The sequence below is a fragment of the Trifolium pratense genome, linkage group LG6 (genome assembly GCF_020283565.1).
Source record: "Trifolium pratense cultivar HEN17-A07 linkage group LG6, ARS_RC_1.1, whole genome shotgun sequence".
NCBI lineage: Eukaryota > Viridiplantae > Streptophyta > Magnoliopsida > Fabales > Fabaceae > Trifolium > Trifolium pratense.
In genome coordinates, this window is record NC_060064.1 from 45,744,894 (window position 1) to 45,814,921 (window position 70,028).

General features: G+C 34.3%; 8 protein-coding genes and 2 long non-coding RNA genes across 14 annotated transcripts in view; 5 read left to right on the top strand and 5 right to left on the bottom strand.

Annotated features, from left to right (window-relative positions):
- Positions 1 to 10,380: 10,380 nt before the first annotated feature.
- Positions 10,381 to 11,222, top strand: LOC123893140. The gene has a single exon (XM_045943063.1). It carries the CDS (start codon positions 10,475 to 10,477, stop codon positions 10,742 to 10,744), a length of 270 nt encoding a protein of 89 aa, XP_045799019.1. The 5' UTR covers positions 10,381 to 10,474; the 3' UTR covers positions 10,745 to 11,222.
- A 5,916-nt stretch (positions 11,223 to 17,138) lies between these two features.
- Positions 17,139 to 19,266, top strand: LOC123892767 (uncharacterized protein At2g39795, mitochondrial-like). Its single transcript, XM_045942629.1, has 3 exons — positions 17,139 to 17,475; positions 18,496 to 18,827; positions 18,919 to 19,266. Exons 1-3 carry the CDS (start codon positions 17,215 to 17,217, stop codon positions 19,076 to 19,078), a joined length of 753 nt encoding a protein of 250 aa, XP_045798585.1. The 5' UTR covers positions 17,139 to 17,214; the 3' UTR covers positions 19,079 to 19,266.
- A 1,106-nt stretch (positions 19,267 to 20,372) lies between these two features.
- On the bottom strand, positions 20,373 to 24,057 carry LOC123890485. Its single transcript, XM_045940100.1, has 4 exons — positions 23,966 to 24,057; positions 21,733 to 22,525; positions 20,827 to 21,640; positions 20,373 to 20,730 (listed from the first exon to the last, which is right to left on the bottom strand). The coding sequence occupies exons 2-4, from the start codon at positions 22,497 to 22,499 to the stop codon at positions 20,530 to 20,532; spliced, it is 1,782 nt and encodes a 593-aa protein (XP_045796056.1). The 5' UTR covers positions 22,500 to 22,525; positions 23,966 to 24,057; the 3' UTR covers positions 20,373 to 20,529.
- A 3,025-nt stretch (positions 24,058 to 27,082) lies between these two features.
- On the top strand, positions 27,083 to 30,534 carry LOC123892747 (NADPH-dependent aldo-keto reductase, chloroplastic-like). 3 transcript variants are annotated; one of them, XM_045942608.1, is made up of 8 exons: positions 27,083 to 27,280; positions 27,546 to 27,696; positions 28,009 to 28,059; positions 28,142 to 28,218; positions 28,911 to 28,998; positions 29,099 to 29,374; positions 29,909 to 30,154; positions 30,272 to 30,534. In XM_045942608.1, the coding sequence occupies exons 2-8, from the start codon at positions 27,562 to 27,564 to the stop codon at positions 30,356 to 30,358; spliced, it is 960 nt and encodes a 319-aa protein (XP_045798564.1). In that variant the 5' UTR covers positions 27,083 to 27,280; positions 27,546 to 27,561; the 3' UTR covers positions 30,359 to 30,534. The 3 variants fall into 3 exon arrangements, with proteins under 3 accessions (XP_045798564.1, XP_045798563.1, XP_045798561.1); XM_045942607.1 differs by having other exon boundaries at positions 27,084 to 27,280; positions 27,556 to 27,696; XM_045942605.1 differs by having other exon boundaries at positions 27,262 to 27,427; positions 27,556 to 27,696.
- A 2,817-nt stretch (positions 30,535 to 33,351) lies between these two features.
- LOC123889273 (delta-1-pyrroline-5-carboxylate synthase-like) lies at positions 33,352 to 40,517 on the bottom strand. 2 transcript variants are annotated; one of them, XM_045938536.1, is made up of 20 exons: positions 40,016 to 40,517; positions 39,503 to 39,574; positions 38,960 to 39,063; positions 38,548 to 38,650; positions 38,213 to 38,374; positions 37,653 to 37,930; positions 37,385 to 37,535; positions 36,975 to 37,139; positions 36,491 to 36,568; positions 36,269 to 36,358; positions 36,007 to 36,093; positions 35,734 to 35,820; positions 35,559 to 35,655; positions 35,176 to 35,279; positions 35,007 to 35,082; positions 34,584 to 34,734; positions 34,412 to 34,480; positions 34,183 to 34,249; positions 34,025 to 34,095; positions 33,352 to 33,810 (listed from the first exon to the last, which is right to left on the bottom strand). In XM_045938536.1, exons 1-20 carry the CDS (start codon positions 40,064 to 40,066, stop codon positions 33,729 to 33,731), a joined length of 2,145 nt encoding a protein of 714 aa, XP_045794492.1. In that variant the 5' UTR covers positions 40,067 to 40,517; the 3' UTR covers positions 33,352 to 33,728. The 2 variants fall into 2 exon arrangements, with proteins under 2 accessions (XP_045794492.1, XP_045794491.1); XM_045938535.1 differs by having other exon boundaries at positions 37,653 to 37,939; positions 40,016 to 40,289.
- Positions 40,518 to 42,353: 1,836 nt separating this feature from the next.
- On the bottom strand, positions 42,354 to 43,225 carry LOC123891573. The gene is made up of 2 exons (XR_006803160.1): positions 42,884 to 43,225; positions 42,354 to 42,762 (listed from the first exon to the last, which is right to left on the bottom strand). It is a non-coding gene; the product is annotated as an uncharacterized LOC123891573 (long non-coding RNA).
- A 3,162-nt stretch (positions 43,226 to 46,387) lies between these two features.
- LOC123888938 lies at positions 46,388 to 48,330 on the bottom strand. Of its 2 annotated transcripts, XR_006802386.1 has the most exons (7): positions 47,853 to 48,330; positions 47,545 to 47,624; positions 47,197 to 47,278; positions 46,974 to 47,115; positions 46,799 to 46,883; positions 46,653 to 46,699; positions 46,388 to 46,574 (listed from the first exon to the last, which is right to left on the bottom strand). It is a non-coding gene; the product is annotated as an uncharacterized LOC123888938 (long non-coding RNA). The 2 variants fall into 2 exon arrangements; XR_006802385.1 differs by lacking the exons at positions 47,545 to 47,624; positions 47,853 to 48,330 and adding an exon at positions 47,375 to 47,483.
- Positions 48,331 to 57,984: 9,654 nt separating this feature from the next.
- On the top strand, positions 57,985 to 61,070 carry LOC123888937. Its single transcript, XM_045938105.1, has 3 exons — positions 57,985 to 58,957; positions 59,068 to 59,745; positions 60,839 to 61,070. Exons 1-2 carry the CDS (start codon positions 58,283 to 58,285, stop codon positions 59,536 to 59,538), a joined length of 1,146 nt encoding a protein of 381 aa, XP_045794061.1. The 5' UTR covers positions 57,985 to 58,282; the 3' UTR covers positions 59,539 to 59,745; positions 60,839 to 61,070.
- Positions 61,071 to 64,744: 3,674 nt separating this feature from the next.
- LOC123888935 lies at positions 64,745 to 66,722 on the top strand. The gene is made up of 3 exons (XM_045938104.1): positions 64,745 to 65,466; positions 65,658 to 66,362; positions 66,477 to 66,722. Exons 1-3 carry the CDS (start codon positions 64,816 to 64,818, stop codon positions 66,567 to 66,569), a joined length of 1,449 nt encoding a protein of 482 aa, XP_045794060.1. The 5' UTR covers positions 64,745 to 64,815; the 3' UTR covers positions 66,570 to 66,722.
- A 3,155-nt stretch (positions 66,723 to 69,877) lies between these two features.
- The window catches only part of LOC123888939, a 2,122-nt gene continuing 1,971 nt past the window's right edge, over positions 69,878 to 70,028 (bottom strand). Inside the window, exon 3 of the mRNA XM_045938106.1 lies at positions 69,878 to 70,028. This exon is cut by the window's right edge and continues 146 nt beyond it. The gene's annotated coding sequence lies outside the window, so the exon portion shown is untranslated.

Here is a 70,028-nt window from a genome sequence, read left to right on the forward strand (position 1 = left end):
ATTTATACTTGTTACTTAAGCTACAAGTAACTACCTTGGCCTAACTAATTCCTAACAACTTTTGGTAGTTAGACTAACCAACTAACTACCTAGGATCAAACAAAACAAACTTCAAGATGAATTAACTGCTTTCTTAACACTCCTCCTTAATTCATGCTTGAATTGCAAACAACCAGTCCTAAGCTCCTCCTCAAAAACTCAAACCTGTCAAGCTTCACAGCCTTAGTAAAACCATCTGCAAGCTGTACTTCAGTTGGACAATATTGCACTTCAATCATTCCATTTGTCACTTGTTCCCTAATGAAATGAAATCTGGTAGCAATGTGCTTGCTCCTGCCATGTGAAATTGGATTTTTAGCAAGACTTATAGCAGACTTGTTATCAATCCTTAGAATTAGAGGCTTCACTGGTTCACACTTGATTTCTATCATCACTGAATTCAACCAAATTGCTTGACATGCTGCAAAGGTGCCTGCTATATACTCAGCTTCACAAGATGAGAGAGCAGTCACAGCTTGTTTCTTTGTACACCAAGAGATTGCAGCATTGTTGAACTTGAAAACATACCCTGATGTGCTCCTCCTATCAGTTATGTCTCCACACCAATCACTATCAGAATACCCTATCAAAGTACTCCCTGCACTGTTTGTACCAATAGGGAATAGCAAGCCAATTTCCAAAGTACCTTTGAGGTATCTGAGGATTCTCTTAGCAGCTATCATGTGTGACTTCCTTGGATCATGCATAAATCTGCTGATAACACTCACAGCATAGCATATATCAGGCCTACTGTTGCACACATACCTTAATGAGCCAACTATTTGTCTGAACACAGTTGGATCAACCTTCTCTTCATCTGAGCACTCATCAATTTTTGTATTTGTTTCTGATGGATTTGATAATGGATTGCAGCTTTCCATTTCAAATTTTTCAAGCAATTCACCAATATACTTCTGTTGGTGCATTACTATACCATCTCCTCTTCTCATAAATTCCATTCCTAGAAAGAATGAAAGTTCACCAAGATCAGACATTTCAAATTCACTTTTGAGCTTGTCTTTCACTTTTGCAATTTCTGCAATTCTACTTCCAGTTATGAGCAAGTCATCAACATACAAGCAGATTATGACTATATCTTCATCTTTAGGGCAATGTACATATACACCAAACTCAGCAGCACACTTTTTAAACCCTATCTGAATCAGAAAGTCATCAATCCTTTTGTTCCATGCTCTAGGAGCCTGTTTCAAGCCATATAGTGCCTTATACAGCTTATACACCATTGATTCTTTTCCTTTTATTTCAAAACCTGGAGGCTGTGACACATACACTTCCTCATCAAGTGGACCATTCAGAAATGCTGATTTCACATCCAGATGGTACAGGCTCCATTTGTTCTTACAGGCCAATGCTACAACCAACCTCACAGTCTCTATTCTAGCAACTGGTGCAAACACTTCATTGTAGTCAATTCCATGTTTCTGTAAGAATCCTCTAGCAACTAACCTTGCTTTATGCTTTGAAATTGTGCCATCAGGGTTCAATTTCACTTTGAACACCCATTTCACATCAATTTTCTTTTTCTTGTCTGGCAAGTCAACTAGCTTCCAAGTCTGATTTTTCTCAATTGACTTCAGCTCTTCTTCCATTGCCCTCTTCCACACATTACTTTTCAAAGCATCTCTGTAGTTCAATGGTTCAGAATCAGCTAGTAATGCAAAGTGAATGAGATCACCCTCATCATTCACTGCATTGTCTTGAGTAACTTCACAATCATTCAATCTAGCTGGTACACGTTTGGTTCTTTGAGTCCTTGCAATCATATGAATTCTGTCATCATCATCACTTGATAAATTCATATTACCATCATTATCTGTACCTTGATTCTGAATAGTTTCAGCAGCAGGTTCACCTTCATCACCTCCATCAGATTCATCACTTGAACTTGGATAAATGAAGGTTGACTGCAATTCACTATTGTACACTGGTTCCTTCTCCCATTTCCATTTCTCTTCTTCATTCACAATTACATCTCTGCTAATGTGAACCTTCTGAGTAACTGGATTGTATAGCTTGTAGGCACCAGTTGGATGATATCCTATGAGTATCATTATTTCACTTTTATCCTCAAGTTTGGTTCTTCTAGCATCTGGTACATGTTTATAGCATAATGAGCCAAAAACCTTGAGGTGTTTCACACTTGGCTTCCTCCCACACCAAGCTTCCTCTGGCACAACTTTCAGTTTCTTAGTTGGACATTTGTTCAGAATGTAGGCTGCAGTAAGTACTGCTTCACCCCAGAACTTGTGTGGCAAATTCTTCTGCTTAATCATGCTCCTTGCCATATCTAACAATGTTCTGTTTCTTCTTTCAGCTAGTCCATTGTGCTGTGGTGTGTATGGAGCAGTAACTTCATGTGTAATGCCTTGATTAGTACAGAAATTCTCAAACTCTTTTGAGGTATACTCTCCACCACCATCTGTTCTCAAGATCTTAATTGATTTCTCACTTTCTTTTTCAATCAAGACTTTAAACTTCTTAAACACTTCTAAAGCTTCACTCTTTAGCTTCAAAGTGTATAACCAGATCATTCTGCTATATTCATCAACAAATGTAATGAAATACTTGCTTCCTCCTAATGAAGCAACTTCAAATGGACCACATATGTCACTATGAATCACTTGCAATACACCACTAGCTCTCTTGGGCATTTCAGCTACAAAAGGTTTTCTACTGTGCTTACTCTTCACACATATCTCACATATGGACTTCTTAGTCTTAAACTTAGGCAGGCCATACACCAATTCCTTAGAATTTAAATCACTGAGGCTTCTATAGTTCAAGTGTCCATACCTTTTGTGCCAAAGTGCTTCAACCTCATCAATCACTGTGGTAGACATGCACATCATATCTACACTTGAGATTTTACACCTGTAGGTTCTGTTGTTTGACAAGCTGCACATCAAGATCAAGTTCTTCATTTTGTCAAACAGCTTCAGTGCATTATCCTCCATACTTACAGAGAACCCTCTTTGCACCAATTGACCTAAACTGAGCAAATTGCAATTCATACTAGGGACAAATAACACTTCAGAGATGATCACTTTACCTCCCTTCTTACTTTTGATCACTATGTTACCAATACCTTCAGCAGCAAGTTTTCTCCCATCTGCTAGTTTTATACTAGACTTTTTGCTTGCATCAAAATTGGTTAACCATTCTCTATGTGGTGTCATATGATTTGAACACCCTGAATCAAGAAACCATTCTTCATTCTTCTCACACTCATCCCCTATAGTAGCCATCATCAAGACTGACTTTACATCACTTTCTTCTGCAACATTAGCCTCTTGTTGATCTTTCTTGTACCAACACTCATCTGCAAAATGGCCAAGCTTCTCACAATTGTAGCATTTCACCTTGCTTTTATCAAAGTTCTTCTTTTTGTTTTTACCTTTGGCAAAACCTCCTCCTTTAGAGGATTCAGCTTTGTCATCAGTTTTTGAACTCTGATCTTTAAGCCACTTTGGTTTATCTTTGCCTTTCTTTTTGTAGTTCTTGCCATTATCTTCTTTCTTGTTGGTTTGAGCTTGCAAGGCTTGTTGTTCTTTCTTTTCTGAACCTCTACTGAGAACTTTAATCTCATGTGCTTCCAAAGCACTTTGTAATTCTTCAATTTTCATAGTAGCTGTATCCTTCACATACTCTATAGCTATTACCACATTATCAAAGTTTGGAGTTAAGGATCTAAGCACTTTCTCTACTACCATTTCATCAGTGACAGTCTCTCCACAATTTTGCATTTGATGAACAAGTGCAAGAAGTTTTGAGAAGAAATCACTTACTTTTTGATCCTCTTCCATCACCATAGACTCATATTGCCTCCTAAAGGCCTGCAATTTCATCTTCTTGACCTTGGTTCCACCATCGTGGTAACCCTCGAGTATATCCCAAGCTTCTTTGGACTTAGTTGATTTTGAAATCTTTTCAAAATGTTGTGCATCACAATTCTGCTGGATATAGAACAAAGCCTTGCAGTCTTTTTTCTTGTTTTCTTTGTAGGTATTTCTCTGATCATTGGTTGGATTTGCTCCCAACTCATCGTATCCATTCACCACTACCTCAAGACACTCTTGTGCTCCAAATAAGGATTTCATCACTGCACTCCATCTATCCCAATTCTTTCCATCAAGAATCAGAATGTTTGAACCAAAACCTTGGGTGTTCATCTTGAATTTTCAAGAAATCAATCTACACAGCTCACTTTGTGTTTCTCCACTTGATTCCTTCACAATTCACTCTTGTTACCTGTGATTGAACCAGGCTCTTGATGCCAATTGTTGGCGCAGCAGAAGCAAGAGTTTGCTTGGTTCAGAGGATGCACGGTTCAGAGGTTGTGATGCCTCTGACTCTGTAGCACTTCAGAGGATGGTTGCAGGCAAGCTCATAGGCGAGGAAGGCTTGAGCTTGAGCACACACACAGTTTTGCAAAAACTGTGTTTAACAAGATGAAAACGTTTCTTGATGATTTTGGTGAAAAACTGATTATGAAAGCTTAGAGAAAAATAGAAATTTTATTCATCCTTAATGGGCCAAAAGGTTATAATTACAATTGATACACTAAGGTGTATTTATACTTGTTACTTAAGCTACAAGTAACTACCTTGGCCTAACTAATTCCTAACAACTTTTGGTAGTTAGACTAACCAACTAACTACCTAGGATCAAACAAAACAAACTTCAAGATGAATTAACTGCTTTCTTAACAGACACAACATTACTGTGCATGACTCTTTGAACTCTTTTCAAATGGTCTATCGCATCTGGTGTTAAAAAACCAAAAGTGTCACATGCAAACGGTATAAAAACTTGTTTATTTTCAGAGCACGTTTTCTGATGTTTGACCATTTTAAAATAATATATCACATTTTTTTTGGATAACAATATATTACTTTATATTTAACTCATTTTAAAATAAATATTTTGAATGAAAAAAATATATTTTGACTTAAATATATTATTGGTCTTTCTATTTTAGAAAAATAATAATTCTTTGATCTCTATTTTAAAAACCGTTTTTTTATTCGATGTATTAGGCGCTTGTTGAAATTGAATTGGAAGATAACGTGTCTCATGCATATTGTGATGCTAATTCTATTGCGGATGTTCTAAGTCAATATGGGGTGTGAACAAAATATGAATATGGTGATTTAACATTTTTAGACTGAAACCGATCATTTTGCTGCCTACTAGGATCGTATTTTCTAAATGAAAACTTTTTTTTTTTTTTTTTTGTGTTACATGAAAACTATTCGAGAAAAACTGCCAATTATAAAACATAATAACACAAAAGTTTAAATGTATCGGCTCTTTTAAATTCTTTAAATTTTTAAATAACAAATACTCCCTTCTGTACCACAATATATGTCACTTTGACACTTTTACGTATATTAAAAAATGTAATTATTGTTGCATGGAAAAGAGAAATTTTGAGTTAATTTACAAAATTATTCTTCATTAATTGTATGATAAAGATAAATTGAAGAATTGAAAAAAGAGAAAATAATAAAAAAAGTAAGGGTATAATAGGAAAAATAGCATTCAATGTTTTATTGGTATTGTAAAATGACATATAATTTGGTACAAATTTTTTCTTCAAAGTGACTTATATTCTACTACCGAGGGAGTAATTTTTTTTGGAAAATAATAAATAGTACCTCTGAGACACTAGTTAAAGATACAAAGATGAAAATTTTATCTCGTAAATTGTGTATTCAATGATTTAATGATGTAAAAAATTATTCTCTCTCATCATTAACTTTATTATTTGTTTCGTTTTTTAGTATGTTTAATTAGTGCTCCGGGACATTGTTTAGCATGACCCGTTTTTTTTTTTAAGTTTTTAAGAGTTCTTCTTTTCGCGCCCCTGAATCTTTTACGCGCACCCTTGCTTTTCAATTCTATCCCCCTCACAACGTATGATGCGATTGTGTAAATAGTAAAAATTGAGAAAAAAATAGTTCGCTACCTAGAATGTAAATCTTATAAAATCTTGTATTTTTGTATCTCTCGTCCTTCCTTTACCTCTATTTTAGAATGTTCGCTGCTTAAGTTGCGATTTTTTTTTTCTTTTCAAATTTTGCGTCTCTAAGATCGCTATTTAAGTGGCGACGGAAGCATTTTTCTAAATTTCGTGCGCCGTGAAATAACAGTTAGGAAACACAAAAAGAACTCAGTTTTTCAATTTATATCGCACCGAAATATATTTCGCTAGATGAACCCAGCTGCTTTCTTCCAACACAAGTTTCTGACATTCAAATTGCGATTTCATGGCATATCACTAGAAACTTTGATAAATACATTTATAGAGAAAAATAACTTTGACAAATACACAATTGTTTTCTATAATAATGTTTTCTATAATAATATATATGCAAAGTCTCTATGCAAATCTATCCACAAAAAGTATAGTCTCTATGTAAACCTCTAAAAACAAAATACAAAGTCTCTGTATGTAAACAGAATATTAGAAAAGAACAAGTAATCCCTTGAGCATTCATATTCTTTAAATATTATCTCTTTCATTTCTAAATTAATATGACTAAACGAAATTTAAAACATCAAAATAAAATAATTTCGTTTGGGTTTGGTTAAAGAAACTTCCTTAGATTTGTTAGCAATTTGGTTTTGAACTCATCTACGGATAGACTTTTAAAATATTTCAAACACGGTTTATGATGACAGCTCGAAAGGTCTATTTTCATATAAAAATGAGAATAAAATAGAAATCCCCAAGTTATGACTTATGACTTATGAGGTTGTAAAAGTACGTGATTATTTTAAATTCTTTTTGTCAAAATACACTTCAATTCAACCATAAGGATAAGATCATAGTAGTAAACACATAAACTAAATATACGAGGTCAAAAACCATTATGGCTCAGTTAATCCACTGAAAACATCACCATAAAATAAAAAGTTAATCCACTGAATTTCATGTCATCGTAGTAGGTTATGTAAATGATGGAAGAGGAGATGCATTGAAAAAAAAAAAAAAGGATAAAAGTAGAAATAAAAGTGAACATATTTGTTTCACCTCAATAATTATCAACAATTAAATTACCAACAAATAAAAGGGATTTAGAAGTCTAGACCAATACTCAAAGATACAAAGTAACGTATCAATGCAATATTTGCTTCATTAAAAATCTTATCAATAAATATCTGAGGGAATAAAACTTAGCGAAGGAAAAAATAGTATAGACACTACTAGAAAACTCGCTTTTAGCGACTGATTTAGAGACCGATTTTCATCAAAATCAGTCTCTAAATTCATTAGCAATCGAATTAGCGACCATCTAAAATCAGCATCAACGACCCCAGTCGCTAACTCGATCGCTATAATTCGGTCGCTAGCTTGGTCACAACGGAGTAGCGACCAGGGTCGTTGATGCTGATTTTAGATGGTCGCTAATTCAGTCGCTAATGGATTTAGAGACCGATTTTGATGAAAAATGGTCTCTAAATTAGTCGCTAAAAGCGAGTTTTCTAGTAGTGTCTCAAAATCAATGGGCCTGCTTCCTTAGAGGTGAAGGATAACTCTAGATGGTTTGTTGGTAACAAGAGTTCAATTAACTTTTGGTTTGATAATTAGTTAGATGTTGCTCTTTCTACTTAGTCTAGCCTTCTCCTCAATGATAAGGTGAGATATTTCATTCTCAATTATCAATGACACATTCTTATTTCTATTACGCAAAACATTCCAAATATGTGATAATTATTTATAAGGTTAAATTTCCTAATAAGTTTGTTTGGATTCATAGTGTGGATGGTTCACTTAACTAGAGGCTTATAAGTTTCAAAGACCTCCTAGTCTGTTGCTAGCTTCATTGGACCAAAATGGTTTGACACAAAGATATTCCTCCTTCTAAGTCTACCATATCACTTTTGGGAGACTCCTTCATAACAATTAAGTTACTTGGTGAAAACTTGTGTTCTAGAGGTTTTCTATTGTTTTCAAATGTGATCTTTATGGTGCTAGCCTAGAATCCTCTTTGCATCTCCTTTGCTTGTGTTCTTTACTTCTTTTGTCAATCAAATTTGGAGTTGTTTGTAGCATATCATTGATATGCATATTGACACTAGCTCTGTGCAACGTATTCTCACCAGTACAAGCTTGTTATCCAAATTGTCATCATAAATATTTTTAATATTTTTTTTTATTTTGTAGGAATAGTTGCAAGTTTCAGGATAAGAAAATAAATTGGAGAACTGTTATCAATTCATTACTTCTAATGTTTCCCTTAAAGAAAATTGTACTACTATTTTGGTTTCTTCTAACATGGAAGAGTTTGTAATTCTTAAATATTTAAATGCGAAGATTCATGCACTAAGAATCCTAAAATCAAAGAAATCTTGTGGCACCCTCCTTTAATATCTTGGACTAAATGCATCTCAGATGGAGCTGCTCATGGTAGTCTTGGAAATGCAGCTTCTAGTGGAATTGCTTGTTACCTTGACTTTCAAGCAATCTCACATTATTTCGTGGACTCTTCATAACAAATGGAGGAATTGCATGCATCTTATTTTTCAAATGCATTTTAAACTCACTCATATTTTCAGAGAATAGAGTTGTTGTGGAGATAAAATAACCAACATTTGTTTATCCACAACTTCACTTGGTGAAATAGCTTGCCTAACTCTATTTGAAATGATTTCAATTACGATAGACAAGGTTTATCTTTATATAGTTTTTGTTGATTTTGTTGTTTATGTTTGAATTTTGGTTATGTCTGCACTTTTTTTTTTTCTTCATCAAGGTTTTATTCCATTGAATTTTCTTTTATAAGAGTTTTAATGAGACATAATGTTCCTTACACTTTGGATTTTGATCTAGTTCCCATTGTTCTTTGTAGTGCCAACATAGTTTGGGTATCTTAGTTGTCACTTTTATATCATTTCTTTAAAAAAATAATAGTAATAAACAATTGCATAATTAATTTAATTAACTTTATTATAGTATACAGTAACCCAAAGAATTTGCCACTCATTTTTAAATGTGAATGGATGTGTTCCATGGGAATATGCTTTCTATCATTTTTCTTATGAAAAACATGACAAATAATTTAATATAAGATCTTATGTCAAGCATCATAATCAGATACAAGTGGCAAACAAAGAGCAATCCAATTATTAATTTATTAAGCACCTTACTTAAAAAACAACATTTAAACCAACGGACAGATTCCAGATAACATTATTAAAATTAAAATAAAAGCAAACCAAACTATGAAGAAATCTGTGTCACTGAATCGATCAAGACAGAATATAAATTAAAAAATAAAAGTAAACATAGCCAATCCAACCCAAACCAACTATATTCCAATGTTCGTCAAAAAAAAAAAAAAAACTATGTTCCAATGTTGATCTAAAAGCTTAAACCCATCAAACAAAACCGGCAAAACAATACTAGTTTAAAAAATGTCAGATTTTTTGTGTGCTACAAAACATTGGTTTTAACTTTTAAATTGATTTTAAATTCTGGTGGCTGACTGACATTGCAATAAAATGTATTGCAATTTTTTTTTAAGTTGTCCAATGACTAAGTGAAAAATTGAGATTCGAACCTCAATCATGCATATAAAATGTAATATTTTTATCAATTGAGATATGTTCATGGAGACATGTAAATGTGAATTTTATTATTGAAGTAAAATGCACATAAATCAAAACATTGTGCTCAATTGGTTAATATGTTCCGTCTAGGAGAGAATTCAAGTTTGAATTCTAGTGGAAATAATTCTTAGCCATAGTTTACTTATCTCGCGTCGAACTAAAAAAAGTAAAATGCACGTAAATATAATCATATTTTAGTCATATTTTTATCATTTTACATTGGTCTATTATTTTAAAATATGACAGTTTTGGTTCATCCATCAAATTTTTTAATTATAAATAGGCGATGTGATATGTATTAAATGATATTGTATAAGATCTGACGATGAAAAAAATACCAACAACGATAAAATCGTAAGAAAATAAATTATAAACTTAAGTTAAAACATGTTGTACACTTGTACCATCGTATTTTAGACAAAATATTTTATGGAGGATCAAAACTATCAAATTTTAAAATAGAACGATCAAATTTATAAAATAGTAAAAATAGAAAGACCAAAACTGTAATTAAGCCAAATATTTCCGAACTAAAAAATGAAGAATTAAGATATATAGATGTTTGTTAGTACTTATCTATCATGGTGACCTTGTGAGTTTGCATTGAAAATTTCCTAGCTTAGCGTGAAGATACGGACTCTAATCCAAAACACCATCATCCCTTGACCCCACCAACTTGTTTTTATACCCTACAAATTACTCATTCTCCTCTCACATTCAACTCTCAAATCAATTCATACACTATATTAAAACCCAAAAACCTTTCACCCTTTTCTCTATTCTCTCACAGACTAAAAAAATGGAGGGTCTTATTCCTTTGGTTTACAAGACAATAATGCAATACAAGGGTGAGAAAGAAGGTGCTATAGGATCATGGATTTGTGAATCACCTTCATATTCATACATGAGACTTCCAACCGGTGATTCGGGTCGGTTGCAAATTCAAAGCACTTCTTCATTATCTTCATCATCTTCCAAGCCGGTTTCTTCTTCTGCTTCAAAGATCATTGTTTCTTCCGGTGTTCAATCTCCACATCATTGTCTAACACATCGTCGAATTGCAGCATAGACTGAACAATAAGTGTTTGTCTTGTATCACGGTGAGTTTGACAAAATCATGATGCAACTCGTGTGATTTTATCCAACATACCGTGATATCAAAAATACAATATGAATCAAAATCGGTCATATTGCTATATTAGATGGACTTAATTCAAGTTTTCTATAGATAGTTGGTGCTTTCAAAATGGGAAGCTTTTGGTTTTTAATTTTGAACTTTAATGAAGTTGTGAGCGTGTGGGAAAGTAAAAGTTCATCATGCTCTTGGTTAGTACTTGTAAATTAATTGTAATTAATTACGTGTTAAGAACTTGTTGGTGCTTATAAGTCAAAAAAAAAAAAAAAAACTTGTTGGTGCTTTATGGCCAAAAGGGTCACTTGAAGTATGTGTTTTTAGGTAAATTGATAAGCAAAATGTATGTCCTCTTTTTTGGCCTAAGGGGTTTGTTGAATAAACCAGTTAGTCTGCAACTGATAATCTTTTCTTATGCTCTGATTTTTTTTATTACTCGCTGGAATTTGTGGATTTAAACTTCAATTCTTGATCTATAAAATTCAACCGAAACTTATTAACCACTTAAACTTCGCATCACTCGGTTATAATGAATTTGGATTTTAGTCCGTCTTAAATTATAGCTCCAAAACCTTAATTAAAAACAATTTTTGGTTTGTCCTGCCATGTAATTAATATACAATAATTTCTTGATCATGTGGCAATTTCAAGGGTTATGTTAATAATAAGTGTCATATTAGTAGTACATGAGTCCCTTAAAACTGTTCTTAATTGAATTATATTCATCTGTCCTATAAAATGAATCTTTGAGTTTAAAATAAGTGAATTTTAACATTTATTCCTTTCTTCTTCAAAAAAAAAAAATCCTTTCTAATTAACATATTAAAGATATGAAATTTTAACCGTCATTTAGCGGTGATTAATCTCTGCCAAAAAAATCGTGAGAAAAATAAGATGAATTCTCCTCTTCCAATTAACTTTTTTCATACATGTAGGAGTCTGAGATCGTATCTCTGACCGCCTAATTGAAATTTTGAATATATTTATCACTTGGACAAATTCATTCTTAGTATATGTGATTTATGAGTGATTAATTTATTTTTACATGAACTAAAGTTAATATTCACTCATTTTGTAAGGAGTTGAAATGGTTATTTCAAATTTTGAATGGATAAAATTTAAAACTATAAAGCAAATTTTTTTTAAAATAATTTTCTTACTTTATAGGACTAAAAATATCGTAGATACCAAACATTTAATTCTATGAGAATTATTGGCGGAAAGATATAGATCATACAGTAGCAAACAAACATAACTTCTTTTATGCATTACCACAAGTCTTTTTTTATAGATACAAAAATTTACCTTGTTTTTTTTCTCCATAAGTTCTAGTTAATTCAACTAGCAAAAAATGCCAAAATTATTAGGTCAGATGTCATAATCGAGGTTCGAACTCCAACTCCCTCTCTTATATGCGTGAGTTTATAATGAGTTTGTCATTTCGTCTATGTCAAAATAAAATTACTCGTTTTTAGCATAACAATCAGAAATCAAACATCAAACTACTTATTTAAAGAGCTTAAATTTCTTACTAAATAAACCAATTCAATATTGATAATATAGCAAGATGATAAAAGCATTAAACTATGGGTAATTTCTCCCCTTGTTCTCAAAGCTCCCTGATTTGAGCTTGTTTACTTTTAAGCCCAGGGAGTTGGTCAAATATTTGGCTCATTCATCCAACAAGATACTCATTAAAATTGTGCTAACTAATTACTATAGTATTACCATTACGTATGGTGGGCGGTGGCTGCCCAAGGGGAGATGATGTCACCTAATGATGCACAATAATATTATATTTTTTGTTTAAACCTAATCCAAACTTACAAAAGTATTCATAATCGGTTCATGGCCAATATTTTTTTTTAACATTACCTCTAAAGGCATTAAATAAATTAAACAAGAGATTGATTCACTAAATCTATTGATCAATATTAAGACTCTCACATTGAAGGAAAAGTGATCTGAACATAAATTTATAACTGAGATAATTTCTACCATATAAGTTGATGTTGTAAAGTTGAGAAAAACTTCAATTGTCCAATCATGAGCACGACGAGAAGAGTGTGTAAGAGTCTCATGTGTGTTACAAAGTATCGTAAGCTTTAATATGATCAACATAACATTCTCAATCATCATGGTTGAACAGTTCCTCGTTGACCTACATAAAATTCCAAAACTATCATAAAAGGACGCCAACTATGAGAATAATATGATTGGTCAACGATAGACTATGCAGTCATATACCCGGTAACTTTTGAAAATAATTGACAAGAAAGGGGATAGTTGAGAGAAGAGAGGAGATAAGAGGAGGATGAATGATGAAAAGTAAGAATGAAGGACGATATTCATAGACTCAAACAATGCAACCAATTCGATGGATAACACTCTGTAAAGAACAATCAAAGCAGTTTATTGTTCATTATCCTAGTTCGGATTCTAGAACTCAAGAAAGCAAATTCTAAGTGTCTCTAACAAACTTTTTGCCCATTACATTCATAATTAAAAAGAAAATTAAAAAAAGGACGAATTACAAATCAGATTTTCTGGACAAAAGATTATTCTTGTTAATATACCATTTTCCTCTTCTTTTCTTTAAAAAAACAGGAAAGGTGATATTTTTATTAATTTAAGTAACACTAATGATAATTTTACAATTCGTTTATGAAAGATTTAAACTCTATACCTGAAGATCAAAGGACTAAACTCTTTTCACCGAACTAGCTCTTCAAATGTATTTACTTTTTCCCTCTTGATCGACTATAAGGCCACGAAGTAAATAGTTATAATTTTGTCTTATCCTTTGATCTTCACCTTTAACTCCATGATACAACACCGGTGTGTGTGTCTCTTCATTATCAATCATTGTATAAGTTTCGGACTTTTGAACAAGAAAAGTGTTTGGAACCAATTTAAACAATCTAATATAGTAAAAATATTTTAAAACTTGTGTAGTCTATTGTTCAAAATATAAAACATGTTGTTTTCAATATAAATTTTATCTTTTTTAATTTTCTTAACTAGTATCTTAAAACACTAGTTAAAATGACCTTTTTGTTTTTGAAAAGTCTAGAGCACCCGGCATTTTATTAAATTTACATTTTTAAAATACAAAATAGTTTTCCAACATTTCATTTTGAATTCTTAAAAAAAATAAAATTGAAATGTCTGAAATTTCATGCATTTTTAAAAACAAAATATTAGAAACCTTTTTTCTACTTTGAAAATTAATTTAATATACCGTTCAAAATTAAAATTAAGAGAAAATAAAATTAGAAATTTAGTCCAATAGTGAAAAGACTATTTGGTTAATTCACTAGGTTTGGGGGTATATGGTTTACGATAGGGTACCAAATGGAAAAGTCTTTTTGTTTCTTTTTGGTTTTTCTATACAAACTTGCCATATCTGTTTGTGTTTTAATTTGTAGTACTTTTTTTGATACAGAGACCTGGAAGGTTGTAATTTGTGTATTGAATTGTATTTGTACTTTTTTTTTTCTTTTACCAATCATTTATTCTAAATTTATAATGTATTGTGCAATATTATTCTTATTCAATATTTTAAGGGTCTTGTTAACATGTGCATATATGACACATGATAAGGTATCTTAATATAGAAATTTAACATTTAATGATACAAGACATTTAATGCTTGAAAAGTTAAAATGTACAAATTCTAAGACATAATTTCTATTTTTACTACCTTAACATGTGTCATATATGCACATGTTAACATTCTCCATATTTTAATCAAGGGTAAATAGTGTCATACCCCCCTGCAAAATAGGCGAGTTTTGCGTTACCCCCCCTGCAAAATATTTTTTTGAGATTACCCCCCTGCAATGTCAAGATTCCTTGCGTTACCCCCCTGGCTCAACAAGTGGGCATATGACATGGACGAATCTTGACGTGGCATGACACGTGGAAATTAATTTATTTTTTAATTGTCAACTCAGTAATTATTTATTTTTTAATTAAAAAAAATGAAAAAAACTTTTTTTTTTAAAGAAACTTTTTTTTAAAGAAATCTTTTTTTTTAAAAAAAAACTTTTTTTTAAAGAAACTTTTTTTTTAAAGAAATTTTTTTATTTAAAGAAACTTTTTTTTTTGGTTACTCTATTATTATTAGTTATTATTATTATTAGTTTTTTGGTTACTATTATTATTATTAGTTTTTTTTTCATCTTCATTTTTTTTTGGTTACTCTTCTATTAGTTATTATATATATATATATATATATATATATATATATATATATATATATATATATATATATATATAAGAATTTTTTTATATATATATATATATAATAACAACTTTTAGTAAAAAAAAAAACTTTCTTTTAAGTAAGTTCATAAAAATATAACAACTTTTAAGTTTTTTTTTCATTTTTTTAATTAAAAACCCACATTAATTAATGAGTTGACAATTAAAAATAAATAAAAAATAAATTAATTTCCATGTGTCATGCCACGTCAAGATTCTTCCATGTCATATGCCCACTTGTTGAGCCAGGGGGGTAACGCAAAGAATCTTGACATTGCAGGGGGGTAATCTCAAAAAAATATTTTGCAGGGGGGTAACGCAAAACTCGCCTATTTTGCAGGGGGGTATAACACTATTTACCCTTTAATCAATATAAAATGATGTATGAATTTAGAGAAATTCTTGGTTAGACACAACCATAAATGATGGATCCGGATTTGCTACAGTAATAAAATCACACAGTTTCACGCAGTTTCAATCTCAGCCATTGCTTCTTGATCGGACGGATCTGATCAAATCAGCTATAAAATCCATCAAAATAATCACAACCATACATCACAGATCTGACGGTCAACAATCAAAACTGCGTGAAAACTTTGTGGAATATTACAGCAGAAAATCTGCTTCCATAAATGATACATGTTAAACGCGCACACACAAAAACTCAAAAAAGTAAAAAGTAAAATGATTAATTAATATTAATTGATATGACTAAATTATTTATCATTTCTTTTTTCTTTTTTATGTATGTGTGCCCAAATATATATTATTTGGGGTTGTGCCTAAATCATTTCATTAAAAATAATGTTCTCAATACAAGGAAGTATAAAATTAAAGAAAGTGTGATTAGACTAGAAAATGGTTGTCCTATTTAAAGTATGAGTCGTCATGTTTGATTGCCGTTTAGTGAGTTTTACCTCATAGAATGTAAATTCAATAACAGCTTAAAATAAAGTGTTTCTAGACTAGAAAATGGCCATTCCTCTATTTTTTAAGCAAAAATTGATGTAAATTCCACCTATGTTTGGTGAAGCATTTGAAAATTAAATGATGCACCGTTCATTGGATGGAGGTAGAAGAATGAGATGGTAATATGATGTTGATGCGGGATTCCACAATGAGAAGGACAAGTGCAGGATGATGCATTATAAATCATATGGAAAATTTTGTGATGGCTGACACATTTTGGACTAAAGGAAAGTGTTCCATAATTGTAGGAGAACAAAGTGCCTTACTTGAAGTATGAAAGGAGATGAATTGAAGAGGCTACACAAATGTCATATTTGAAATCGATTCGAGAAGTGTAGTGGATCGATGCAATTCTATGTTAACATGTCAGTGTCTCTAAATTCAGCCTAATAACTTACTACCTCCGTTCTATTTTATAAAACATCATTTGACTAAATGCATTATTCATATGTATTGTTTTGACCGTATTTTTCTAAAAGTATATAAATGTAAATATTATCATATAATATCTTGTTTGATTTGTTTCGACGAATATTTTCAAAATATCACATTTCTATAATTTTTACTAATGTACAATGAAAAATATTCGTAATCAAAGTTATGCATTGATGTGCGTGCAGTGATCAACTAGTTATTATATTTTGGGACGGTGGAGTATATGATTAAGAATATTATGTTTTTTACATTTAAATTTTGAGGTTAAGTTTACCAAACGACAAATAAATATGATTGCTCTTACGCTTGTTAGGACGGTCGTTTCATTGTTTAATCGCTACATTTTTTAGTCAGTATCTCCCGGTGTTTAAACTACACCCACTAAAGGAAAATGTTAAATAGTGCACTCACTGCACTAGTTAAACACATAAATAAGAAAATTTTGTCTTGAAACTCGTGCATCCAATGCATTAAAAATGTAAAAAATTGTTTTTATCAACATTAAATTTATGTTTTATTTCTATTTTTGGTATGCTTAACAAGTGCACCGGGTGCACCGCTTAACATGACCAAATATAAATATTTTAGGATGAAAATCACAGACTTGGGGTCAAAATGCAATTAAACATTCTTTAATTAACTGGGTTTCATATATAAATAAAGAGAACCGCGAGTTGCGAATACCCAAAACCCTAACACTAAACCCTCGAACCCTTTTCTCTCTACTCAACTCTCAAATGGCTATGTACACCGTTCTACGCCGCGCCACCGCTGCCGTTGTACCACTAGCTGCCCGCCGCGCAGTAGCGACTTCATCTTCCAGAACCTTCCACAGCGCACTCTCTGTTAAGCTCCTTCTCAACAAAGAAATTAATCCTTTTGTACCCTCTCGGAGTTTCTCTAACGCCGTCGCAAACAAGCCTGTTGCAGATGATAATCTTGTTCAAGTCCTTCAAAATGAAATCGAGTGTGCCATCGAGGATGATCAATCTGCTCAAGTAATTTTTTTTTACTATTGATTTCTATCCCTTTTGTTTCAATTTAGGGTTTTATAATTGTAATTTTCTTCGAAGTTTTTTTTTCTTCCTGATTTGCATTTTTTTCAATTAAAGTTTCAACTTTTTTTGTTGGGTTAGTGAATATATTAGATTAAAGCTCTGTATGCTCTGTAAGTGCTTTATATTTTGCTGGTGTTTTAAAATAAGTATGTTTAATTGGCCTATTTTATCATTCTGATTTTACTTTTTTCTGTGTATCTGACTCTTACGGGTTAGCTGTGTATCTTGGATCCTTTTTTGTATGTTTCAATGATTTGTGTGTAGTATTTACTGAAATAATGAAATTTACATAACAGTTGCCAAAGCATGCTATAACTTGGTTTGATTGAGAAATCTCTTTATCCCTTAGATGTAAATTGATCATTCAAATATTCCTTGATTGCTCACTCGACATCATGTGGAATTTAGCTTCAAGATCGGTCTAGTGTTAGTGTTGTATTTTAAGAATGCTTTGAAATCAGTTTGCTAATAGTGTTCTTTGATTTTTCATTGTGAAGTGTATATTGCAAGTAGATTTGAATAGCTCTTGAATTGCTTGCTGCTTTCCAATGAATGAAAAGAAGTTTTCAACTGTTTTTCTCGTTTGAAAGTTGAAATGTTGTGAGTTTGAGGAAACATCATATTATTGTCGGCAGATTATCTTTGGTATATGAAAATGCATGACAATTAGTATTAACTTTGAGTGTTATATGCTGATGAGTTTTAGGATACATCATATTTTTGTCTGTAGATTATCTTTGGTATTAAAAAATGCATGACAATTACTAACTACTGTATTTAACTTCTAGCAGCAAAATATAAGCTAGAAACAAATATCCCTTATAGACCTGTACCACATGTGGCCTTTGTCAGGGGACAGAAATAACACTGAGATTAGCATAGCATGTTTATGTCCAGCACTATTGCTTTTGATATTAACCATCATTTTAAGTTCATTGTCTCTTTTGTGTAACTTTTCAGGTTGAAATTCCTCACGGGTTTCCTTTTGAGATTGAGGACAACCCTGGAGAAAGAACTATTCAACTAAAGAGACAATATGAGGATGAAACTATCACAGTTCAAGTTGAAATCCCTACTGTAGGACCTGGAAATGAGGATGATGATGCGGATGACAACGAGAAGAATGATAGTGAATCTAGCATTCCTTTGGTTGTTAATGTTTTCAAAGGAAATGGAGTGTGTCTGGAGTTTGGTGTAACTGCTTTCTCTGATGAGGTTTCAATTGATAGTTTGTCAATAAAGAAGCCCGACGAGTCTGAAGACGAGCTGGTATATGAGGGACCTGAGTTCACGTAAGCATTTAGTAATATATGATGCTGTTATAAAGTTTTATCATATAGTGCATCTGTTACAGTTTCTGAATGTTTTTGTTCCTTTTTACAGTGATTTGGATGAAAATCTGCAGAAGGCTTTTCTCAAGTATCTCGAGGTCCGGGGGATAACAGCCAGCACAACCAACTTTTTGCAGGAATACATGTTTAACAAAGACAACAAGGAATACTTGGTGTGGCTGGAGAATCTGAAGAGCTTCGTTGAGAAATGAATTTAAAAGAAAATGCTAGAGATTATGATATATGAAATTCTAGATGTTCTGTGCTGTATCATTTATATGCGAGTTACTCGATTAAGCTAATAATCTTGAAAAAAACTTGGATTATTTTAGATTGATATTTATGGTTTTACTTCGCCCTACAATTAATTCAATAGTCTCTGTGGGTTGTTCTCGTCTCATATGGTTTTTACCTTTAATAGTCTCTGGGTTGTTCTCATCTCATTTGGTTTTTACCTTTCATTCATGAGAATTGAGATTTTAGTTGAATGTGTTAGCTGTTATTTATATTTTAGTTGAATGCTTGCTTGTGAGCAACTCAACCTTCCTTTTACTAGTAAAAGATTTTATATTCTGGCCAGATAAAGAGAATACAGTTAATCACTACCCTATTTTGTTGCAAGGCTAAATGGTGTAAAAAGTTAAGAAGTTGAGATTTACCATCTTTCAGAAGAATTATCCCAAGTTGACATTTTGGAGGTGAATTACCTTCTGGATTGTAAACTAAGTATCAAGTTATGGTTTATGACACATGAACCTGTAGTGACACACATGGTATGATATAGTATAAGCTATATTTTTTTATAAGCATAGTATATGCTATATAATCACAATAGTGTGTATGATTCTGATTTCTGGTGAAAATATGGTTTATTGCAAGGAAAATCTCTTAAAAAAAAATTAACTCTATTAATGCACATCTGATTTCAAGTGAGATTTGGTCCAACTCAATAAGTTGAGGCTGATATTTGTATGCCATTGTTATATTCATGTTTAAGTCTTGTTTTGACACTTTGATCATGTCCTACATATACAACACGGAAATGGATTATCTTCATTGAAAATTCTGTCAATATTTTCCGAGTGAAATCTCAACCGAAGAGAAAATTATTGAAAACAGTGGATGGTGTGCAGAGTATATACGTGCTATAAAAGACACCGATAATCAATATCAACCGAATTTTTGTCATCAAGTGTAATGCCTTCACCATTTCTAAATGATTTTGGGGTATTGCCCTTCTAATACAAAAATATAAGTGCTAGTCTCACGTTAGCATATGGACTCGTTGATTAAGAATATAAGAACTAAAGTTAGGTGTTTTAAAATACACAGATAATTATCATGTCAGTGAAATTTGAACTGTAAGTGTCGGTACAATCTACACCACTAAATGTTGGTGCAATTTGAACTGTCGAAACCGTTGTGACAAACAATCTAATCCCGTTGGGTAAGTCAGTTTTTTTTGTTGCTAATATATACTGTACCATAGAGAAGAGGGCAAGTCAGTTTTTTTTTTTTTTTTTGTTGCTAATATTTGATACAGTACCATAGATAATAGTGTCATAATGAAGTGTCACCATAAGTCCTAAAGGTTAACAAAGGAGCAGTCATAACAAAACCAAGGGATTATACAAAAGAGGTCGTTAAGCAAATAAAAACACAGTCAAATTAAACATTGTGTGGTGCGAGGCTTCTTTCTCCTCTGATGTTCAAGTCCCTCCATACTTTCACCTTCCTCACTTTCATCTTGCACAATGCAAAGTGCCTCAATGATGTGTTTATAAATCTCAGTTCCTTCAAGAATCTCAGTGATGCGTTTATCTAAGGCAGTTTGATGAATCTCAGCAACTCTATGGCACCTTCCCTATAAATGATATTGACACGTTTTAAGTAATAATAACAATAATTGAAAATGGATAACAATATAACATATGCATCTTATGTCTAAACAAACACTTACCTCAAACACCGAATCAGACATTGGACCGATTGAAGGCTCTTCCCCACTAGAAGAAGGGCATTCACTTTCCATGATCGAAGGTTGACACGCTGAAGTTGTATCAGGAAATACAAGTTCACGCACTTTGCTTTTCAATGTAATTTTACCAACAATGTCAAGTTCTTGAAAACGCTTTATCAATGCATCCCACTCATGCGCCAAGTCTTCCTCAGAAGAGCTTTTGCCACTAGTAGAAGGGCTTTCAACTTCAATGATCAGAGGCTGACACATTGAAGTTGTATCTAGAAATGCAAGCTCACGCACTTTGCTCTTCAGAGTAATTTTACCAGGAACATCAAGTTCTTGAAACAGATTTAACAATGCATTCCACTCATGCACCAAGTCTTCTTCTTTCACCTTGTTTGAATCTTTCTCTTTTTCATCACCAAATGATAATCTCCTCCAATGTATATGAACTGCCGACAATGGAATGGCAACACCCGCTCTATTATATCCCGCAAGTTCACAGGCACAAGGTAAACCATGTATAGTTCTAACTTTACAACCACAAATAGAATTGTCAACATCTACAGAGATCACTCGATCATACTCAAGAACAATACGATTTAGTCCCTTCCTTGATACAAATCCCCTCAATTTCCCATACACAGGAATATTATGATTGTGTTGCACCACGGACATGGTTCTTCCGAATGAAGCCTTTATTGCAGTGTGTTGCAGTACAAACATATTATGCATTGCATCCCAACATTCACACATGTCTCCACTTCTATCTTGCATTAATGACTTCCAAGTACCACGTATAGACCTAACCCTAATAAAAGAAAGTAAGAAGACTATATCAGATTCAAAACACACTATATTTTCATCACAGCAAAACAAGTTTATATATTAGTTTGAGCATACCTGTTTGTTGTTGTATTTCCTAGGTGCATGACTCGATCAGTCCATGCTGAGACAATCTTTTCCTTGTGAGGAATCAACCATATATTTTTCACATACTCAAGAAAAATAGGATAATCCGCGCATACTTCCTCAAAATGCTGCAAGCGCTGCACATACTCAACCTTGTCATGAGAATTTATAAGATCACTCCATGCAGCAAGCACATACAGATTTTTCTCCTTCGGAGACACCAAAGTCTTGCATTTTGGTCTTACATTTATAGACATGTGAAATCGACATAGCAAATTATGTGAACTTGGAAAAACAAATTCAACCGCGTTCATCAAAACCGGGTCTTTGTCGGTCACAATAACTTTAGAAATAGAATCATCACTCAAAAACAATCCTCTTAACTTCTGTAACGCCCATGTGAAGTTATCTATTCGCTCAGAATCCAAAAAGGCAAATGCCACAGTAAATGTCAACTCTGTCGAAGTAACACCAACAATTTCAAGTAGTGGCAACCGAAACCTATTGGTTTTGTATGTGCAGCCAATGACCAAGACAAAGTGAAATTCGTTCAACAAACGTATTGCATCTTGATGTGTCCAAAATATATCTTTCACATTATCGGAATTTTCATGTCTTCTATGCCAATACACATACTTCTTACTCCAATATGCATACTGCTTAGTCTCTAACATTGTTATTAGATCTTGCATCTCCATTGCAGGATCTTCATTGGGCTCTTTTGATTTCAGCAGTGGGTGTCTCGGCACATATTCCATATCACGAACTAGAGATTTTTATTCTCCTGTTAAACGACCAACATAAAAATAATTCATCAATGTTTCAACTAAGTCATGGTTCAGAACTGGCATCCCTTGAAGACAAAATAGAGAAGCAAAAATCATATTTATCATGTCTATTATAATTTATTACTAATGTTTCAAACTTTCTGATAAAATAAGTATTGGGATCCATTTTGACAGGACAGTGGCAGAACTCACAAGTCACAAGCAATATTTGGAATGTAAGGTTCCATTACTTTGTAAAAACATTTTATGTTTTCATTTTCTAAATCTTTTGTTGATTTTACTTGCAAACATGAAGATACTATACTCTTACAACGATTAATTTTGTGCATTTTTTTAGAACAATGAATAAGCCAAAATAATTGTTTTTATTATTTTCAAAAATAAATCATCCCTAACTAGCTAGCATTTCATCTTCTCTCAATCACAATAGTTCATTTCAAAAAACTCACATTTTTTTTTGTCAACTAGCCTAGTGGCTAAAAAGTCCACCTTTAAGTGAATAAGTGGAGTGTCAGGGGTTCGAACCTCGACCCCATGTATATATAATGTAATGTCCCTACCAATTGAGCTAAGTTCGTGGGGACATCTTATGAGTAAGTTAAAATAGACACATATTTAAAAAGGCTTAAATGCAGTTTTACCCCCCTATTTTGGTTGAATCGGAATTTTACCCCCCTAATTTTAAAATCCGGAATTTTAACCCTCATTTTATATTTCTTTGGATTTTACCCCCTTATGATATTTGCTACCAAATAGCTTCATACATGTTCATAAACTACCAATTTCAATAAGCTTTTCATAATAATTTTTGAAAAAAAAAACTTATACAATAACTTATATATAAACACCGATGATAAATCACATTGAGTACTTAATCTCAACATGTATGAAGCTATTTGGTAACAAATATCATAGAGGGGGGCAAAATCCAAAGAATTATAAAATAGGAGGGTTCAAATTCCGACTTTTAAAATAGGGGGTAGAATTCCGATTCAATCAAAATAGGGGTAAAACTGCATTTAAGCCAAAATAAAAACAAAAATTAAGGTTTTACAAAGTAAACAGGGCCTAAATTGTTTAACACAACTTACCTAATTTTTGGCCATATATGCTAATAATTTTGTGTAACTATATATCTAGGTTAAGTATGTTATTATTATAAAAAAAGGAAATTCAAACAAGATAGTATATACAGATTCATAATACCAAAAATGCAACAATCAGCATAATCTATAATGTAATAAGTAACAAAATTTTCAAAAAGATCGATTATTCCAATGCAGGAATCTCTTACTACAGGAGGATATTTTTCACCAGAATCAACATTTTAAGTTACAACAAAAACAACATTTGGGATAATAGTTAAAAAATCAATTCAAATTTCAAACTAAACAAGCATAGAAATGTGTACAGAGGTCGGAAGAACAGAGACAAACCGGAGCACCGTGCCGCGAATAGAGGGAGGAACGAAGTTGATACACTGTGCCGTACAACCGTGAAGGAATGTGTGTGTTGTGACTTGTGAGATGCGGTAATTGGTTCAATTTAGGGTTATAATCTGAGTGATTTTGTAATTTAGGGCGCGAAAGGTTTTTCTTTTTGATGAAAAAAAGGGCGCGCTTGGTTTAGATAATTGTTACATTTTTCTTTCATTGATTTTTTTTCCAAATAAGTTTATTAATTTTTTATGTCATATTTCTTTCATTGATTTTTATTTTCCTCTTTAATTTGTTTCTAATTTGTAAATAATTTGTTTTATTCTGTATTAAATATGAGTACTCTACTAAAATCAATAAAAAAAAAGTCGATTAAAATAAAAATATGATTGAATGATCCCATTTTATTATTTTTTGGGTAAAATCCAAATAATCCCATTTGTTTTCCTTTTAAAAGTAAAAGTTTATTCAATTTAAGTTTGTCCTTCTTTTTCACATAAATAAAATAAAATAAAATAAAATCCCAATTCAATTTAATTAAATTTGCTTTTGTGTTTATAAATAATCAAATCCACCGGCTAGATTCACACTTTTTATGAAAAGTTTCACATCAAATATGAGATAGTATGAACATGAATTTATAAGTAGAAGTAATTTTAATCTTACATGTCGGTTTTGTAACATTGTGTTTGACTTAACCCAAATTCTAAGACTTTGCATAGAGAAATATAAAATAAATTTAACTCTAAATTTTTGTGTATCTCCGTGTGATGTCGACTTATCTTAATTTGGACCCTCTAAAGTGTTAAGAAGTCCCACATCGGTTGAGAGATAGTCTGACTAAGTGTTTATAAACTAGAGGCAATCCTCACCTTACAAGCCGGTTTTGTAAGGATGAGTTAGGCCCAATACTCATTTCTAAGATGGTATCAGAGCCTCTCCACGATCCGTTGGACCACCTGTTATCAGGTTTCCGCTATCGGGCCACCTACCGTTTATATCCACGTACCAAACCCAATAGCGCTGGACGCGATGAGTTGTGTTAAGAAGTCCCACATCGGTTGAGAGATGGCCTGACTAAGTGTTTATAAACTAGAGACAATCCTCACTTCTTAACATAAAGTACTAAGTAACGTGTAAAATGAGAAAAATGAGAGAATCAAGAGTTATTATTTTAACAAATTTATGATTTGTTATAGTGTATCTATAATATTTATCTTTGATTTGATGATTAGTTATTGAGATTACTCACTTTGTGAATTGCTCAATTTAGAGGAGCCATATCCAAGTTATCTATGTACTTGCAGACACAATTAATTTTAAGTAAACAGATGAATAAGGAGGAGCCGGAGGGGTGTTGTGGGCTTTTGACTAACATTGTTTTGATATAGGGTGTTCAATTGTTTAGGAGTTTGTGATGCTATCTGAAACTCTATAACCTCTAATGCCGGTCATTCTTTTATGTTTAGAAAAGACATAGATCAGGGGGATGCAAGTGGTGTGTGGGAGACATGTTGCTGAGTTATTTGGAAGGAACGAAATAAACGTTTATTTAATAATGTAGAGCAGCCGGTTGTGGTTTAAGGCTAAGAAAAAGTGTTTGATCTTTGATATTCATTGTTGGTAGGTATCATCTTTGTTGTGTTTAGACGACTCATTTGGTGGAACGGTTTTGTGTGCTATTTTTTTTTCTTGGTTGAATTGTTAACTCCATTTATTTATAGGCACTTCTTGTACTTGTAGGGGTGTGCATGGTTTGGAAACCACACCACACCACACCTAATTGATGGTTTTGGTTCTAAACCAAAACCATTTCAATAACAAATCGGTTATTTTTTAAAACTAATTTGGATTTGGTTATTAACCGGATCGAACCAATTTATAACCGGTTTGTAATAAAATTTAAGTTATTCACATGATCCAATTTTAAATAGGTTTTTTACTTAAACTAATTATTTTTATTAGTTGATTAAAAAAAATAGATTTATTAATTATTTTAAAAACATAATTTTTCATTAATTTTATGATTGAATTGGTTTATAATCAACCCACAAAATATTTTTTTTAAACCCAAATTATTTTTTACTTAGCCGAAAACTTATTTTTTATATTGTTTTAAAAATATTTTTTATTATTTAAAAAAAGAGTAATTTTTAAAATTAAAAAATCTGATTTTTAAATACAAAAAAAACTAATAAATAGGAAAAAAATTAAAATACTAAATTTTTGAAAAACTAAAAACATTAAAAACTGATTTTTTAATTATTTTAAAAAAAAACTGAATTTTTTAATTATTTTTAAAAATTAAAAACATTAAAAACTGATTTTTTTAATTATTTTTAAAATAATTATTAAAAATCTGATTTTTAAAATAAAATAATATTAAAATAGTATGGGTGGTTAGTGGTGGCCGGCCACCGGAGCACCACCTCCGGCCACCGGAGCACCACCACTGGTCGCCGTGGAAGTCGCCGGAAACCGCCGTCCGCCGCCGTCCCGGCCGGAGCGCCGCTGCACCGGCCGCCGGTGGTCTGGCGTTGACCACCGGTTGACCACCGGTCCTCCACCCCTCTTTTAATTAATTATTTTATTATATAATAAAGAATTTTAAAAAATTGAAGATTGGGCCTGATTTAGCTATTGGGCCTAAATTTTCAAACCAATTCCAAACCAAATTACAAAATGTGGTTATGGTTTATAATTGGTGTTTTTTTATTGGAGTGGTGTGGTTTTTTTTTTAAATGGATTTTGCAAACTAAAATTGGATATGGATTGGTTAGTAATTTGGTTAAGGATAACCAAATTTTTTGCACACCCCTATGTACTTGTATTTATTTTAATACATTATCATTCTTCAAATTTTTTTTTGAAGTAAATTCGTTTGGGTACTTTATAGGCAAAATTCATTTAAAACATAAATTTTATAAATATAAATTAATATGAAAATCTAGTTTGGTTGTAAGAGAAGAAAGTTGTAAAGAAGAAACTTAAACTAAATCTTAATCCAAATTATTATTCAGTTTTCGTGATTTTATTCTTTCCTATTTTCTTTTTGACCCTTCATTTTATCCGGATATCTAACCATGTAAGTTTTTTTTTTTTTTTTTTTTTTAAGACTTCAACCATGTAAGTTGTATATCGGGGGTTTTTGTGGATTGAAATCTTAAAATTGTTAACCAATCAAACTCTTCCCAAATCTAATAATAGGCAGGGACTTTGGGTGGTTACATTTTCATTTTCATATATATATATTGTTGCAACGTAACTACTTCGATAACTCTGACACCAGAATCCTCATTGACAAAAGTAACTTTGGTAGGTTCAATGCTCCGAACTTTTTGTTAAAATGCAATGATCCATCTTTTATGCCGAATCCTTTGCTTCATGTCACATTTTCACTATACAACATTTAGGTGTATGTCAAAAAAGTAATAATATTATTAGCAATTTGTCTCAAGAATGGTGTGTATGGATTTCAATTTTGTTTGAAGTTAATTATTTTTTCCTTATTGTTTTCGATCTTTAGATTAATTAGTGATTGGTGATTTTTTTTCTTTCTTTTTCTATATCTTGATCTGAGTTTTATGTAGGAGAAGATGGATAAAGAAAATATACATGATTCTCAATTACATTTCGATCTGAATACTGGTGCAAAGATACCAGCAGTTGGTCTTGGAACATGGAAAGCTTCTCCTGGTGTTGTTGGTGATGCAGTTATTGCTGCAGTTAAGGTGATTTTTCTGCTTTTTGTGCCCTAATTTCTTGGTTTCTTTTGAGTTTTCTTGTGTTAATAATATATGTAACACCGACATATTGGCATCGTTAATAATTTAATAATAAATGAAAGTGATTGAATGTAATTACATGTCTGATGTGTCGGTGTCAGACTCGTATCTGATACCAGACATGCCTTTGATCTGAAGTGTCGGTGTCAGACTCATATCTGATACAAGAGATGCCTTTGATATGAAGTGTCCGTGATATATAATTATATATAGGTGCTGATTTTTGCTTTGAATGAATTGTCTCGATGTTTTGGGCAGGCTGGCTATAGACATATAGATTGTGCTCGGGTATATGATAATGAGAAAGAGGTAACCAAAATTTGAAAATTTATATAAAATAATTGTTGTTTGTTCTGGTTTTGTTGATGCGGAAATTTGTATTTGATGTTAGGTAGGGGAGGCATTGAAAACAGTGTTTTCTACTGGGGTAGTAAAGCGTAGTGAAATATTCATCACATCAAAGCTATGGTATGTGTTTGGACTAATTCTTATAATGAAACCTTGTTTTTTCCGAATCAATCTTTGATGTATGTGAGAGTACTTAATATGTATTTCATTTATTAGTTGATTATAAAATATGAAAATGTAGAAGAGTGAAAATTGGACCCTCAATTGGCTCCACTGAAGATTAGGGTGTCGCCACATTAAGAATTCTGTCATTAAATTAGTTGCTTCAAAAATATATAATTGTCACCAAATTCCTCCATGAAAAGGAATAATTGGCAACACAAAAGGACTAATTCGTTGACAAATTTGTATATCTAAGGACTAAGGGGTCAGTTTAGAAGACAAATATGGTGACATTTTGGTATCTGAGGAATAATTTGGTTACAAAACTTTTATAGGACACTGATATTTTTGGAGAACTGACGGTTTACTCGAGAACTATGAAGCATAGACACGAGCACTAGACACGTAACATTGATACCATAAATCGATGGACACCCAATAATACTTTGGGAAAATGAAATAATTTAATGTAACCACATTTGTCGGTGTTTGTCGGACATCAGGCATGCCTTCAATGTGAAGTGTTGGTGCTAGTGCTACATAACTCAAGAATTGAAGACAACTAAAATCTTATTTTTGTATTTTACATTTCTGTGAAGAGTAATGAACTGCCTCCATAGACCTTAGATTCTGTTTTTTATCACTAACAGGATTAGTGACTGTGCACCTGAAGATGTCTCAAAGGCACTGACAAAGACTCTAGAGGACCTGCAGCTTGACTACATTGATTTATATCTTGTAGGTTCTTGATTTTAAACCCGTCTTCGAGCGTGATACTGAAACTGAAGATGGTTATAGGAAAATTTGATGCTTTTGATGGTAAATTATTTTGTCACAGATACACTGGCCTTTTAGGACAAAGTCAGGATCAAGGGGTTGGGATCCTGAGATCATGGCTCCCTTATGTCTTCCAGAGACATGGAATGCGATGGAAGGTTTATTTGCCTCGGGTCAGGCACGTGCAATTGGAGTCAGCAACTTTTCGACTAAGAAGCTTCAAGACTTGCTCGGATATGCAAAGGTTCCACCAGCAGTTAACCAAGTTGAATGCCATCCTGTTTGGCAACAACCTGCTCTCCATAATTTGTGCAAATCAACCGGTGTTCATCTCACAGTAATACTCTGTCCAACTTTTAATAACTGTTGATATATTATAAAGAATTTAACTAGTATGCATTATGTGCAAAATATTTTATGCATTCATCCAATGACGCATTGTTACGTCATTTAATGGGTATGACAAGTCATACATTATTAAACTATCAAATGACATGATGACAACATACCACTGAATACATGTGTAAAATACTTTTACACGGACAGTTCGTAGAAATTAAATTCTATTCAATATTGTCAAATAGTGGCTGTAGTTCTATAGCCTCGTAGAATTTGAACAAATTGTTCTGCGATACTTTATTTAGTACAAACTGTTATCAAATAGCAGCTATAGTGGCACCATAACACTATGGCAAAGCAGAATTTCAACAATTGACAAAAAATAATCATGGATTATTATTTTATATGAATTGTGATAAGGAGTTGGTCTATCATAAACCAAAACTTATCTGGACCTTTTTTTTGTCCTGCATTTATGTATTTGAGGTTATTCGTTGCTTACATTGTATTAACAACAAATGCTTCCTTACAGGCATATTCTCCACTGGGTTCTCCTGGATCATGGGTAAAGGGGGAAATCTTGAAGGAACCAATTTTGATTGAAATTGCTGAAAAACTTAACAAGTCTCCGGCACAGGTGGCTTTAAGGTGGGGACTCCAAAGTGGTCACAGTGTTCTTCCAAAGAGTGTAAATGAATCTAGGATCAAAGAAAATCTTAGCTTATTTGATTGGTGTATCCCTCCAGAACTCTTCTCAAAATTCTCACAGATTCACCAGGTTTGATCACTGTCTTCTGTGAAAACAATAAAAATTAATCATTCTTGTGCGTGTGTATGCATCAAACATTTTTTTTTGCTTCTTTAGTTTATTCATTTATTCTGTTGTCTGATACAGCAAAGGCTGCTTAGAGGGGACTTTGCAGTTCATGAAACTAATAGTCCATACAAAAGTCTTGAAGAATTGTGGGATGGAGAAATATGACATGGAGATAATTTTTCATGGTCTCTGATTGAAGAAACTTATAAATGTTAATTAAACGAATGTCTTCAAACATCTATTTTGTACTGAAGATGATCATTATTGCTCTTCCTGGCTTGATGTGAATACTGAGTAGATAGAAAAAGAAGAAACCATTCAGTCGTTATTTGGTTTGGTTATCCATGAATTTGTTTGGTTTGAAGAAAAGTAGATTGAAAACAACTGCTCATTCGATTATACAAGCACATTATAAACTTGTAATAACTAAGATGCCAGAATTTTTTTACAACATAGGTCTACTACTTAGATCACTTCATTTTGTTTCAAAAACAAGCTGACCTTTCTCCATTTACAAGATCTAACAAAAAAGCTAAAAGAATTTGGCTCACTAAGTCTGAGAAATGGTGGATTTGAAGGCCTATTTAGAGTTTGTTGATCATGCAATTTTGGCTTATAGAAATTGTACACTCGTTTAGCGAGTGCAATTAATATCCATTGGGTCTGCACTGCCCATTTTAGCCAATGAAAACGTGCCTCGTGTCAATAATGAGTCGAAGATGGCCTCCGGGTTGACACTTGTCCACGCAACGACGTGTGAGATCCACTGAAATTCTCTTTGCGAGTCCACACTTGCTTAGGGGATTTGCCTATATAGATTCCAGTTTGTGATTTCTTGTACAGCAAGTAACATGCTTTACGGGCTTTTCTAGACTCCTGGTTCCTAAATATCGGTTGTAGAATATGTTTTAAATTACCGTAACATTTAGTGAGGTGACAAGTGACAACAGATGTGCTATGCAGAGAAATGAAATGTTACTGTTTGGTATGGCGACAACACATCAACAAAGATGCACTTTAGATTACGAATATAAAAGAAACCCCTTCTTCGTTCTCACCCTAGTCACTCTTTCACTTTATTATTATCATTTCAATCTATACTCGCGGCCATTGAAAACTGTGCATCTGGGTTTGAACTGTCCATCTCCTCTGCGAATGTAGCCTTTCTATTTCTCTCTTTGTTCGGTGCAGATTTTCCAAAGTCGTCCACTAGATATAAAATGCTAAGCATCGCATTTTCTTTTGTTCCCCAAACCCTTCTCAAAATTTCTCATCGTATCTAACGGCTTCATTGTTTTTTATTTTACAAAGTCCTTATTAGAGTTTGAAAGTTTTGCAAACAAATGAGTGATAAGAGTTTTGAAAGCTTGAATGAGAGTGTAATTCATAAGGAATTATATCGATAGAAGACTAATTAATACAATAACACTATTTATAGAGCATATTTGACAGTTAACTAACTAGCCTAACCCGTTAACTATTTATAGAGTATGTTTGAATACTTGGAACTCTCAAGTTTTCAATATAAATTTATATTTTTCTTTTGCTAATTGTTAATGTTACAACTCAAAAAAAAAAAAAAAAAAAAAGAGTGAAATTGTAACTTCTTTTGAAGAAACAGACCAACAAAGTCTTATTTGCTAAAAAATCAATGAAACTAGTTTTTTTTATAAACTTCTTTTGAACAAAGAGACAACCAAAGTCTTATTTACTAAGGTAAGGAAAAGCTTTGTTGACGTTCTATGTAGCTTCTGAAAGCGTAGAAAAATTTAGAGTAAATTATCTTAAAATAAAGACATGCAAGGAAATGTTTGTGTCCGAGGACTCATCCGAAGATTATTGCAACACCGTTGAACACTTGAACTCAACATCATCGATACTACCGATCCCACAAGGTACTCCTTGTATTCTAATTTGGATGATTGTAACTATCGCTTGTTGACCACTTTTATAAACCATAGATGTGAATGCGGGAGTCCTTTCCTTCATCGAGTTTTAGTGAAAAACGACATAGTCTGCGATGGATTTGTCAAAGATGGAGCCACATTTATAGTAAACGATTATCTTAGGGTGTTACCTAACTAAATGGATACAAGCTTTGATCTTTTCAAGCACTTTGGAATAAAAAGCATTGATTGTTGAGTTTAATTCATAAGAGCTAAATTAATTACTTGTATGGGAAGCAACATGTTAGTTAGAGTTTTTAAAAATTCAATCAAGGGTAGTTAAATGACTGTTGTAAAATTGGTTGAGTTAGTTTTTAGTTTGTTGCAATTAGTTATGCAAGTAACACTCATACAAGTACCCTTGTAATGTGATAATAATTGTGATTAAACTGCGCCTATGCTCAGTGACAGTGCACCGAGCCTTTCCTGCGCCTATCAACATTTAGAGCCTGAGCTCATCAGGCGCATATTCTCTTCGTGCTTGTTCTAGTGTTAGCTGTGCCAATAATAATTTGGTGAACGAAATGACAGTAAGCATCACTGAGAGATCACCAGTTTTTAATCTTCTATTTTGTTTTCGCTTACGATTTACCATTATATGTCCCTTAATCACATATTTTCACTTTAAAGTTAAGTGAAAGGAATTTTTTTTTATTAACAGCGGCTATTCAGGAGGGAACCGGATACTTACTACTACTTTATTCAATCTTGGTGGTAAGCAATTTGTCAACTAAAAGATAAAACATTCATACTACAAAAAGAACCTTCCTCAAATCAATGTTCTGTGACCAGGACCATAGTTGAAAGCATAGACACAATCCAAATTTCGATAGTTTCACACAGTATGAGATATCGGAAGTTCATTTCCAATCAAACGGCTCAGATCAATTACTACCTCCATATAGTAACTGTGTTAAACCTATATAGCTTATACTCTACACAGATACACACTCATAAATAATTTGATAACTTGTGTGTTTGGTAAGTTATATTTCTAGAGAAGTTATACTTGTATATATTGCTTTAAAATGGATTGTTGATTTGTAGAACTTTTAATTTATGTAGTATGTAGAACCTATGTAGATTACTTACCAGCGTAAACCTTACCACATTTAAATGGTAAGTAATCTACACTGATTCTATATACTACATAAATGTATAATTATTCAACTATACAAGATAAAAATTACGACGATAAATACTGTCTAAACATTATATAGAAGAATAATAAATGTATAATTATTCAACTACACAAGGATGTACTGTTTCAGATGGCCTGTGCTGTATCTATATATTTCTATATTTGCCACTGCATTTCTGTTCAAAATCCCAAGCAGTAACTTATGAAAGAAAAATTTAGTACACAGCCAAATAATATTCATTCAAATAGTAATTTTCTTTCCCCTGAACATGCTCCAGGTAAGAAAAAAAATCTGGAATGGGGCAATGATAGTAACTAAGATTATACAGTGCCAGCATACTTCTGTATATGAAAATAGAACAGAAAATGGCTGCAGGTTTGATGAGATGAACAACAATGATCCAATAGTATGTAAAACAAATGTCTAATTTAACTGATTGCATAGCTATTATGCTACTACTGGTAGTTGCTTGTGCGTATAAGTAACATTTCGATCACCATCTACAATCTGTCCATTCCCTCTCAATACCCTGCAACGTATAGCATATGATTTAGTCTAACATTAACTCAACCATGATATATAGATAACTGAATAGTGATGTTTTTTTGTTCTACTAATATGGAGTTTTGTTCTACTAATATAGATAACTAAAAATTTGCAAAAGTTTGTTCAGTTGATGTTTTATTATATCCATTATATTCATTTAATGAAACAAAAACTAGTGACATTGCAGAATTCCATACCATCTATTTGTTAACAATCCCTCAACTCCTACAGGACCTCTGGCATGAATTCGACTCGTGCTTATTCCAACCTGATCAACAAATAGCGAAACCAAGAACAGTTGAGAAATTTGAATAACTATGCTGCTATTATTACATGTTATGAAAATACAACATACCTCTGCACCAAGCCCAAAACGCGCCCCATCACAAAACCTTGTACTTGCATTGTGGAATACAGCAGCACTATAAGGCAAAAATTTACTTTCAGGTGTTACCAATGGGTAGAGAAAGATCAAATTATTATCAGTGTCCACGTGTCAGTGTTAGTATCATGTCTGGTGTTGTGTCAGTGCTTCATGATCTAGAAAAGGATCAAACAAGGCAATGAAGACATTCTGCAAATACCTGTCGACTTGACGTAAGAAAGTTTCGGCAACTTCACTGTCTTCGGTAACAATACAATCAGTATGAGAACTGCAGAAACAGGAAAAAAACATATACTTAAGACTTATAAGATAATGATGTCAATAATAATATAGTGCAATCAAAACATGTCTTGCTCGGAAACCAAATTTACCTTCCATGATGATGTATATGGTCAATTGCAGCAAATACATCATCCACAATTTCAATTGTACAAGCTAGTGAACTATACTCCAGATGGAAAGATTTTGTTTCAGCAATCTTTAATAAGGCACTAGCTCTTGGTCCACCATATAGTTGAACACCTGCAAATAGATTAATAAAATGCAGCCATGTTATTATCTTATTACTATGAAGCACCGACACAGACAGGGACACCAGACATGACATTGATTCTTCATGAAGACACTTATAATAATTTGAGAAAATGAATTAATTGAATGTAATTACATGTTTCAATGTCGTGTCAGACACCGTACCTTCATTCAGAAGTGTCGGTACTAGAAAATTCTATTATATCTAATCAAAATCTATATAAACACAAAGTGAACAGAAAAATAAGCAATTTAGGTCAAACCTGCTCGTTTGAGTTCAGCAATAAGTTCATCCAGTCCACCATTTCCCGACAGATCTTGGTGTACAAGAAGGGTTTCCTAGGAGCATCATGATACAACATTGTAGTGAGTAATCTATAGATTCAATTTATAAATAATTTGAGGCATGCATTGGATTTAAGCAGTAATCACCATTGCATTGCAGGCTGCAGGATAATCAGTCTTTGCATCCCTAACAATCTGCTTTGCTACGTTGATATTAGCTGCTTTGTCAACATATACATGACATATTCCATCTGCATAATAAAGATCACAATTTAATACTCCCTCTATTTCAATTAACTAGACGCATTTATTAGTATTATTTTAAATACATCTCTTATTAATACTATTAATTTGTCTTCAGAGATCAAAAGTCAGAATTTGACACATCTATATAAAAAAGGCAATTTAGTAATGTTCATACACCATGTACGCATTAATTATACTATAACTTTTTCTTAATATATGTGAAAAGTGCTCGTTTTTAAGTTTGATCACAAATACGAAATAGGAAACTATGTACTATATATTACCGGCATGACCAAGAACAGGAATCTTTGTAGTATCCTTAATTTGAGAAACAAGACTATTACTTCCTCTTGGGATCACAAGATCTATCACATCATCAAGCTGTGGAAGAGTTTAATCAGTCGAAAACCATGTCAAACAAAATAAATAGTTCTAAAATATAATGTAACTTGTATCAACCTTGAGTAGATCAGGAATTGCTTCTCTTGAAGTCACAAGCCCAATAAGTTTTCCACCAACTGTATCTGGAATAGCTGAAGTAATGACCTATAATAAAATGAAGAAAATTAATATGTCAAAACACACAACTCAGATTCCATATTAATCAGATAAAACAAACAGCGTGCTCTTAAATAGGACGGTTAAATATATTTTTAGTCAAAGTATCCAAATTCCGTGATAAGTATTTAGTAAGGAATGAAATATATTTAACCCTTAATAAAGTCGACAAACCTTGTGTAAAACGGCATTAGATCGTTTTGCTTCCTTTCCTCCTTTGAGCAATAAACCATTTCCACTTCGAATTGCCAATGCAGCTATCTATTGATCCATTTCAATAATCATTGTAAAAATCAATGTTTAATATATTAAAACAAATCAATGATAGACATAATAGCAGATTTCTAATTTTTTTTTATCATCTCGAAGATGTCTTAACATTTGTATTGAAGATGAAGGATGAAAAAGAATTGAGAAAGAATATTTATGTTATAACCTGAACAAGAGCATCAGGTCGAGACTCGAATATAACTAGAAGTACACCCAAAGGACACGATATTTTCTCTAGAGTGAGTTTATCTGCTAGCTGGACACAAAGAGCAGTAATCAGAATTAACAAAATTGAAACTGTTTGATTTTTAAAACAATATCATATAACAAAGTTCATGTGTTACTTATTAACTGATTAATGAGATAATTATATAGGGCGGGTTTTGACCTCAGTTCGTTTTAAAATCTGACCAATTGGTTCTACCATGTCTGCCAGGTTGCGAACAGACTTTACAAGACTAGCAATCTGAAAACACACAAATCAAAGTCAGATAAAAACATTATGGTTCAATGAGAAAACTTCATAAAACTTTAGATTAGCTTCAAGATATGAATCCAAGATAGTATTAGACACAGGTACAAAGAGTCAAAGATACATGAAATTTTTAAAATTCGCGATCCAATGAAGCTTGGATACTTATAAAGAAACTTATGTAGATATATAATACTTATAAAGACACATTGATCATTCTTCATTAATATATTTATGATGATCACTGTTTACAATAAAGTATTTGTAATCATAACAGAAACAGTAAAGTTTCCACTTATAACATAATATATTCGATCTTTTATGTTATGATATCAACAATACAAAAAGAAAATTAATACTATAAAAATTACCTATAATTTTTAACCAATTAAGTACTTACCTTCTCGGGTCTCAATGTTAAACGCGATATCAATGATCTCTCGTATCCAGCTTCCTCTGCATCAGCAACATCAGCTGCATTCTCGATCCTTATCTCACTTTCATTTTTCTCTATTGCAGCAGCCACATCCAACAATATTTTCTTCCTATCTTCAGATTTTAGATTCTGAAACCAAAAGCACCAACATGAGCTCATAGTGTTATTAGCAATAACATTAGAGATACCGATATGAGATACTGATAGTTAGTTAGTAGTTAGTTAATAGTTTATTATTAGTTAGTTAATAACTTACTCTCCATTGACGTAAACATGCATTCTCATTATTAATACAATTCGCATTTTACATTATAAAAGGTTGAAGAAATTCATTAAAATAAACCTAATTTTTCACATTCTTAATAGGTTACTACCTGAAGTCTTCTCGAACTGTCGCGTGCTGCAACTGCCATTTCATGTGCAGTTATTTCCTTTATGCTTGTCCACAAGTGAGCATCCTTATGAAAGACAGTACCAATTCTTTCTCCTTGAAGCACTCGCATGATGTTGTCATTAGTATAGCCGCTTCAAAGGAAGTTGAAGTGTAATTCATCGTCAGAAAAATGCAAAATTTTGAACATATGTTTGTACTCAAGTTGTAAGTGTTTGTATTCGTCATGGATTCAAATTGCCAGAACATACCTAGTAATAATCACAGGTGTGCCAGAATAGGCAGCACAAACAGCAGCATTAACTTTAGCAGTCATTCCACCTCTTCCTAATCTTGATTTGTCTCCAAAAGTAATTTTTGAGTGATGTTTTTCTTTTACATATGTGTGAATTAACTTTGATTTGGGGTCAGATGGAGGACCACTGTAAAGTCCCTCGACATCGCTCAGTAAAACAAGAAGGTCAGCTTTGAGTTCCAAGGCCAATAGACCGGCCAAACTATCATTATCCCAGAAGATACCAGATGAATCCTGCAGAAGCTTACAATTAAAAGTAACTTTGTCAGAAAAACAAGAAAACCAATATAATAAGGTTTAACACTAGGCCAGACTTTGCAAGGCCCGAGTTTGACCTACTTTCAAAATATCACGCTTGACCTTTTAAAAATCGGACAAGGTTTGCAAGCTTGTTTAAAAGTTTACTTCACTATTTTTTTTACGAAATTCTACACATTGCAAATCAAAAGTATAATTTAAAAATATAAAAAATAAACAATGCTAATTCATGAAGTAGTTCAAAGAAAAGAAGCATACCTCATATGGTGCCTTCCTAGTACTCACAGCATCATTTTCATTGAAAATAGGGATAACCCTTAAATCTAATAATGAGTGCACAGTATCAGTTAGTTGTTTTCTGAAATCTGCATCCCTAAAAAATCCATCGTTCACAAGAAGTTGGGATGAAGTCACATCAAGCTGCATCAAAGAAAACCACATCAATAAGAATGAATCAGTTAGATTAATAAAACAATCCCTAAAAAATTCCTTTTTTAGGTTCATTGAATAACTGATGCATCTAGTCTATGAGACCAGAGGAGTATGTTAGAGCAATGTACACATAAAATATTTGAAATTAATTTTGTGTGCACCTGGCTAAACATGATATCATAAAGAGCCATGAGACTACTCTGCCCCACAGCAGCACATGCTTTGCCATCAAGTTCATATTGTGGATTTTGAAGATCAGAAAAGCTACATAGCAATTAAATTTATATCAGCCTCATTGAATATTTTTTACCTTGTATTGACAGAATCGTGAAAAAATTTGTACTAGGATCTTTCAATCCTATGCTGATTCATTGTTGTCATTCGCGGGTTGTAGAAAATAACAGTATGTTCAAATAAATTTGCTTTGACAACATTGTATATTAAATAGTATATCGTAAAACAAGAACAATTTAACCAAATTCTGCCACGCTATCGCGCCATTGTAACCAGTTATTATTAAACGAAAATGTATAGTTAAGTTACTATATAGCAAGAGATAGATTACGAAAAAACCTGCTGTTGGCCAATCTGCGATATCTTAGTCTTTGCTTGCCAAGACCAACTGCTCCAGAAGTCACCAATATAACCTCATATCCTCTGTTATTTAGCTCTTTAAGCTGCACGATTAAGAATATCAAGTTATTAATGCACTTCATCTTCAAAGAGACGTAGTATTAATAAATTAAAAAGGACAAGGATTTATTAGTACTTTTCCATCCATCAAATAAATGTCACAATCTATGGACTATTAATAAAAAGATGTACTCGCGACATGGTTTCGCGTCCAACACTTTTTTCCATATCCGTGTTTCGCACGTTCCATTACTACGAATATATATTTTAATTTACTAGTATTTGAACGTTGGATCTCCTGATTAATACTCCTTCAATGTCTCTCAGCTCATTAACTAAGTTGTCTGCTTGTGACTACTACTGATTATAAATCACATTTGATTGATTAAAATGTTTAACTACTTTACTATTCAGATTGTATTAAATACAAGTTTGAGATTTATGCTAAATAAATTATACTCTAATCAAAATGTTGTATATCACCTGCTCACATAGAGCTCCAAGTCTGCCCAATGCTAATCTACCATCACTTCTAGTAACCACAGCTGTTCCAACCTTCATATATGACAAATCAACTTAAAAGTTAATTAAATATACAACTATCAAATGATTAAAAAAAAAATAAATCAATGAAATACCAACACATATATACAAATAAAAAAAAATCTAATAGTACATAAGAAAAAATATTTTGATAGATCGATCAACATCAAAATTGACAAATATATCTCGAGATCTCATTTTCCTATGTAGTACTATTTATTAAAAGTTACTATTAAAAATAATAAATCCAAAGAACAAAATGTCAAAATCACTATAACTAGTCTCATTTAAATCCATACATATCACATCGATGATCGATCTAAATAGTTTTTTTTTTTTTTTCTCAACTAAAAAAAAGAACAACGTTGTAATTTTGGATCAAAAACAGAACAGAACAGAACAAAAATGATGTTATTTGGTATGAATGTGATGTTATGAAATATGAACCACCACCTTAACAACAACACGTTTAACACTTCTGACAAAAGCTCGTGTTGGATCCATTGAGCTTCCGTCGAAAGAATGAACACACACCGAGTGAATCAGTGAGTTGACACGTTACGGTTATAACAACAATAAAAACAGTGATTGGAGAGAATGTGGAAAAAACAAAGAAGAAGAAGAAGAATTGAAATGAGACCACAAAGAGGAATACAAATGTATTATTTTGTTTCGTTGGTGCAATGTTTTTACAAAGAGACGCGGCGAGGGTGACACGTAATGTGTGAGGGTGTTTTTTTATGTTTTTTAAATAATAAATAAATAAAAATGTTGGGTTGGTGGGTCCCATGAGGTGATGTTCACGGATACTCCTTGGGGAGGGAGGAGGTATGATAACATAATATCCGTGATGCTCGCCCTATCGCTATCAAACATTTGGCTACTTGACAAAGGTCAGGTTCAATTCCCCATTAGTATCTTGCACTTATTTTTTAGATACAAAAATACTCATGTCACACAACTCACAAGTGTCAAACTGTCAATCTTATAGTTCGAAAAGGGATTTAGTAATTATTGTTAGGGTCATGCTAAACAGTGCTCTCGGGTCACTAGTTAAGCATACTAAAAAAGGAAATAAATGATAAAGTTAATGATGGGAGAGAATAACTTTTCACATCATTAAAACATTGAATGCACAATTTATGAGATAAAACTTCTATATTTGTATCTTTAACTAGTGTCCGGGGCACTGTTTAGCATTTTCCTTATTGTTAACTAAACAAGTTTTTTTTTTTAATGTTAATCATTTAGTTCGAAAAGGGATTTAGTAATTAATCATTTGAGTTCAAATTCATATTCTTCTGAATGATTGTCTTAAAGAAAACTTATTAATCATTTTAGTTTTGTAGTTAACTTAACTATTATTTTAGAAGTGTTTTGGACCGTCGAGCAAGACCTAACTTGGGAGCAGTACACGAAGACCTTCCACTGGTGGACGGTCACAATATCCTTGCATATTATAACGGCCGACTATCAGAATGATGAACATTAACTACTCATCATGGTTCTCCAGCCATTTTCTGGCAGCCACTTGATGACATTAATGACCATCAAGGGCATTGTCCCAGCGCAGAGGCTATATATACTCCTAAAATAAATGACCTGTTTTTGACTTTATTTACTATTCATATGATCTTCTTTAATTGTATTTTTCTACTAATATGTATATGCAAATATTAACATATGAAAAGTTTGATCCGTATCGATGAGTATTTTCAAAATATATAATTTTTAATTATAAATAATTTAAGATATTAATGATTAAAGTTGTGCATTAGCAAATATGAAGGTGATCAACTAGATCGTTTATTTGTCAAAAAAAAAAAAAAACTAGATCGTTTATTTCGGGACGAAGGGAATAGTATAGATCTATAATAACTTATAACAATATATAAAGGCAAAACACTTTTTGGTGTAGCCTTTTTTCCCTATATTACCCTTCACTTATGTCAGTTATTTAAAGAAAAATTAAAGGGTGGAAGTTGAAGTTGGTTATCATAATTCAAAACAAAATGTAACTTCTCTCACGAATGGTTTATCTTTTTGTATCTAAGGGTGATCGTATCGAACTAATTCAAAAATAAAACTGCAAATCGAACCAAACCAAATTGAAAATCGCATTTGATTTGGATGTATTTGGATGACTTTCTTACTGAACCGCAAATCGCAAAAACTGCAAACCGTAAAAACCGCAGATACAACAAAAACCGCATTAAGTTACTATTATATATTTATATTCCAATATACATAGTCCAATTACAACTCTCAGTCGATCAAATTAATGAAACTTCAAGTTGTTTTTATTTTTTGTACTTTAATGTTATTTTAGATAAACAACTTTTATTGGTACTATGATGTTATTTTGAAAATTCAAGTTTTTTTTTTTATATATATTTAAAATTGTAAGATACTATAATGTTATTTTGGATAAATAAATTTTTATTGGTACTACAATGTTATTTTGGAACTTCAAGTTCTTTTTTTGGATGTTTAAAATTGTTTGGTACTGAAACGTTACGCTGTAAACCGCACCAAGCAAACCAATCCAAATTGCATTGGTTTGTTTTCGTTTGAATGATTTTTTAAAAATCAACCGAACCAAACTGAACCGCATGCATTTTTATCTCGCAATTAGGATGACTTTTATGCTCAAAACCGAGCCAAACCGCACCGCGAACATCCCTAATCCCATCCACCGCTTATTAGTTATTACAACGGTTTCTAATTATAGAGTTTTCACTCAATTTTCGTCATTCTAATTATTTTTTGAGGAAGTGTCAGAAGTCTCTCATTAAGCCAAGCAGATATACATCTTGAGATTAAAGTGTTATTGAGGGTGGAAGGCAACGGATATGAGATGGTATTCATTTGTACAAGGGATATAATGCCTATTTAATCCTAGGAAAAAACTTAAAAACAGTTTCATGGGTATTTAATTAGATATATGTTTTTAGATCTATGTTCTAAAAGATATATCCGACATAATATTTCATTAATTCACCAAACAAATCCAAAACATGACTTCACCATAGAATTTTTCTAAAATGAAAGATCTAGTATTCACATTCTATCTCCATTTTTATGGCCTTTAATTGTTCTAAATTTATCTCGTGGTGAATGTTTCCACACAATGGGTGCACAAAACTTCTCTTTGCAATAAAATAGATTTGGGCAATCCAAATCTGTTAAGCATGGAGTTGCTGCATTGTCAAATAGAAAAAATAAAATTATTAAAAAGTGATATAATATTGTTTAGAAGATAAAATTATTAAAAAGTGATATAATATTGAAATTTTGAAAATGGTCTGAAAAACGACAAACCTTGACCACTGTTGCCATTGGTTATAACAATAAATAAAGAAAGAAACATGATGAATCCATAAACCAACATGGATATTTGAGTCATATTTTTTTCTTATTTGCTTGTGTGTAATAAATAGATTTTTGTTATCATTTTATAAGTAAAAATTTCATGCTTTGTTAACTTTAATTAAATAATTTCTAGCACTTAAAAGTTGCAAAAGTCAATTATAAAATTTGCGTTTACCCATTTAACTTGCTCAATGTTTTAAAAGATATTAAATGGCAAAAGCATCACATGTATATTGATTAAAGAAATGAAATAAATTCCAATTTTATAAATGGCCTCTTGCAACTTCTAAATGTTAATTTAAGGTAACATAAAATGAAACTTATAAAAAAATTAAAATGCTGAGTCAAAAAAATAAAAAATAATTAAAATGCTGTTAATTACAAGCAAATGAGAGAAAAATATGGCTCAAACTCTCAAGTTTGTTTATGCTTTCATCATCTTTCTTCTTTTATTTCTTCTTGTAGTCAATGGTGGTATGTCATTATTCAAATAATCTATACCATGAAAATAACAACAAAATAAATTACCAACAATAATCTATTTAAGCAACCTATGCATCAACATATTCATTGCTTGCAAATAACCTACAAATAACTCTTGCTCCTCCTCGTGCATTTAGTCACGGTCAATTATATGTGGCAATCTCAAGAGTAAAGAGAAAAAAGGACTTAAAATTTTAATCCACGACAAAGAAAATAAAGCATTGAAGTCTACCACCAATGTTGTTTTCAAAGTAGTTTTTGAAAATTTATAGATCATATGTATTTAGCTTAATTCTGAATATGTTGATTTATTTTATTTAGGTTTTTTAAAAATAGACAATGCTTTTTAATAAATTTGATATAGCAATAAAATTATAATTCGTATACTAATTAATCATCGTAATATTATGCTACCCGTGCGAACGCACAGGTCTTTAACTAGTTATACCATAAAAAAGTAACAAACAACTACCTTTTTTTTAATAACAAATATAATATTATGCATAAATGGTATTTGCATAACATGAACACGGGCCGGGAACATGGAATCGCAAAACAAGATGTCGTATATAAGCCTAACACCAATGAAGAATTAAACAAAAACAGACATCATCTAATAGAGTCCTACTTCTAATCTCATTATTAGAAGGACACTCCTCAGCCTCCAAACTACCAAAGAAGACATCAACTCGACCCATCAGGATCCAAAGAGCAACTCCTGATCTCAAGTCAAAAGTGATCGGCCCATCAGGATCCAAAGAGCAACTCCACGAGCCAAAAATTGATGGGGTGGCGGTAGAATAAATACCTAGACAAATAAGTCTTAGCTCGCAGTCCGCCTCCAAACAGTCAACACCGACGCGGAAGAGGTCAACCAGGCCGAATTACATAAGAACACATTACATGCATATAAAAGATCAACATTAATATAATATACATCACCAAAGTATTTCATATGTAGTACTACAGTAAATATAAGACACAGATATAAAATAACTAGTGTTTCATATATAATATTTACAATGGAGCTACCTTATTGATTTAATTACCGGAATTAGAACCACTTTTTTGTTGAAGAATAGGAAACTCGTCACCAATGGTTAATAACAAAATGACATGTTTATGCAAAACGTTCAGAATTTATGTCAAGGGCAACTATGGCACAGTAAAGACAAGCCAAAACTTCTTATTTTTGTTGAGTACTTATGGTACTTATGTTTTTAGCCTTTTTAGGACCCTGTTTACTTAGTGTCTTTTAATCCGTAACAAACAGACCCAATTCTATTTGCTAATGTTAATTATATCTAACACAAACACTTGAGTTATGAAGACTTGTTCAAATTGAGGACATGTATATTTTCACATTAACGAGGACATTTACATTTTCTTATACTAATTAATCATGTTTATTCTATATGATGCTGAGTATCTTAAAAATGCTCAACTGCAACAACAGAAGAGATAAAATGGACCAGCATTGACAGAAAGAAAAATGGGATTCCTCTAAGCAAAGAAATATTAATTTTTTACTAAAATAATTCACGGCATTTGAACTTCAACAAATGAAATTCAAGTTCAATATGATGGAGGCCAAACATACACTACAAGAAATTTGACAGTTTGCGACGGTTTTGCCAGGGTTTAGCGGCGGTTTTAAACCGTCGCAAAGCTAAATAGCAACGGTTGTTGAAAGGTCGCGAATCCTGGCGTCGGATGTACAATATAGCGACGGTTTCAAGAACTGCCGCACAAACCGTTGCAATTTGTTTAGCGTCCGGTTAGAACCGTCGCAACAATAGACTAAACTGTCGCTAAATCGAAGGTCTTGGGGAATTTATTTCACCCTTTGGCGGCAGTTTAGAACCGTCGCCAGTGTGTTTTATATCGATTTACCGACGGTTTTTAACCGTCGCAACTCCCTTTTTTATAAAAAAAATAAAAAAATTATGTTTTTTTTTACCTTATAGCATTTTTTTGGGTTAGTTTATAGCTTTTCCTGATTTTTTAATTCTTCTTTTTTCATACTCGAAACTACTAAATTAATTCAAAAAAATCTAAAACATTAATCAACAAAGAAAACATAATTGCACCAATGCCTCAAAAGAATATAGTGATTAAAATTGCATCAATGCCTCAAATCAGTGACTCAAATTGTACCAAAATAGTGACTCAAATTAATCATGAGGCAATTCAATGCCTCCATACATAGTTCATGCATTCATATAATTACCAATGTTTTGAAAACCGGACCGGACCGGCCGGTCCGACCGGTTCGACCACGAACCGGTGCCCTCGGCGGTCCGGTCGACTAGCAAGAACCGCTAGTCAGTGGAACCGGTCAAAAACCGGTGTGAACCGGTATGAACCGGTGTGAACCGGTGTGAACCGGTGAACCGGTGAACCGGAAAACCGGCCGGTTTTTCTCTCACTTAAAAAAAAAAAAAAAAAAAACTGATTTTTTAATTAAAAAAAACGATGGATTGAAATTGAAAGGTTAAAAAATCAAAAATATTTCCTTTCCAACCATAGACTCAAACACGTGAAAAAATTATATGAACGGTTCAATATAAACGGTTCAATAACGGTTGAACCGATCCGACCGGTTGACCCTTGAACCAGTTGTCACAACGGTTCGACCTCCGGTCCGGTTCTTAAAACATTGATAATTACATATTTAGTTTTTTAATGCAGCACCATACACTAGAACTTGTGTAGTACATATGTGCCTAAGATTACATTAACAAGAAACTAAAGTATGTAATTAACAGATTTTTCATTAACCTTAATTCCTTAATCAACATTTTCAGATTAGATTCACCAGAACACCAGCAACTGCTAATATTGGTACACACTCAAACATTAAGTTTTGATCCTGATCCATGGAACAATACAGAAGTTTTAGAATTTGATTGACTAATTGAGATATATACACCATAATCTGTAGAGAAAATATGATTAGTAAAAACTTGCCTTGAGAAAGAAAGCAATTCCAGTCATAAAACAACCTACATGCATATTAGTTAATTAGCACTTCTATAAGATTATTAATTATCAATGCCATTATTAAAATTTAATTCATCGAAAATAGGATTATAGTTATAAGCGGCCTTCATCCGGATTTGTCCATCAAAATGGCTCCCAACATAGTGAATGGAACCTGTCATTCATTTTAGCATATGCAGTTATAAAAGTGCAGTTATATGATAACTAAATGTAAGAAAACTTCATAAACTACCTGCATACAAGCATAGGCTATGGTACCAATTTTTCCTGAAGAAAGTCCTGTAAGTCAAATTGTAACTCGATGATATATAAATAAATAATATAAAGAGAGTTACTTTGATTTTTTTTTAAAATTAGCATGTATTTTTCCAAACTTACCGGCTGCTACAAATGTGTCTGATGTATAAAATCCAATACCATTAATTCCAACAGATTGTTGACATACCATTAATCTGACACCTATCTGAGACCATTTCAACCAGTTAGATACTTTTGAATAGCTACACATACTTTTTGATTGAATTTGTGCTACAAAATTAAGTATGCTACGTACAACTACGGAACACACGTGTTTGTTCTGGAACAAATCCATAAGCTTAGTACAACAATTTCATCAGCTTCATTAGAAATATGGACATTCTTTCCCCGAAGTCGACTTAAACTACTTGAAATTATTTTTCGCGGCCAACCTTAGCCTGAAAAATGGAAGTTTATTAATCTGCATTGCTTTCTTCCTCTTATGCTACAAAGAAGAGATTTGTGCTATAGATGTTTACCAGCCTCATTGGAGATTCAGGGATAAAACACAAACCAATCAGTAATGAAACACAAGGAACAAGACCTTTCAAAGTTCAAAACCTGAAGATGTATTATTTTATAAGAAACAGCTAAACACATTAACTTAAATGCATATATTCGGGAATGTATTTTCAGTAAACTAAAGCAGAGGAAAACCTGTAGAAATTTTCAGAACCACCAATTGCAACCAAACAATAGGCATTGGTAAGTTTTGAGAAATCACCAATCTCACAAGAATTCTCAAAACTAGATACTGAACTATCAATGCTAATCAGTAATCACTAATCACAAACTGAACTAACAATAAACTAGTTTCAAATGCTTACCTATTTTCAAGTTTAGTTTTGCATCATCTTATATATATATATAACTATCTGAACTAGTCATTGCATCACATTAGGAATCTCTGCATTTTTTTTGGAACTACATTAGAGAAGCTCTTCAATAATTTCCATCTTTCTCTAAATTTCAGTAAGCATAATTGATTTAAAATCAATAAACTAATTTCAAAACCTAATTATCAAATATATAAACAATAAAGTAAATTCAAATACCTAATTACCAATTTATGAAACAAATTGATGAAAAAATTGGGAAAAATAACTAAAAAGTTTAACAAAATTAGAAATTGAACCTGGATTGAAGGATGAACAAAACTGAATTAAAGCTATAGAGATTCTGAATCGAAGCTTTGCTGAGAAACTGAATCGAAGCTTGAGAGAACGATTCTGAATTTGAACGAGGGTTGAACATTTCTGAATGAGAGTTGAAACTGAATCGAAGCTTGAGAGAACGATTCAGAAGTTGAACGATCTTCAGAATGAGAGAACAATTCTGAATCGTTCTAAGCTTTGCTGAAGTTGAACGAGGGTTGAACGATACATAGAATGATTTTCAGAAATTACAAAAATGAAACTAGTGAATCGAAACTTGAAATTTTTGGGTGGAAAATAAGAAGAGGTAAAAAAGAAATGGGAAGCGCGTTTTTTCCAGATCTGAGTTCAAATTTTTGGGATAGAACAGCCGCTATGTCCTAGAGTTCAAATAGCGACGACTGTTTCAAGGAACCGCCGCTATCATTCCGCCGTTATTTCCAAATTATCTTGTAGTGATAACATGCACAACCACATTAAGTGGTGTATGGTGCATAAGTTAGTGTTATCGTTATAATAAATACAAATTTTACAAAATCCATCGTTGGATTGAAAGTTTGTATCATATAGATCATCCATGTCAAATTTTAAAAAAATTGAAAATTATTTGATATGTCATTGAGACCCATCAAGATTAACGGTTTATGAGCTTTTATTAAATACCGTTAATCATGATGAGTCTCAATGACACATCAAATAATTTTCAATCCTTTTAAAAATTGACAAGAATGATCTATACGATACAAACTTTCAATCCAACGGTGAATTTTATAAAATTCGAATTCGTTATAATGGTATCACGAACTTGTGCATCATGCACCACTTAATGTGGTGGTGCATGTTAGACAAAGCCTATGAGGGAACGGATGCGGTAGTGATTTGATATGCTGGAAATGTAAACAACACTATTACCAACAAAAAGATAAGAGTCTTGCTAGATTCAGAACTGGGAAAAACATAAATATCTTAAACAATAATGCTAGAATTGTAAAATCATCAAACCAAAATGTTTACTCTTCTGATAATTTCTTTTGCTTAACATCAGTTAGCAAGTGACGCAGACCATTTGTAAGAGCCGATGTTGAAGTCAAAGATGCCTTCAGTATGTTGAAACACTACACAAACACAAGAATAGTCAACAAAAAGAAACGCACTTGCCCACGCTATGGTTATCTCTGGTGGAGGTTTTGATAAACAGTCTGTGGGATCCATCAAAAGGAAATTTGAAGAATTACTGGATGGCTCCTCTAACATGAGTGCAACCTTAGACAAACCAAAAGGGCAGTCGAGGCCCATATCTTTCTATATGGAAGAGCTGCCCGGAGGAGCTGCAAACTCCCAGATACCCCTGCTCATCAGAGCGGACATGGCAAACATGGACGTCCGCAGGGTACTGGTCGACCAGGGAAGCTCCTGCGACATCATGTATTCCCAACTCTTTAAAACTCTGCAATTGGATGAAACCTACCTCACTCCCTATTTTGGATCCGATCTTTCTGGATTCAATGGGGCAACAACCAAGCCATGGGGCTACGTAGACTTGCTAGTCACCGTTGGCTCCGAAGAAACTGCAAAAACAATCAAGGTGAAATTCCTGGTAGTGGACTGCCCATCTCTCTACCAGTGCATCCTGGGCCGGACAGCCATTGCTGACTTAATGGCTGTCCCATCAACCGCCCATCTCAAAATGAAGTACTACACGCATAAAGGCCAAGTTGCAACCTTACATGGAGACATTGAAGCAGCAATGAGAGTCTTCAATGCCTCCTCCAAGGGAAACGAGTACATCGGGCAGCTCCCCGAACCAAAGAAGTCCAAGGCAGCAGCTTCCCTGCCCTTGCCAGAAATCAGCTCTATTGACCTCGACAGCCGCTTTTCCAAGCAGGAAAGCAAAGATGAAAAGAAGCTCCGCAAGGAGATGAAGGAGGACGACGAGGCGAGCCAAGAGCACCGTCGTCCAGTGCCGGATGGAGAGTTTGAGCTGATGCCCTTCGGAGAAGACCCGAACAGGGCAGTGAAGATTGGGACCGGGCTCCCCGAACTTGCTAGGAAGCAACTTGAAGCCTGCTTGAAGGAAAATGCTGATCTGTTCGCCTGGCACGCTTCCGAGATGCCCGGCTTGGACCCCAACATAGCATGTCACCAGCTGACTATTGATCCCACTGCACTTCCCATTGTACAACGTAGGCGTAGGCAGTCTCCCGAGAAATCGGAGGCTGCAGAAAAATGTGTAAAAGACCTCCTAGAGGCAAATTTTATTTCGGAGGCCAGGTATACAACCTGGCTGTCCAACGTTGTACTCGTCAAAAAATCTAATGGAAAGTGGAGGATGTGTTGCGACTATACCGATCTTAACAGGGCTTGCCCTAAAGACTCTTATCCCTTACCTTGCATTGATAGACTTGTTGATAATTCTTCTGGCTTTAAATTATTGTCTTTTATGGATGCTTATTCAGGTTATAACCAAATTCCAATGGCAGTAGCAGATAGAGAAAAAACAGCCTTCATGACCGAGTCGGGCAACTATTACTACAACGTAATGCCCTTCGGTCTCAAAAATGCAGGAGCTACATACCAGCGAATGATGAACAAAGTCTTCCGAGGGCAAATAGGAGACATGCTCGAGGTATACATGGACGACATGATCGTAAAATCCCCCGAGGAACTCGACCATGTCGTGCACCTTCGAAAGGTGTTCGAGCAGGCCAGGAAATACAACATGAGATTCAACCCAGAGAAGTGCACCTTCAGGGTCCGCGCAGGTAAATTCCTGGGATTTTACCTAACCGAGCGAGGAATTGAAGCCAACCCTGATAAGTGCAGAGCTTTTGCCGAGCTCCCCACCCCGAGCGATAAGAAGTCCATACAAACTCTTAACGGAATGCTAACATCGCTTTCCAGATTTGTATCCAAATCAGCACAACATGCACTTCCCTTTTTCAAATTACTAAAGAAAGAAGCGGTCTTCGAATGGACAGATGAGTGCGAGCAAGCCCTCCAACATCTGAAAAAGGCCTTATCAGAGCCACCTGTCCTCTCACGACCAAGTGACGAGGAGGTATTATACCTGTACCTTTCCGTCGCCTCAGAGGCTGTAAGTGCAGCTCTCATTCGTGAGACAAACGAAGGGCAGAAACCAGTATACTTTACAAGCAAAGCCTTGCAAGGTCCTGAACTAAGGTACCAACAAGTTGAAAAAATAGCTCTTGCACTAGTTTACGCTGCGAGGAGACTAAGACATTACTTCTTGGCTCATACAATTGTGGTCCGAACAGACCAACCAATTAAATCCTTGCTTGGCCGACCAGATATGGCGGGCAGGATGCTCAAATGGTCCCTCGAACTCTCAGAATTCGACATTCGTTACGAGAGCAGAAAAGCTCTAAAAGCCCAAGTCCTAGCTGACTTCGTCGCAGAGATGACGAGCTCCTCCCCTACAGTGGACGGAGCAGATAAATGGACAATCTTTGTGGACGGAGCATCAAGTGCCACAGGAGCAGGTGCAGGCATCATTCTTGAAAATGAGAACGGCTTACTGATCGAGGTATCCCTAGCACTATCCTTCCCAACTTCAAACAACCAAGCAGAATATGAAGCATTCCTCGCCGGACTACGCTTGGCCGAGGACGTGCAAGCCAAGGAGATAAAAATCTACACAGATTCGCAACTGGTCGCCTCACAGGTGCTAGGAGAGTATCAGACCAAGAATGATAACCTCTCTGAATACCTAGTGCTAGTAAAGGAAAAGATCACCAAGTTCAACTCTGTTGAAATATTACATGTTCCCCGCGAGCATAACAAAAGGGCAGACATCCTGTCCAAGCTGGCAAGCACAAAAAGGAAGGGCGGAAACAAATCTGTCATCCAGGAGATACTCCCTCGTCCAAGCATAGAAAAACCTAGCAAGGGTGTGGACATAAACGTCATTGGCGACAAAGACTGCTGGATGACTCCAGTATACAACTTCCTCGAGCACGGAACTCTCCCTGACGACCAGAAACAAGCAGCAGTAGTCAGACGAAGAGCCTGCTCCTATGTCATCCTTGATGGAAAATTATACAGGAGAGGATTTTCCATTCCTCTCCTAAAATGTGTGGACGAGGACACAGCAGATTACATCCTGCGCGAAGTCCATGAGGGCATTAACGCCCAACACCTGGGAGGAAGGTCACTTGCCAGGAAAGCTCTACGAGCAGGGTACTATTGGCCCACTATGCAACAGGACGCCAAAGACCACGTAAAAAAATGTGACAAATGCCAAAGGCATGGGGATATGCTCTTAGCCCCCCCTCGAGAACTAAAATCTTTGTCTTCCCCCTGGCCCTTCGCCTGGTGGGGCATGGATTTACTTGGTCCTTTTACCAAAGGACTTTATCAAAATCGCTACTTAATAGTAGCAGTGGACTACTTCACAAAGTGGGTGGAAGCTGAACCCCTCTCCGACATCACATCACTCAGAGTCCTGCGCTTCTTCAAAAGAAATGTGCTGGCTAGATTCGGAATACCACAGGTGGTAGTCACAGACAACGGAACACAATTTACAGACAAAGATTTTCAAGCATTCCTTGTTGCCCTGGGCACCAAGCAGCACTTCACATCGGTCGAGCACCCCCAAACCAACGGGCAAGCTGAAGCAGCCAACAGAGTAATCCTGAGAGGGTTACGAAGAAGACTCGACCAAAACAAAAAGAAATGGGTCGAAGAGCTTGACAATGTACTCTGGGCCTATCGAACAACCCCACACTCCACAACCGGAGAGACCCCATTCCGAATGGTATATGGAACGGAGGCAGTTATCCCCGTAGAGATTGGGGAACCATCTCGTCGGACTGAGCAGCCTCTTGACGAGGAGCAGAATGACGAAGCACTTCGAGAAGAGCTTGACCTCGTCGAAGAAATTCGAACAGGAGCTTCCTTAAAGGAGGCCACCCTGAAGCAGAAAATAGCTGCCCGTCATGACACCAAAGTCATCAAAAGAGAATTCGAGGTGGGCAGCCTCGTCCTAAGGCGCAATGCAGACTCCCAGGACGGCAAACTTGCACCCAATTGGGAAGGACCATACCGCGTCATTGACAAAACAGAAAATGGTGCATACTATCTCGAGGACCTTCGAGGAAAGAAACTTCCTCGACCTTGGAATGCCCAGAAATTGAAACAATATTACAGCTAAGTTATTGCCACACTAAAAGGCTGCTTGCACTTCAGAACACAACGAATCGAGCACCTTAAACAACGGAGGGCACCATGGCACACGTGCTCATCTAAAACCATAGCAGAGGAACTAATTCACCATAAGGGAAATAGAACTCCTGCTAGACGAGGATAACTCTCGAAACGAGCCCATCGTCCCCGTGCCACGACCTAGCACCCAGCTCGCGATGGGAGGTTCAGGTTGCGAAGAAGGGTACACTAGCGTGCTTGTATTCGCGTAACTTAGAAACAACTCTAAGTGCTTATACAGTTCCCCAAACTGTTTAAGTCAAAACAGAGGAGACTACCCTCAATAAAACATGCTCAATATCAAGCAGGGGAAACCTCCCCGGCAAAATAACAACGAGCGCATCATTCATACATGCAAAAATATGATAAGTATACAAAACAGGCAAAACTTAGCACACCAACTCGCTCGAGTGAGCATACCAGCATGCCCAGACGAGCACCTCAATAACGGGGAAATAAGCTCCCCGGCATGAAGTTTAAACAACAAATTTCATTAAGTTAAAAATAGGGACAAGCTCCCCGGCTCAGATTTTGAGCAAGAAATTAGCATAAAATTTGGCTAAGTTAAAGGTAGGGACCAAACCTCCCCGGTTGGAATTTTAAACAATGAAATTCCGTCAAAAAATGTTCTAAGTTATTAGACGGGGAGGCTCCCCGGTTGGAATTTCAAACAACGAAATTTCTCCAAAATTTGCTAAGTTAAAAAGACGGGGAAGCTCCCCGGTTGGAATTTCAAACAACGAAATTTCTCCAAAATTTGCTAAGTTAAAAAGACGGGGAAGCTCCCCGGTTGGAATTTCAAACAACGAAATTTTGTAAAATTTTTCTAAGTTAAAAAAGGAGGAAACATACACGCGAGCAGAAAATGTAAACATACACAGCAGATATAGACGAGCAGTTATAAACAAGTATAGATAAATAAAACGGGCACCTGCCCGGAATTGTCATAAAAATCATACGGGGACAAAAGCCCACTTGTTCAAGAATTACAAACCATGGCTCAAAGGCCCCAAAAATCAAAGAGACAAAAATAAATTACAAAGGCCGGGGACATCTACTCCTCGCACCTATCTTCCTGCTCATTCACGTCATCCTGCCCGTCTTCATGACCCTCCTCGAACACCGCTTCAGCATCATCCTCCTCTTCGTCAGAGTCGGCCAGGCCAGCAGGGATAACAATCTGGCCATCCTGGACCTGCCCGTTCACATGCATTCCTCGGGTCACCAGCTCCACATCAGGATTGAGACACTTGATTTGCTGCACGGCATTCTCGAAGGCGTACTCAGTACCCTCTACAAAGTCATGGGACAGCTGAGCAATCACCTTGACCAAGTCTGCTCGGGTGGTCAACCCCTCGGCAGCCTTATGCTCGTTCTCGCCCGGAGCCATGACAGCATTAAGCCTTTCAATTTCAGCCCGAGCAGCATCCAAATCCTCTCCCCTTTTACGGTGCTCGTCCAGCTGGTCACCCCAATGTTTTTGCTTCTCCCTGAGGTCATCCACAACAAGTTCGAGCTGGTTGATCCGACCTTTGGCCCGCTCGTGCTTGGTCTGGGCAGTGTTCAGCTGCTTGACTAACGTTTCCCGCTCGTCACCAAGGACAAGGCTGCTCGAGACCATTCGCACCATAGCAGCCATGTCACGAGCATGCTGTTGCCGGCGAACCTCTGGTTCCTGGTCAAGAATAGCAGCCCTTTCAGTTTCAAAGACCTCCGGAGGATACTTCTCAAAAAATTTATCCACGGTAAAGCACCGAGGAACCGGAAAATTGCGACATCCTCCCATGCCCGTATCTTCAACCGGGGAATCTTCTTCTCTTGTCCTCTTCGCTGGGGGAGGCCGGGGAGCTGAGGTAGGGGTGCCCGAACCACCACCCGAGGTCCCAATAACCTGCACGGAAGGGGTCCCCGGCCTCACTTCTTGGGAAGCCCTGGTAACAATCTTCTTTTTTCCTCGGCCAGCCCTGCTCGCCTTCTCATCCTGCTTGGCCTTTAACATACGCTCGGCAATGGTTTCCATTTCGTCTGCAAATAAATGACGAACACGTTAGTAAAGCACGAGAAATACACACAACAATAGCAGAAATTTTTCTAAGTTAAAAATAGAAAAGAAGCAATACCCAAGCACAGCCTAACCTCCCCGGCATTCTTACACTTGAGGAGGTTCCTAGTATTTATAAAGCGGGGAGAGACCTTCGCCTTCCCATGCTCGTCCCTTAGGGTGACTCCCTTACGAGTCGTCCAGATGCCCGGAGTAAAACCGGCCACAAAGGCCTTCAAATTTTCAAAGGCAGCCATCTCCTCGGGAGACAAGTCTGCGTCCCCGGTAGTATACTCCTTAGGTTCCTTCCGGAAGTGATCATACGACCAACTAAGGGGGAACTTAGGAACTGCTCGGAAAATAACTTGCCCGTTGTCATCTTTACGAGCAACACCCTGCTCGTCCCTATCTTCCTCCAGCTCGAGTAAACTCTCCCGGGCAGATGGAGACTCTGGCCGGACGATGAAGTACCTCTCCTTGAAATCCTTAACGGAATCTACGAACATCTTGAAGAGCTTAACATCCTCGTGATGCTTCAATGAGACCCAATTCTGACGAGGAGCTCGCCCAACTTCCCTCGTCGGCTTACGTTGAATCTTGAAAATTCTAAAGAAAAGAGGAAGAGTGGGACGAACACTCCTATACGTGCAGAGGTGCTCGAACCCCATGATAAAAGACCATGAATTCGGATGCAGCTGCGACGGAGCCACCTGCAAGGCTTTAAGCACGCTGGCCGCAAAGGGGCTGAACGGCAGCCTGAGCCCCATCTCCTTAAAGACAAATTCGTACATAGCGAAACCATGCCCGTCAAAGGACGAGCACACCCGTTCACCCTCCCCGGGTATATGGGTCGACCAATTTTGAAGCCCGTCTGCTCTCTGCTGCTCGACGGTCATATATAATCTTGGATCCTGGGAAGTAAGCGACGAGGCTATTCCCCGGGGCTCTGGAGCAACCCAATCCAGCGCAGGATCGGTTATGCAGTCAACCAATGTGTACTTCTCCGCACCCTGGCTTTCCACAACCTCCTCGGACTCTGACATTTTACAACCTGAAATGCAGCAAAAACAAAGTGAATTCGATGATCAAATCCACCCTTTCACCGCAATTCAAGTGAAAGGGCGCAGGATAGGACGAGGACGCTGTCCCCGACCAAAGCCCTTTTCAAATGGCAATTAAAATCAAACCGAGGAGGGTAGCCCAGGTGAAAGACGGGGAGATAAGCTCCCCGGCATGAAATTTTGACAACAAATTTCATGTATAAGTTTCTAAGGTAAAGACGGGGAGATAAGCTCCCCGGCATGAAATTTAAACAAATTTCATGCAAAATTTTCAAAGTTTAAAACGGGGAGATAGGCTCCCCGTCACTCAAATAAACTATCTAAAGTTTAAACGGGGAGATAGGCTCCCCGTCGCTAGTCATCTAACCTAAAGTTTGAAACGGGGAGATAGGCTCCCCGGCACTAAATTCATATGGTGCCCGGCACATTCATCCTGATGTTCATAAATTCATGGAATCTTCATGTAAAAACGCCCAAAACTGGGCAGGAACAACAAGAAATGGATCTAAAGAGCAAAATTTGAAAGAATTACCTTGAATATGAAGAAGATCTGAAGAACGATTTGACTAGTAGGTTGAAACTTCAGAGAGATTCACAATTGAAGAGAGAGAGTGAAAAGTAAAAATGAAGTTCACTCTCCTCTGTTATATAGATCAAGCCAGGGGAGTGAAGAGACGCTTTGATCCAATGGTCCTTACACTCCCTCGTAAAAATCAAAGCAGTAAATGCGCCCTTTCGCATTCCCAGTAACAAAACCTCCTCGTTACTAACCTCCTCGTCATAGTAACGAGCAATAAAACCCCTCGTTGATAACTTCCTCGTCCACTTTTGTTCAAGAGAGGTTGCAAGGAGATTTCCTTCTGCACTTGGGCACACATCTAAAGTCATCACTCCTATGCCTAGGAGCAACGACTTGGGGGGCTCCTGTTCTGGACTAGACTAATGCTAGTCCACCTAGACCCTCACAAAGTCCACATGGCTTGCCCAATCACCTCCATGTCAGCATGGCACAACCTCTCCACCAAGATAGGGTAAAATTACTACTCTACCCACTATCTAAGGGTGATATCTTGGCAGTCCCTCTTAATGGGCCTTGGCTAGTCCAGCCCACTAAGAGGACCTTTGGCCCAGAGCTGGGGGCTATAAATACTCTCCCTCTTGGGAGAGCAAGGTAGACACTATTCATTATTGCAATTACTCTCTCTCTCTAACTTCTCTCTAGTATCTCTTTTGCTCTCTACCCTTACTGACTTAGGCATCGGAGCACCTGCAGGTACAACCCCCCCCTCCGTGGATCATCTGCTCGGACCTGCTACTCACCACCTGCTCAACGGACTTCCAGCTGGCCTTCTACCTGTTCTGATCAACAGTTAAGATCAAACATGTACATTTTTAATATATCTTACCTCATTAAGTAGTAGATGTTATAAAAATAAAAAACTTTTAAGAAATTTTGTAAATTATATCCGCTACTTATTTAGCGGATCCGTCGGTAGTCAAGTCTCTCTGCATCATTCAAAAGTCTTTCAAAAAGTGACCAATTTTAATTGTGTTGTTGAGTCCCACACCTCTCCCACTTATGTTTTTGTGCTTCTTTTTCTTGTAGTAAATTTAGTTTTAGTTATTTCGTGTGTAAACAGCCGCATAATTTGTCGTCGCCGTCGGCAACTCATATTTTGGGGTGCATAATTGTAATTTCACCTATTTAATGTCACACTTTTACATTGATATTTTCAAAACTATATAGTAATGCAATAAATGAAAATAATTGAAAATAGAAATGATATCAGCTCATAAAAGAGTATTGGGAAGAGATTTTTTCCATGTAAGTATTTACTTTACCGATGTCTCTAGTCACTTCCCATGTCTATCTCATGTCTCCCCACCTATCTATCTAGTGGCTAGTGGGCAGTGGCTACTCTCTAGTGCCTTGAAACGGATTGGTGTTCGGTGCGGTAAAAAAAAGTTTCAACTTTCAAGACACCATCTTCACTCTTCTCTCATGCATTGTTGAAGAACGGATCTGACCAAAGTTACAGACTTACAGTACACTTCATTTCATATTTTCATCTGAATCTGCAATTCCATTATGTTTCTTTCTTTTCTTTCTCGTTTGATTTCTTATGTGATAGCTCTTTTCAGGGCACGTTTTCAATCTAAAACTCAGAAGCAAGAAGTGTCTTTGAAACTTCTTGTAAACACAGAGACTAACAAAGTTTTATTTGCTGAAGCAGATAAAGATTTTGTTGATATTCTCTGTAGCTTCTTAACATTGCCATTAGGAACCATTGCTAGACTTCTTCAAAAAGAGTCCAATATCGGACCCATTGCAATTGGTTGTTTGAGTTCTCTGAATCAAAGTGTGGAAAATCTTGGTTTGTTGACAAATTATAATTCATCAGAAGATTTTTGCCGTAATCTCATAATTAACATTGATGACACTCAGCCTACAAAGTACTTCGTATGTTCCAAGTTTCATGAATTAGTTTATGGTCTTGGTGACGTATGCTCTTATTTGAGCATAGATTCTAACAAAAATTATTGTATGTTAAGGCATCCTATGTCCCATTCAGTTTCTTTCTGTGATATGGTGCCACTGTTTCGTTTGGGATTTGTGAAGTATAAGACAAGTTTTATTATTAGTGATGATTTAATAATCTTACCGCACTCCATGAACCACACAATCTATGATCTGAGCAAGAACTGTGGAATACAAAGCACAAGTTCTATTAAAGAAATGACTGTCAATGTCACTAAGGAAAAGGTTTTGTATTAGCAATTTTATTTGCTAAATCGCTATTCTTTGTTTATTAGTAATTGCTCTAATTCGATTAACTTTTGAGTCATTGACTGATTAGTAATAATATTATGCAGGTATTGGATCTGTTAAAGCGTTCAATATTTTCGAAGACCCCTCTGACTGATATTTTTTTGGGAATGAAGCCTATTATCGAGAGATCAATGGTTTTCTCTTTTGATGATGTTAAAGACATTTTTTGTGGTGATATTAATATCACCGTGAAGCTGGTTGTAAGAAAATCAGATGAGAATATATTGTATGCTCAAGGGGGACAAGATTTGGCGGAACTAATTATACGATTTCTAACATTTCCATTGGGCGGAGTTTTACGCAATTTAGAAGGCATTTCTGTTGGCAGTATTGATGGATTGTGCAAGAGTATAGCTGATTTAAATGAAGACAAGTATTTCATAGGCAAAGAAGCAAAGAACAGGCTTCTCCGGCTAAGTGTTTTGCATTATTATTATCTTCGCTCTGATAATCTTCTTTTCAACAAAGGGTTAGTTTTGCAAGAGGAAGATTTGAGTGCTGGGAGAAATTTTTAAAAAATGAAACTGGTTAATACCATTACCACACCGCTGTCTACGGAAAATCCTTTTGATTATAAAAAGAGTCCAGAAATGTATGTTGTTACGGATGATCTGATGGTAGAACCGTTGTTGTCTCCAATTTCATCCGTATATTTACTTCAGCGTTTCAAAATTCCTTTTAATGATTTAGAGGAAAAAGTGGTCACCATTGGCAACAAAGAGGTAATTATTTTTTGATAAAAAAAGGTGAAAACAATATAGATTTATCACCATTGAAAGTATAGTTCGTAGTCATTTACAAGTTAGAAATTATTAGCTAGCTATTAGTTTCTACTTTCTAACTTATGAATGACTACTGACTACTCCCTCCGTCCCAAATTATAAGGGGAAAAAACCATATTTTTTTGTCCCAAATTATAAGGGAAAAAATCATTTTCAAGAATGTTTTTCCCTTATTCTCATAAAATTAAATGCAAATTGCATTTAATTTTCTTTCTTTACCCTTTTCTCAATAAACAACAACCAATAAAAATTGTTTTTACATATTCCTATGCAACTTATTCCAAGAAAACCTACAAAAACATATTTCAAATTCTCATGTTTTACTTTTTCTTAATAAGTGTGATTTTTTTATTTTCCCTTATAATTTGGGACGGAGGGAGTATATCTTGAATCAGACTAATTATATGTAGCGATCTATCGCTAATCTCATATTGTTGTGTTTAGGCATGGCAATGGGTACCCGCGGGTACGGTTTTTACCTTCCCCGTTCTCCATACCCGAATCATTGATAAATACCCATTCCCCGCCCATTACCCGACGGGGATGAAAAATTGAACCCAATCCCCGTCCCAAATGGGTTCGGGTATACCCAAATGGGTTCGGGTATCCCCGAACCTTGCTCTGCCCTGTTGAACCTTACCTGAACCCAAAATTTTCCTAAACGCTGACATACATACAATACAAAAAATTTTAAATAATAAAGTACAAACCAAAATTTCAATGCATTAAACATACAAATGAAATGATATTCCAAAATATCAAACCAAAATTATCAAAACCATAAAATAGTACCGGTACAAACCAATATTCCAAAATATAGTAATTTTATATAAACGGGCGGGTTCGGGGACGGGTTCGGGGTGGGTACCAATATCTCCGTTACCCGCCCCATCCCCATGTTTTGAAATCGGGGAAAACCCAAACCCGAACCCAAACCCAGTCAAATCGGTTTTTCCCCGTCAAACTCGGGGTGGGTTCGGGCAGGTACCCGCGGGTACGGGTTCTGTTGCCATGCCTAGTTGTGTTGGTGCAGAGTTTAAGCATATTCAAGGCAGCTTTAACCTCAACATCTGCTCTCACCAATGGTCTTCGTCACTTGTTAACCAAAGTTAAGAAGGAGAAATGACACAGTTATCATTGTGTTGTTGATTAAGATATGTTTTAAGAAAATTTGTAATGGCCACATTGTTTTGTTTACTTTGTTGTTGTGGTTATTTCATTTTAAGCGCTATCCTCTTAGTATCTTTAAGTTTTGTAGTACTTAATGACACATTTGTATGATCACTGTTGAAATTTAGGGAATTTATGCGAAAGTGTAGGATAAAATAATAAGGAACAATAAAATATTATTGATAGTGATGTCAATAACCCTAATTACAATATTTACATTATTTACATACTCAAATAGTATGATACTACCTTGATATTTATAACCAAGTGAATAAATTTAGGGTAAATGATCATTTACCCTCCTGCAAAATAAGGAAATTTTCGTTTACCCCCCTGCACAGATTTTTTTTCTGTTTACCCCCCTGCAAAAAATAGATTCTCTCATTTCGCCCCCTGGGTGTACAGCAGGACAAGTGACTGTGCAAATTTGCTGACGTGGCTTGTACACATGGAAAAAAATCATTTATATATATTTTTAAATTTCATGTCAAATAATTTTCTTTTAAAAAAAATTAAAATTAAAATTATTTTTCCTACAAAATTTAGAAAACGAATTTTTTTTTTCAAAATTTTAAAAAACATTTCCTAGAAATAACTTCTTTTTTTCATACAAAATTATTGAGTATTTTTTTCCTAAAATAAAATAAAAAACGAATTTTCTTATTTTACTCCAAAAATAAAGATTTATTTTCAAATCTTTTTGAATTAAAAAAAACAGAATCTTCGCCGTAATCGTTTGCTTCCACCGTCATGATTGTATTCGTTGTCGTCTTCTTCAGTCGCCGAAATCATCTTCTACTTCATTATTGTCTTCTGCTTCTTTATATTTTTCTAGTTTTAGGGCAAATGGTTTTGATAGAAGAAGAAAACACCAATAAAACTTGTTTTTCTATTTTATATTTTTTTTCAAAATCTTTTTCTATTTTTTTAATTCAAAGAGAATAACAAAAAATAAAGTTTTGTTTTTAAAAAATAAAGATTATGTTTTTTTTTAATTCAAAAAGTTTGAAAATAAATCTTTAAAATTTTTATTTCGGAAATAAACTTTATTTCGGAGTAAATCTTTATTTTGGGAGCAAAATAAGAAAATTCTTTTTTTTTTTTTATTTTGGGAGGAAATTTTTTTAAAATCATTTGTATGAAAAAAAATTAATTTTTTTTGTAGGAATTTTTTAAAAAAATTTTGGGGAAACAAAACAGAATTTTTTTTTTATTTTGTAGGAAAAAAATATTTTTTATTTTTTTAAAAAATATTATCTGACGTGGAATTTAAAAAATAAATATAAATGATTTTTTCCACATGTACAAGCCACGTCAACAGGTTTGCATAGTCACTTGTCCTGCTGTACACCCAGGGGGCGAAATGAGGGAATCTATTTTTTGCAAGGGGGTAAACAGAAAAAAAATCTGTGCAGGGGGGTAAACGAAAATTTGCTTATTTTGCAGGGGGGTAAATGATCATTTACCCATAAATTTAAATCTAAACTAAATCCTTTTATTATAGGGCTAATAATAAACAAATCAAAATATTTTCTCAACAAATAATATTATAATATTTTCTATTCTAACAATCACCTTATTTTATTTCTCCCCCCCCCCACCCATTAGCTGTATCTTTTCTTGGTATTTTCAGCATGCAAATCACTCTTTTTTTTATTGTGGCTATATAATTTTCAATTCTTTGAATTTTTCTTTTAGTCATGTAATGTAATGTAATGTAATGTGTTTGTTTGATAAACCATTCGAAATTCACACCATAGTTAATCAAACCTAATGAAAAATAAATCTTGATGAGCACAACACCTCAGCAGTTCAATTCGTAGAATTTTGCCATCAGTTACTATGGACATAAATTTTTGCTTTGTGTGCCTTAAAATCACACGTTGAAAGTTAGCAATCCAGTTTTGTTACTGATGCATGCGTGAAGCGAGTCGTCCAAGGCAATGTAATTTATGTGTTTCTGTAGCTGATGCAAGCGTGAAGCGCAGGGGTCCAGATGCGAGGCACCCCAGCAGCGCGTGTTTGAAAACCAATATTGTCAATTCTTGACCCATGCGTCGTTGAATATTACTGATATCCTGTTGTTAATGGTATTCGTGTTCCTTTTTCGAAAGCTGGGGAAGATAAGAGTTCTGCAGGAATTTGTTCAAGAATGAAATTATCTAATTATGAGGCAAGTATTGAAGGTTATGTCAAGGGTCCAGCTATGTATGTTGCTACAGATGATTTGGTCGTAGCACCTTTGTCTCCGATTTCTGCTTTAGGTTTACCTAACCGATTCAAAATTCCACTTAATGATTTGAAGGAAAACGTTGTCACCATTGGCATCAAGGAGGTAAAGCCTATTATAAAGCATACAATAAATTCTTTTGTCTTCACATTTTTAACACTTTTATATTGTGGTACTAGGTGATTAACCTGAATACACTTAATGATTTTGTAGGAAGGAGACGATATGTAGTGGTGAATAACCTGAATAAGCTTAGGAGGAAACTTACAATCCTCGAGACAATGTTCAATGAAATTCCAATTAAGACGGTCATAATCTTTTTCTAAATCAATTTTAATGGACATGAACATCTTTTTACCATTCATTCTAGACATGGAGTGTATAATTTCTTGTGCCACAATTATGTTATGATGTATGATACGCCCTGGAATAAAAGTTGATTGATAAGGGGAAATTATATCATTCAAAAAAGGCTTATCCTTCTAACAATAACTTTAGAAATAATTATGTAAACAACATTACAAAGAGAAATAGGCATGAATTGAGAAACAAACTACTTCTATTTTCATGTAAAGATTTTTTTATCATCGGTATTCGGCCCACTTGACTGTTTAATCTGAATGTATCAAAATTGCATACAAATTATAAATTAGTGTCTCTTTTAATAGTCATTTTGGTCCTTGAATTTATTTTTAGATAGTTAACTTAGTCCATTAGGTCAAAAAAAAAAAAACCTTAGTCCATGTGTTTTTTGCATAGTGAAAATATATTTGCAATTTCAATACATTCAAAAACAAATGTCCAACGAATTACTACACTTTAAGGTGCAAAGTAGTACTCCTTTCAACCCTTTTTATTTATCGAGGTTTTATATTAAAACAAGGACTATCCTTGTTGTGGTTTCAAGATAGAACACTGAAATAAATAAGGGTTATGCTAACCGGTGTCCTCAGGGCACTGGTTAAGAAAACCAAAAAAGTAAATTTTTAAATTGAAAATAATACTTTTTAGACTTTCGAGGCGTTGACTGCATAAAGTTCAATGTCATATTACAATATTTGCTTGTGCTAGCATTTTCCAATAAATAATACTGCCAAAAAAGTAAAAACACTTCTTAGTAAAGTGGGCTAGGTTCACATTTGTGCTTCCCGTGAATCTTTACACCTTCATTGTAAAGTGGGATGGGACACTTCTTTTGCTATTGTGGTTATTGAGTAAACCCTTTTACGAGGACACTTATTCTCATCAAATAAATGCAAAGAAGTGAAAGAACCCTTCGCATAACCTTTTTTTTTTGGAAACACTTCGCATTAATGCCACCATGCCTTCATTTATACGTACAGTAAGTTACTACAGTTATTCATATCTTAAGTTTACAAGAATTCAAATAGTACTACGTACTAATTCAATGAAAATAAACGATTTAACTTTTATTAAAAAAACAAAAAAAACCACTTAAGAAAAAGCAGAGTTCTGTTATATAAAGCAGAATTGCAATCCCTTTGTGTCCTTATATATGAATGAATCAGTGAATGCTTAGTACCCCTAACAAATAACTAAGCCTCCAAACTTTTCAGTTGCTACGAATTAAGGGCAGAATTGCCACTAACATGGCCGCTGCTACTAACACTAACACTACTACTCAAACAGAGGAGCATGTGATTTTAAAACTTCTGTTGAACGAAAAGGGTAACAAAGTGCTTTTTGCTGAAGCTGGAAAGGACTTTGTAGACATTCTCTGTAGCTTTCTAACAATCCCTTTAGGCACTATTGCAAGACTTGCAGAGAAGCAATCTATCATTGGGCTGGTTAATGTTGGTTGCCTTAACTCACTCTATAAAAGCGTTGCAGATCTTGATCAAGGTTGTTTCTCTACTGATACAATCAAACAAATGTTGCTGGAACCAATTAACGCAGCGGAAGATTATTGTAATACTCTTGTACTCAACATTGATGACACTCAACCCACCAAGTACTTTGCATGTGGCCAATATTGTGACGCCCGCAACACTCATGATTTGATCACATCAACAAATAAAGATAAATATAAATGTTACTGTGGTGGTTCTTTTACCTCAACAGTTTGGCCTAGACGTTTCAAACAAGGATTTGTTAACGGCATTGCAACTTTTATCATAACTGATGATCTGAATGTCATGCCAAACTGTCTTGACTATGCAAGCTTTGGGCTGCTCCAGAAATTTGGAATAAAAAACACAAGTTCAGTGAAGGAAATAGTTCTGAATATCACTAAAGAAAAGGTTTTTTATTTCAATTTCTATTTCCTAAATGATTGCTTAGATTTATTTTTTTGAACAATGATATATGTGTTAGTGTTACTGTTATATTGTCGGTGAAGATAGAATCTTAACCTTTTAAACAACTCTCTTAAGATTTTAATTATTTATTTTTTACCAATTACTTTTACTAATTTATTATGACTATTTCGTAGGTACTTGATTTGTTAAAGTGTTGTTTGCTCTCCAATTCTCCTTTGACTGATTTATTTTTAGGAAAGAAACCATCTGCCGATGTTTCTAGGTTTTCCTCATCTGATGTTGAAATTAGTGGCAATATCCAAATCAATCTGAAACTAGTTATAAGAAAATCAGATGGCAAGGTTTTGTGTGCTCAAGGGGAACAAGATTTTGCAGACTTACTGTTAAGTTTTCTTACTTTTCCTTTGGGAGGAATTAATCGTATATTTGGAGAGAATTTTTCTTTGGGCAGCATTGGTCGATTGTACAAGAGCATTGCTGAATTAAATGAAAACAGATATTTGATTACAAAAGATGCTAAGAACATGCTCGTTGCTCCTTGCATTTCCCAACAGTTGAAATTAAGCAAACCAATATTTTCAATTCTTGAGCCAGGTGTTGTTGAATATAACTGTTATTATGATGGTGGTAATGCTATTTGTGGTCAATTTTTCAATGCTGGTGAAGATATGAGTTCTGCAGCAATTTGTTGGAATTTGAATTTTTCTAACTGTGTGGCAAGTCATGAAGGTTATGTCAAGGGTCCAGCTATGTATGTTGCTACAGATGATTTGATCGTAGCACCTTTGTCTCCAATTTCTGCATTAGGTTTACTTAATCGATTCAAAATTCCACTTGATGATTTGAAGGAAAAGGTTGTCACCATTGGCATCAAGGAGGTAACAAAGAGCAAAACCAGTTAGTATTTCTAGATTTCTTAATCATCCTTTTAAAGGTTTTATAATTCATTACTTATTAGCAACATATTATATTTACCTTGGCGTTTGTTGCAGGCTCTCAGCATATTGAAGGCTGGTTTAACATCGAAATCTGCACTTACGAATGGTCTGGCTCACCTTTTAACTGAAGTTAAGGAGGAGAAGTGAGAACTCACATTTTGTGTTGTGTTAAGGTTCTTGGAGAAAATTTTGTACTGGACAACAACAACACTAGATTTACTATTTTGATGTTGTTATTTCAATTCTAGCATTTACTAGATTTGCTATTTACTAGATTTACTATTTTGAAGTTGTTATATCTATTCCATGTTAACTTTATTTCACAATATTTGCAGTTTATCATATTTGTAATTGTTGCTTGTGTTTCTAGTGAATTAGTTAACAACAGTTTTCAATTCATTATTATCCAATCATTTAGTTTGAAACAAGCTATGCCAAACTAATATAATTGGTAAATATAGTTTCAAGCTATAGCACGACACTCTAGCCAACTAACTGAATTGAGCTTATCAGTTCGGTGCAGTTGGTAAATATAGTTGATATTTCGCTCATACAATTGTGGATTGTTTCAAGTCTATTATTCCACAATACATTTTAATTAAATTTCATTATATAATCTCTCTTGACTGTGATAGTTCTCACATACCTTGTATAGAAATGTTTACTCTCCGTATCTGTAAACGTCAAGCGACAACCACACAGAATACAAATAATAGTATTCTTTAATCTGTTCATGAAAAAAAATAGTTTTTTATATTCTTCCAATTTGTATGTCTAGGAAACTACTAGAGGATTCTATTTTTACTTTCTATTTTACATTTATTAATTTCTTTTATTGTCTTCTTTGTTCTATTTTTCTTTCGTTTAGATTAAAAAAATTAGAAAATATATCTTTGTTCTAATTCACATTTTGTGTTGTTTTAAGGTTCTTAGAGAAAATTTTGTTATAATTCTTAATGAGTTTGGAGCAATTTGAAGAAGTTTTGTGATTGTTCCTAATGGAAATGTTAAGATGCTATAGAGCACATCAATGAAGTCCTTCTCTGCTTCAGCAAATATTACCATGTTTCTCTTTTCATCCTGTTGAAATATGATGCATATTTCTAGAATAACTAAGTAATGATGCACATGTCTAGAATTTTCTAGAATACTTTAGTAGTTCATAGAATAAATCAATATACAACACATGTATTAGGAAAAAAATCATTAAAATAAGACAACCAGAGGCGGTGTAATGATTAGGACAAGGAGCAATGACGAATATGAAAAACTGCAAATGTTCGAAAAATAACCATAACAGGGAAAAAATAGAAGGCTGCAATCCAAAATTCAAAACAAAAAAAAAAAACTTGAAGATCTCAAAACAATAATGCAAGAATTGAAATAGCAACATCAAAATAATAAATCTAGTGTTGTTGTCTAATTGTCCGGCGCAACCTTTCCTCTAAGAATATATCATAAAGCACACAACAAAATGTCAGGCCTTGTCATTTCTCCTCCTTAACTTCAGTCAACAGGTGAGCCAAATCATTTGTGAGGGCAGATGTTGAAGTCAAAGCAGCCTTCAGTATGCTAAGACACTGAAACGAAACAATAAGTTAAACATAAGCAATTGAAAATTAATCACCTAGTACATCAATATAAAAGTGTTAAAAATGTGAAGACAAAAGAATTTATTGTATGCTTTATAATAGGCTTTACCTCCTTGATGCCAATGGTGACAACTTTTTCCTTCAAATCATTAAGAGGAGTTTTCATTCTGTTAAGTAAACTTAAAGCTGAAATTTGTGACAAGGGTGATACAACCAAATCATCTGTAGCACATACATTGCTGGACCCTTCACATAACTTTCACCGGGACTTGCGGACTTAGAAAAATTCATTATCTTCAAATTTGCAGTATAACTATTATCACCTGGTTGGTGAAATAGAGCATGAATACTATGAGAATTAACTTCATGATAACCTAAATAATAAAATTCAACAACACCTGGCTCAAGAATTGGTAATATCTGCTTGTTTAATTTTATTTGTGGGGCAATGCAAGGATCAAAAACCCTGTTCTTAGCTTCTTTTGATATCAGATATTTGTTTTCATTCAAATCAGCAACGCTCTTGTACAATCCATTTATGCTTCCCAAGGAACAACCCTCTCCAAATATACGAGCAATTCCTCCCAAAGGAAAAGTAAGAAAGCTTAAGAGTAAGTTTGCAAAATTTTGTTCCCCTTGAGCATACAATACCTTACCATCGGATTTTCTTATAACTAGCTTCAAAATGATTTCGATATTACGACTAGTTTCAACATCAGACGAGGAAAAACTCGAACTTCCAAGGGATGGTTTCTTCCCTAAAAATAAATCTGTCAAAGTTGACTTGGAAAGCAAGGAACACTTTAGCAGATCAAGTACCTATATATGTAAAATTGTAACATTAGTTTTAATCTATAAAAAAATTAAGGTATTTGTAGAGAAGTTACAAACAGAAACTACATATATTCAAATACCAAACCTTTTCTTTAGTAACATTCAGAACAATTTCTTTTACCGAACTTGGGCTGTTTATGTCAAATTCCTGAAGTAGACTAAAGCTTGTGTAGTCAATACAGTTTGGCATGACGGTGAGGTTGTCGGTTATGACAAAAGTAGCGCCACTGTTAACAAATCCTTGGCGGAAATGTTTAAAGAAAACAGGAAGGGTAAAAGGATTCCCACAGCTGCTTTTATGTTTATCTTTATATGTTGATATGGTCATTTCACGATTGTAGTGTTGGCAGTCAGTATAGTTGCTACATACGAAGTACTTGGTGGGATGGCTGTCATCAATGTTGAGTTTAAGAGTGTTACAATAGTCTTCCGCGGAGTTAATGGGTTGCAGCAGCATTTGTTCAGATTGCATTCAATCAAAATTAACTATATTTCTCAGTCGTCTATTTTAGATCGGACAGGTAAGACGAGTAACTGCATGATGCAATTAGCCAATTACTACATCAAATCCAAGTCCATTCTACTCTGTTCTTGGTATTATATTATTTCTCATCCTGCGTGAATAATTTTAGCTTGTTGATGTCTGGTGTTGAGTTAATTTTCTGGTTCAATCGGTGCAGTGCTTATTGAAGATTTTCGCTATTTTATTGGCATTATACATCATTATGCTGGTTGATGATTATGCTCTCTTTGTACATCATTATGCTGGTTGATGATTATGCTCTCTTTGTTATCTACTGTCACAAATTAATTCATGTGCACAAAAATACACTCACTCAGTTTGCAGTAAAAGTTATCATTATTTGTAAAAGTTTGAAATCCCAGTTATCATTCTGTGTAAACTTCACAGCTGAATCTAAATTTAACACAAACTGCCCTTGCAAATCCTTAAACATCAATGAAGATTATAGATTATTTAAAAAGTAATTTTTAAGATGCATGTGCTGATATATTAAAATTAATAGGGAATTGAAAGAAGAAAACAAAATTCATCTTGCATATCTTTAATTCTAAACCCAGAACAAAGTAGTACAATATACTGATAGATCTCAACACAAATACTAAGACTTGAAATAACATCAAAATAGTTAACATAGTAACATTGTCCATTACAAACTTC

Excerpts from the sequence above, each read along its gene's own strand:
- LOC123893140 (XM_045943063.1), top strand. The coding sequence starts at position 10,475 with ATGGAGGGTCTTATTCCTTTGGTTTACAAGACAATAATGCAATACAAG.
- LOC123892767 (XM_045942629.1), top strand. The coding sequence starts at position 17,215 with ATGGCTATGTACACCGTTCTACGCCGCGCCACCGCTGCCGTTGTACCA. Across the intron at positions 17,476-18,495 it reads AGGATGATCAATCTGCTCAA|GTTGAAATTCCTCACGGGTT; the intron begins GTAATTTTTTTT and ends GTAACTTTTCAG. Across the intron at positions 18,828-18,918 it reads TATGAGGGACCTGAGTTCAC|TGATTTGGATGAAAATCTGC; the intron begins GTAAGCATTTAG and ends TCCTTTTTACAG.
- LOC123890485 (XM_045940100.1), bottom strand. The coding sequence starts at position 22,499 with ATGGAATATGTGCCGAGACACCCACTGCTGAAATCAAAAGAGCCCAAT. Across the intron at positions 21,641-21,732 it reads GGAAATACAACAACAAACAG|GGTTAGGTCTATACGTGGTA; the intron begins GTATGCTCAAAC and ends TTCTTTTATTAG. Across the intron at positions 20,731-20,826 it reads TGTCTGATTCGGTGTTTGAG|GGAAGGTGCCATAGAGTTGC; the intron begins GTAAGTGTTTGT and ends TATCATTTATAG.
- LOC123892747 (XM_045942605.1), top strand. Across the intron at positions 28,219-28,910 it reads TTCATCACATCAAAGCTATG|GATTAGTGACTGTGCACCTG; the intron begins GTATGTGTTTGG and ends TATCACTAACAG. Across the intron at positions 29,375-29,908 it reads CAACCGGTGTTCATCTCACA|GCATATTCTCCACTGGGTTC; the intron begins GTAATACTCTGT and ends GCTTCCTTACAG.
- LOC123889273 (XM_045938535.1), bottom strand. The coding sequence starts at position 40,066 with ATGGATCCAACACGAGCTTTTGTCAGAAGTGTTAAACGTGTTGTTGTT. Across the intron at positions 39,064-39,502 it reads TTGGAGCTCTATGTGAGCAG|CTTAAAGAGCTAAATAACAG; the intron begins GTGATATACAAC and ends TTAATCGTGCAG. Across the intron at positions 37,940-38,212 it reads CTAGGAAGGCACCATATGAG|CTTCTGCAGGATTCATCTGG; the intron begins GTATGCTTCTTT and ends TTTAATTGTAAG.
- LOC123888937 (XM_045938105.1), top strand. The coding sequence starts at position 58,283 with ATGTTTCTTTCTTTTCTTTCTCGTTTGATTTCTTATGTGATAGCTCTT. Across the intron at positions 58,958-59,067 it reads TCAATGTCACTAAGGAAAAG|GTATTGGATCTGTTAAAGCG; the intron begins GTTTTGTATTAG and ends AATATTATGCAG.
- LOC123888935 (XM_045938104.1), top strand. The coding sequence starts at position 64,816 with ATGGCCGCTGCTACTAACACTAACACTACTACTCAAACAGAGGAGCAT. Across the intron at positions 65,467-65,657 it reads TGAATATCACTAAAGAAAAG|GTACTTGATTTGTTAAAGTG; the intron begins GTTTTTTATTTC and ends ACTATTTCGTAG. Across the intron at positions 66,363-66,476 it reads TCACCATTGGCATCAAGGAG|GCTCTCAGCATATTGAAGGC; the intron begins GTAACAAAGAGC and ends CGTTTGTTGCAG.